The sequence below is a fragment of the Phocoena phocoena genome, chromosome 11, assembly GCF_963924675.1.
Source record: "Phocoena phocoena chromosome 11, mPhoPho1.1, whole genome shotgun sequence".
Lineage (NCBI taxonomy): Eukaryota > Metazoa > Chordata > Mammalia > Artiodactyla > Phocoenidae > Phocoena > Phocoena phocoena.
This window is the reverse complement of record NC_089229.1, coordinates 88,768,023-88,840,111: the sequence shown is the minus strand read 5'-3', so window position 1 is coordinate 88,840,111 and position 72,089 is coordinate 88,768,023.

The window sequence follows — 72,089 nt, the reverse complement described above, 5'->3', positions numbered from 1 at the left end:
AAGAAAAAAGAATGAAAAGAATTGAGGACAGTCTCAGAGACCTCTGGGACAACGTTATACGCACAAACATTCGAATTATAGGGGTCCCAGAGAAGAAGAGGAAAAGAAAGAGACTGAGAAAATATTTGAAGTGATTTTAGTTGAAAACTTCCCTAATATGGGAAAGGAAATAGGTAATCAAGTCCAGAAAGCACAGAGAGTCCCATACAGGATAAATCCAAAGAGAAACACGCCAAGACACATATTAATCAAGCTATCAAAAAGTAAATACAAAGAAAAAATATGAAAAGCAGCAAGGGAAAAACAACAAATAACATACAAGGGAATCCCCATAAGGTTAACAGCTGATCTTTCAGCAGAAACTCTGCAAGCCAGAAGGCAGTGGCAGGACATATTTAAAGTGATGAAAGGGAAATAACTACAACCAAGATTACTCTACCCAGCAAGGATCTCATTCAGATTCGACGGAGATATTAAAACCTTTACAGACAAGCAAAAGCTAAGAAAATTCAGAACCATGAAACCAACTTTACAACAAATGCTAAAGGAACTTCTCTAGGCAGGAAACACAAGAGAAGGAAAAGACCTACAATAACAAACCCAAAACAATTAAGAAAATGGTAATAGGAACATACATGTTGATAATTACCTTAAATGTAAATGGATTAAATGCTCCAACCAAAAGACACAGACTGACTGAAGGGATACAAAAACAAGACCTTGTTTACAAGAGACCCACTTTAGACCTAGGGACACATACAGACTGAAAGTGAGGGGATGGAAAAAGATATTCCATGCAAATGGAAATCAAAAGAAAGCTGGAGCAGCAATTCTCATATCAGACAAAATATACCTAAAATAAAGACTACTACAAGAGACAAACAAAGACACTACATAATGATCAAGGGATGAATCCAAGAGGAAGATACAACAATTGTAAATATTTATGCACCCAACATAGGAGCACCTCAATACATAAGGCAAATGCTAACAGCCATAAAAGGGGAAATCGACAGTAACACAATCATAGTAGGGACTTTAACACCCCACTTTCATCAATGGACAGATCATCCAAAATGAAAATAAATAAGGAAACACAAGGTTTAAATAATACATTAAACAAGATGGACTTAATTGATATTTATAGGACTTTACATCCAAAAACAACAGAATACACATTCTTGTCAAGTGCTCATGGAACATTCTCCAGGATAGATCATATGTTGCGTCACAAATCAAACCTTGGGAAATTTAGGAAAATTGAAATCATATCAAGTATCTTTTGTGACAACAACACTATGAGACTAGATATAAATTAAAGGAAAAAATCTGTAAAAAATACAAACACATGGAGGCTAAACAATACACTACTTAATAATCAAGAGATCACTGAAGATATCAAAGAATACCTAGAAACACATGACAATGAAAATGTGACAACCCAAAATCTATGGGATGCAGCAAAAGCAGTTCTAAGAGAGAAGTTTATATCAATACAATCCTACCTCAAGAAACAAGAAGCATCTCAAATAAACAACCTAACCTTACACCTAAAGCAATTAGAGAAAGAAGAACAACAAAAAGAACCCCAAAGTTAGCAAAAGGAAAGAAATCATAAAGATCAGATCAGAAATAAATGAAAAAGAAATGAAGGAAACAATAGCAAAGGTCAATAAACTGAAAGCTGGTTCTTTGAGAAGATAAACAACATTGATAGACAATTAGCCAGACTCATGAAGAACAAAAGGGAGAAGACTCAAATAAACAGAATAGAAATGAAAACGGAGAAGCAACAACTGACACTTCAGAAATACAAAAGATCATGAGAGATTACTACAAGCAAATATATGCCAATAAAATGGACAACCTGAAAGAAATGGACAAATTCTTTTTTTTTTTTTTTTTTTTTTTTTTTTTTATGCGTTACGCGGGCCTCTCACTGTTGTGGCCTCTCCCGTTGCGGAGGACAGGCTCCGGACGCGCAGGCTCAGCGGCCATGGCTCACGGGCCCAGCCGCTCCGCGGCATGTGGGATCTTCCCAGACCGGGGCACGAACCCGTGTCCCCTGCATCGGCAGGCGGACTCTCAACCACTGCGCCACCAGGGAAGCCCGAAATGGACAAATTCTTAAAAAGGACAACCTCCCGAGACTGAACCAAGAAGAAACAGAAAATATAAACAGGCCAATCACAAGCACTGAAATTGAGACTGTGATTTAAAATCTTCCAAGAAACAAAAGCCCAGGACCAGATGGCTTCACAGGCGAATTCTATCAAACATTTAAAGAAGGGCTAATACCTATCCTTCTCAAACTCTTCCAAAATATAGCAGAGGGAGGAACACTCCCATACTCATTCTACGAGGCCACCATCACCCTGATACCAAAACCAGACAAAGATGTCACAAAGAAAGAAAACTACAGGCCAATATCACTGATGAACATAGATGCAAAATTCCTCCACAAAATACTAGCAAACAGAATCCAAGAGCACATTAAAAGGATCATACACCATGATCAAGTGGGGTTTATCCCAGGAATGTAAGGATTCTTCAATATACATAAATCAATGTGGTACACCATACTAACAAACTGAAGGATAAAAACCATAGGATCATCTCAATAGATGCAGAAAAAGCTTTCAACAAAATTCAAAACGCATTTATGATAAAAACCCTACAGAAAGTAGGCATGGAGGGAACTTACCTAAACATAATAAAGGGTATATATGACAAACCCACAGCCAACATCATTCTCAATGGTGAAAAACTGAAAGCATTTCCACTGAGATCAGGAACAAGACACGGTTGCCCACTCTCAGCACTATTATTCAACATGGTTTTGGCAGTTTTAGCCACAGCAATCAGAGAAGGAAAAGAAATAAAAGGAATCCAAATCGGAAAAGAAGAAGTAAAGCTGTAACTGTTTGCAGATGACATGACACTATACAAACAGAATCCTAAAAATGCTACCAAAAACTTCCAGAGCTAATCAATGAATTTGGTAAAGTAGCAGGATACAAACTTAATGCACAGAAATCTCGTGCATTCTTACACACTAATGATGAAAAATCTGAACCAGAAACTAAGAAAACACTTCCATTTACCACTGCAACAAAAAGAATAAAATACCTAGGAATAAACCTACCTAAGGAGACAAAAGACCTGTATGCAGAAAACTATAATACATTGATGAAAATACAAACAGATGGAGAGATATACCATGTTCTTGGATTGGAAGAATCAACATTGTGAAAATGACTCTACTACCCAAAGCAATCTACAGATTCAATGCAATCCCTATCAAATTACAATGGCATTTTTCACAGGAGTAAAACAAAAAATTTCACAATTTGTAGAGAAACACAAAAGACCCTGAATAGCCAAAGCAATCTTGAGAATGAAAACCGGAGCTGGAGTAATCAGGCTTCTGGACATCAGAGCATACTACAAAGCTACAGTAATCAAGACAGTATGGTACTGGCGCAGAAACAGAAATATAGATCAATGACACAGATAGAAAGCCCAGAGATAAACCCACGCACATATGGCCTGCTTATCTTTGATAAAGGAGGTAAGAATATACAATTGACGAAAGACAAACTCTTCAGTAAGTGGTGCTGGGAAAATTAGACAGCTACATGTAGAAGCATGAAATTAGAACACTCCCTAAGACCATACACAAAAATAAACTCAAAATGGATTAGAGACCTAAATGTAAGGCTAGACACTATCAAACTCCTAGAGGAAAACATAGGCAGAACACTCTATGACATAAATCACAGCAAGATACTTTTTGACCCACCTCCTAGACAAATGGAAATAAAAACAAAAATAAACAAATGGGACCTAATGAAACTTAAAAGCTTTTGCACAGCAAAGGAACCCATAAACAAGATGAAAAGACAGCCCTAAGAATGGGAGAAAATATTTGCAAATGAAGCAACTGACAAAGGATTAATCTCCAAAATTTACAAGCAGCTCATGCAGCTAAACATCAAAAATCCAACAACCCAATCCAAAAATGGGCAGAAGACCTAAACAGACATTTCTCTAAAGAAGATATATAGATTGGCAACAAACACATGGAAGGATGCTCAACATCACTAACCATTAGAGAAATGCAAATCAAAAGTACAGTGAGGTATCACCTCATACCAGTCAGAATGGCCATCAAATATATACAAACAATAAATGCTGGAGAGGGGGTGGAGAAAAGGGAACCTTCTTGCACTGTTGGTGGGGATGTAAATTGATACAGCCACTACGGAGAACACTATGTTCCTTAAAAAACTAAAAACAGAACTACCATATGACCCAGCAATCCCACTCCTGGGCATATACCCTGAGAAAACCATAATTCAAAGAGTCGTGTACTACAATGTTTACTGCAGCTCTATTTACAATAGCCAGGACATGGAAGCAACCTAAGTGTCCATCGACAGATGAATGGATAAAGAAGATGTAGCACATATATACAATGGAATATTACTCAGCCATAGAAAGAAACAAAATTGAGTTATTTGTAGTGAGGTGGATGGACCTAGAGTCTGTCATAAAGAGTGAAGTAAGTCAGAAAGAGAAAAACAAATACCGTGTGCTCACACATATATATGGAATCTAAAAATCTGAAGAACCTAGGGGCAGGACAGCAGTAAGGACGCAGACTTAAGAGTATGGACTTGAGGACACGGGGAGGGGGAAGGGTAAGCTGGGACAAAGTGAGAGAGTGGCATGGACATATATACACTACCTAATGTAAAATAGATAGCTAGTGGGAAGCAGCTGCATCGCACAGGGAGCTCAGCTCGGTGCTTTGTGACCACCTAGAGGGGTGGGATAGGGAGGGTGGGAAGGAGACACAAGAGGGAGGAGATATGGGGATATATGTATATGTATAGCTGATTCACTTTGTTATAAAGCGGAAACTAACACACCATTGTAAAGCAATTATACTCCAATAAAGATGTTTAAAAAAAGGTGGGGGGAATAATATGTGTATTTACATCATAGGCTTTTGAGGGTTAATTTAACACATACATAATAGTATATTACCTATAGAGCTTTGAAGTGTCTGTGAGACTCACTCAATAAAGTTTGGCTATCACTATAGGGGTAAATAGTTAATCTTTCTGAGGCTCTATTTTCTTAACAGCACAATGGAACTATTAATATCTACTTTGTTGTGAATATTAAATCAAACCTGTTAATATAGATAAAAGCCTTAGGACACATGCGAGATGGGTGAAGACTCAGAGATATGTCTCTCAATGTTCTGAGGTTAAACAAGGAGTGGGGAGTAGGGAGCAAATGGGAAGTGACAGAATGACAAATTACTCTGGTAGGGAGTTGAGTTTGAACTGACTGCCCATAGCTGGAGTGAAATAATTTGAAAAAACTATTTTTAAATTAGACATGAGTAAGACACCTTTTATTGGCCAATGTAGGTTCCTTCCATCTATTAAGTAGGACAGGTGCTATTAAAAATTGTCATAACAGATAGTAATAACTCTAAATTTTCTTAATTATAACATGCAAACTTTGTTAGAACAATATAAAGGAACTGGTAAATTTCTAAAAGTAAGCATTCCTTGTGCTTCTTTATTTTTTCCTTGTACAATATATAATAGTGATGTTCTTTAACATCAACAGTATAACTTGGTTCACATCTTTGGAAGTGTGAATTTCTATTAGCACAATACTTAAAAACATGAACAAAATGATATGTAGCCTAGCAGAATTTTGATTTTTTATTCCTCCCTGTCTTCATGGTGTTGTGAGTTTTATTTCCAATTGCACAGAATCTTGCTAAGCTTAAGGCCACACACTTGACACTTAACAAAATGTTTTTTTTTCCTAGCCATTTTTGTTGTTGTTTGGCTAAATGCTCCAGGTTTACTTGTACTTTTACATTATACTAGGGGCATACTAAATCTGTAAGTGATAACTTCCAGGCTGAAACACACAGAGAGCATCAATAAAAGGATGTTATGTCATTTGTGAATTAAGCAGCAATCGGCCTCAGCCATTACTCATTAAAGTATAGCATTGTCATTCTCTTTGGTAATAAAAGCTGTTCATTTGCTTATAATTGACAGATAGGTTTAATTTGTGCTGGTTATAGTACTAAATGAGCAAAGCAATGAATCGGTTCTGATTTTTTAAACTGTACAGTGGACTTTGCTTAGTCACAAAATAGGGAGTTGATGAGGTTATGAAATTCCCTCTGATAGAAAAGAATTATTTCTTCAATCTCAATCAAATTTCCTGGAGTTTTCATTGAGGAAGAATCATTTTTCATTTGAATAAATTGGTCTTTCTAAAGAAATAATAAATTCATTTGTTGTATCACACTTAATGAAAATTACAAAGACTGTGGTATTACAGAAAGAACCATATTTATTACAGAAGGAACCATATTTCTTATGGTTTTATTTTTACTTCCACCAACTCCTACCTGAAATTTAAATTAATGACAAAGTATAATTTCTAGAAAACTGCATTGTGTGTGTAAACCTGTTTTGAAATGTAGCTGAAGAAAACACGGGTCCTTCCTTTACTCCCATCAAGTTTGAAGGAAAAGAAAAATTTTAAAAATCAACAAAAACACTCCTAGATTTTAAGTTGCTGAGGCTGTAGTCTCTACTGTAAAAATAAACATAATCTAGTCAAAAAAGCATTTGAATAATCAAAGGCAGGAATCAAAGTCTCCTCTTTGCTCTGCTGTCTTCCAGCCATGTGACCTTTGTTGAGTAAATTAAACTCTGTTGAGTAAATTAAATCTGTCTTCAGTTTCCTTATAGGTAAGATGAGAGGGTAGGCACTGCCCACCTTTAGAACATCCTCTGATTATTTAATACAATAAATCAAAATAAAGTCAAAATATTAGCGAAGAGACAATTGCCCCCATTCAATGATTAAATGCAGCACTTTCCATAGAAGTGTTGTATTTTTTTATTTTTCTATACAGTGATACCCCCTTCTTGCATTTTTGTGCTTCTGGAAAATACCGACTGAATAGATAGGGTAGAAATATTCTATCAGTTTAAGGACTTTCAGAAACATTCACCAAACTAGGACATAAAAAGACATGGAACACAAAAATCTCCAAATAAATTTAATATTTCATCCCAAAATCAGAAAAGGACTTAGTTTGAAGACCTTTTGAACATCACTATATTAATAGGATAGTATGTTCTGTAACACACTACCAAGAGTATACAATGTACCATCACAAATTGATTGGAAGCTAAAAATAAATGCAAACAGAATGTACCTAAAGCACCTTTACATATCTCACTTAAGTAGACCAGGAATCACATAATGAAATGGACTACGAAAAATTATTTGTGTGATTTTTACATTTGCATGTAAAATTAAACTATGTGTAGAATATTCTTTAAAAATATTTTTCTTCAAAGATCACGATAGCAGAGTAGGAGGCCACTGAGCTCAACCTCCCTTCACAAACACATCAAAAATACATCTACATGTGGAGAAACCCTTGCTGAAAACAAACTGCAGACTGGTAGAAAGGCTCTTCTACAACCAAGGCTGTAAAGAAAGATCCACACAGTTAGGCAGGAAGGGAGGAGATGTGATCACGTCAGGACCCACATCCCTAGCAGGGGACACAGAAGGGGAGAGGGACATCATGGAGATATCTTGTAGATCCTCCCTAAGGAGAGAGAGCTTTGAGCCGAATATTGGGCACTGCAGTCCTAGGGTACAACATCAGGACATTAGCTGGTTTGAAACCAGTGGGACTTACCAGAAGGCTGTAAGAAACAGAGACTCCTCTCAATAAGAGCATGCACACACACTTGCTTACTCCCAGGAAGAAAGTGAAGGAAGCCTACTGAAAATTCCCTGGGACTCTGGCTGGTTTCCCAAGACCACCCCAGCCCTCACTGGGAAACTGCCCTAGCCTCTCTTGCTCCAGTACTGCTCCTCACCGGGGTAAAGGTGCTATTAGTAGGGGAGGTGACTGTACTTGGAAGAAGCAGAGCCAGCTTGGACCCTGCCCTGCCTCTGAATGGAGTGAGGGAAGCCACTGTATACAAGAAAACAGAGACAGCAGATCAAAAATGGCTTGAGGTGCCCACTGGCATGCTGAGACCATCCCAGATCACACCACTGCTCGTACCAGGTGCCCACTTTAGTCCCTCTTGATCGGCACTGCTCTCCACTAGGGTGGAGGTGAAGATGCCAAGGGACAGAGCACATACTTGGGGGGAATGGAACAGCTTGAATCTGAACGTCAGGGCTTCTGCTCCAGCTTCTTGGGTCCCAAACCTACTCCTGATAGTGTGGTGACAGACACTGAGCACAGAAGCCCAGGCTCGCACTTGGCTCTGGGTCTAGCCCCTTCATCTCCAACCCTACCTCCCACCAAGATGGTAGCCACCAGCACACCTCAGGAGGAAGATGTAACCCATGCTTACTTCAGATCCAGCTCTCCCACCAAAGCCACTGGGCACACGGAGGCTGCATAAGGATGCTCCCACAGAAGGACACCCTTTCAAGACCAGGATAGGTAACTGTTGCAACTAATTTCAAATAGTCAGAGAAAGTAAACAAAATGCAAAGACAGAGGAATTTGTTTCCAATGTAAGAACAAGGAAAAGAACCTGGAAAAAGTAATGAAACAAAGATAAATAATGTACCATATAAAGAGTTCAAAGCATTAGTAATAAGAATGCTAACTGAACTTGGGGAAAGAATCGATGAACACAGTGAGAATTTTAATACAGAACAAGAAAATATACAAAAGAACCAGTCAGAGATTAAGAATACAATACCTGAAATGAAAACCACACTAGAAGGAATTAAGAGCACACTAGATGATACAGAAGAATGCACAAGTGATTCAAAAGGTAGAATGGAAATCATCCAATCAAAACAGCAAAAAGAAATACTAATTTAAACAAATGAGTATAGTAAAAGGGACCTCTCTGACAACATTAACCATAGTATCATTTGCATTATAGGAGTTCCAGAAGGAGAAGAGAGAGAGAAAGGTGTAGAAAATGTATTTGATGGAATTATAGCTAAAAAATTCCTGAAGCTGAAGAAGGAAACAGACTTTACTGTACAGGAAGCACAGAAAGAATTCCAAACAAAATGTACCCAAAGAGACCCACACCAAGACGTATCATAATTAAAATGGCAAAAATTAAAAATATAGAATTTTAAAGGCAGGAAGAGAAAAGCAAGACTCACATACAAGGGAACCCTCATGGAGCTATCAGCTGACTTTTCTACAGAAATTTTGCAGGCCAGAAGGAGTGGCATGACATATTCAAAGTGCTGAAAGGGAAAAACCTACAAATGACGATACTCTACCTAGCAAGGTTATCATTCAGAGTTGAAGGACAGAGAAAGAACTTCTTGGACAAGCAAAAAATAAGAGTTTATCAATACTAAACCAACCCTACAAGAAGTTTTAAAGTGCCTTCTCTGAGTGGAAAAAAAAGGCTACTACAAGAAATAAGAATTTGTAAGAAAGGAAAAATCCCAACAGTAAAGGTGAATATATAGTAAAGATTATGGATCAGCCACTTAAATGAGTACAAAGATTAAGAGACAAAAATTGTAAAATCAACCATAATTACAATAAAAAATTAAGGGATAGATGTGAAAATGTAAAAGACCCTGAATTGTCTGAGAAATCTTGAGAAAAAATGAACAAAGCTAGAAGTATCACACTCCCTGACTTCAGACTATATTACAAAACTACAGTCATCAAAACAGTATGGTACTGGCACAAAAAAAGGGCACATAGATCAATGGAACAGAATAGACAGCCCAGAAATAAACCCATGCTCATATGGTTAATTAATCCATGACAAAGGAGGCAAAAATATACAATGGAGAAAAGACAGTCTCTTCAATAAGTGATGCTGGGAACACTGGACAGCTACATGTAGAAGAATGAAATTAGAATATTTTCTCACATCATATTTAAAAAAAAAACTCAAAATGAATTAAAAATCTAAATGTAAGATTAGAAAACATAAAACTTCCAGTACAAAACAGGCAGAACACACTTAGACATAAATCATAGCAATATGTTTATTTTGGATTAGTCTCCTCAGGCAAAGGAAGCAAAAACAAAAATAATCAAATGGAACCTAACTAACCTTAAAAGCTTTTGCACAGCAAAGGAAACTGTAGACAAAATGAGAAGACAACCTACTGAGTGGGAGAAAATACTTGCAAATGATATAACTTACAAGGGGTTAATATCTAAAATATACAAACAGCTCATACAACTCAATATCAAAAAAAGCAAAAAAATCCAATTAAGAAATGGGAAGAAGACGTGAATAGACATTTTTATAAAGAAGGCATACAGTTGGCCAATATGCACGTGAGAAGATGCCCAATGTCAGTAATTGTGAGACATGAAAATCAAAACCACAATGAGATATCATCTCCCACCTGTCAGAATGGCTATCATCAAGATGACAACAAATAACAAACGTCAGCAAGGATGTGGAGAAAAGGGAACCCTAGTAAACTGTTGGTGGGAATGTAAATGGCACAGCCCTCATGGAAAACATTATGGAGTTTCCTCAAAAAATTAAAAATGGAACTACTATGTGATCCAGCAATTCCACTCCTGGGTATATATTTGAAGAAAATGAAAACACTAATTTGAAAAGATAAATGCACCACTATGTTCACTGCAACATTTTTACAATAGGCAAGATATGGAAGCAAACTAAATGTCCATCAGCAGATGAATGGATGAAGAGGATATGGTATATATATATATATGTATATATATATATATATATATATATATAAAGAGAGAGAGAGAGAGAGAGATACACAATGGAATATTACTCAGCCATAAAGAGAGTGAAAGTTTGCTGTTTACAACAACATGAATGGACTTGGAGGCTATTATGCTTAGTGAAATAAGTCAACAGAGAATGACAGATACTGTATGTTGTCTCTTATTGTGGAATCTAAAAACTAAAACAAGCAAATTAATGTAACAAAAGGAGACCCACAGACATAGAGAACAAACTAGTGGTTACCAGTAGGAAGAAGAATGCAGGAAGGAGCAAGATTGGGTTGGGGATTAAGACATTCAAACTATTATCTATAAAATTAATAAGGTATAAGGATATATCATACAGCACAGTGAATACAGCCAATATTTTATAATATTAAATGGAGTATAATCTATAAAAATTCAGTGTTTTGTAGAGCTAAAATACTGTAAATCAACTATAATTTAATAAAAATACATAAATGAATAAACATAACATTCTCTTTTTGCTCTTCATAAAAATCATCTCTCTTCTTACCCTGAATTCAAATAAGTAGATTTATGCTAAAATATAATTACTTAAAAAATTAGATCATTTCAAAAAAGCTACACTAAAGAGAAAACTGCAATATTATAGAAAGTCAACTCAGTTAATGCTTCCTATCTTGATAAAATAATTTTTTTACATCTGTAGAACATGAATGTGAAATCTATTACTTTCTTCGTCAACAGTAGCACCTATCTTCTTAAAATTAAAACTTAGAACCCTTTCATGATACACTATAGGGTCTACTGTCAAGGAAATTTGTTTTTATTTCTCATCTAAATACATTAAGAGGAAGGGGGGAAGCCAAAGGTATTTCATTAAAATTTTTCAACAATGAAAACATTCTTAATCAGAAAATCCAGTTAATCATAACACTTTAATTCCTAGAGAACTCTAACAACAAGGAAAAATAATACATGGGGGGGAAATAAACTTAGTTCTGTCTTTCACTGTAGATACTTTGTCTTTTTCCTCACACTATCTCCAATTTCTACATCAGTTTCTACCACATGATACCTGCTTAATAAATGCTAGTTATGAATGTTTTCAATAATAATGTTATTGTTATATCCAGGGCTCAAGAGATGTTTTTAGAGAGAATGAGTGAATGGAAATTAAGATTTTATTTTTGTTATATGTTTATATTCAATTTTGTTTTATAATTACCAAAATAAAACACCTACATTGCCCAGATTCAGTATTCTCTGGTTCTTACATCTCAAGTTTTAAAGATTTACTTTCAAAAAGGTTTATGATTGTAGCTATTGCTAGTTTTAGTCTAAGAAGGCAAATCCTCGAGTAGTTTTAGATTTTGAAATTCTCTCACTCTTCTTCATACAGATTACAATCATGTTATCATTTTTCCTTTTAACATTAAGAGTCTTTTGGTTCTTCTACTAAGATATAATTATTCTGGCAGAGAACAAAATTATATTCAATACTGTGCTTGCAATCTATTTTTATTATAGAATTATACATATATACACAATATTCCTAGTACAATTAATGCTATTTCATATCCCTGTGCCTTGAAAGGAAAAGCAATTTTATAAATCTAAAAAATAAATCAATAAACAGCACATGCTATAAAAGCAGTCAACAAACACAAAATGAGCAATTAGTAAACCCATTTTACAATAATAAATCCTGGTCATTGATACACAGGGAATCATATTCTTTTAATGACTTAGCTGCAGGTGGAGTGCAAATTAGAAGCTTTTGAAAGATTCATTAAGCATCTGACCTATTAAGTAACTTTCAGTTTACTAAAAATTTACTAGAAGTTGAGAAAGGTTTTGATACTCTCTCACGCACGCTCCCTCCCTCTCTCTCTCTATCTATATATCTATATATATATATGTGAATAATATGAGAGACAGATCAGTAGATCGGTCTATAGCCCTTATACCTTCATTATTTTAAGTAACTAGAATGCTGTTCTTAAAAGGCAAGACTTCAGCTGCATTAAGTCACAGAAAAGAGCTATCTCAGTTCTTAATGCAGGCTCACAATAGAGTCAGAGCCTGAACTTGACTGAGAATTTCCAGTCTTCTGAGAATTCCCTTCCCCTCCTTTCTTATTCTTAAATCCCATGTCCTTTGGTGGTGGTTGTTGTCGTTTTTAAGTCTTCCTCAGTCCTCCCAAGCAAAAAATCCAACTGACCTAATAAAATCAGAAAGAGCTGAATTCTATTTCTTATTCTCCAATTACTAGCCATGTGACTTTCTCCAGTTACTAAACTTCTCTAACCTCAATTTCTTCATTAATAAAGAATACTAATTTTGCTTATCTCCTAGTATAATTATGAAACATAAAAGGATTAAACTCTATAAAGTACATGGCACATAACAGAAACTAGTAAGTGTTGTGAACCTTTCCATCATACCACATTTTATACTCACCTCCTTTGTGGTACTTACTGTTCTGTATTATTACATAGTTATGCAACTGTATTCCTTGTTGTATTGTTATTTCATAACAAAGCAGGCTCTCTTTAAAATATCTGAATCCTCAATGTCTAGGTATAGCATAAATGCCTAGTATCTCACACACACACACACATATATGTTGTTCTTGTTGAATGGGTAAGTTTTGGCAATTGATTGACAACTCCAGCAATTAAACCTTCTCTTGGAGCAATAAGCCCATTAAATGAAAGTCCATTAAAACCATGCCTGATATAGGAAGTACTCAAAAATAACTATATAATTATAAAATCATCTTACATATAAAGTTCTAAGAAAACCTCACGGGAAGATCACCTTTGTGGATTAGATAAGGAATCATAAAGAACTAAAATATAATCTGAGTCCTTAAGGATGAGTAAGACTTTACCAGGTCCTATTGCATGTAGCTGGATATAAACATCACATTTTTAGAACACAAATATTTGCAAGTGGCACTTAGGAGGCATCTATCTGTACAACTGAATATTCAACACATTGAAAGTAACAAAATATATATGGGATGAAACTAACTTGGAGACATTTTGCTACTGGATGATACACATGCTTTCTAATATAGTTACAATGATATATTAATTTAACATACATAAACTATGAGCTAGAGAATAAATCTAGTTAACAGCATACTTTCAAGGTCAATCTTCATTTTCATTTTCTTACTCTAGTCATTCCTTAATTTCAGTAGCCTTTTAAAAATCATATCAAGGCACCATTCAAATACAGTACTAATTTTCTTCAACATGCAAACAAATGATAAAACACAATGAGGTAACATAAGAAATTGTTTTGATAGCAAAGCATGGATGTGTACTATGTGGGATGTGACACAAAGCCTGTCCTTGTTATATTCTAAAACAGATTGGAAAGGATTCACCCTACCTCCAATTAATGAGAAATGGTAAAGGTTATTAAAATGTGTGGATAAGTAAAAAAAAAAAATTATACTGCACTTGTTTCTGTGAAATTGTAATACAAGAGAAAATCAACAAAGTATCAAATGGACTGTGGTTTAACCCCTAATCATTAAAAAAAAAAAAAGAATAACACAACAACAAACAGCAAGAAAAACAGCTTCTGGCCTATATTCATTGGAAAATTTTTAAGTGGAAAATTTAATCCAGAATTTAATTATTAAAAACCCAGAAACACTCTCCCTTACCAACCATATCCCTATCCCAAAGAGAGATTTTTCAAAGACCTCAGAAGTTCTAGGTTTGGGAAAGGCACTTTCTGATATTATGATACTCACTTGTAAATTCAATGTTCAAGAAAAAGCATACCTCAGGTTCCTTTAAATTAAAAAATCTAGGATATTAAGGGAAAAAGAAAATGAAATGGCAGTTGGCCACACCTTAATGATTTAACTTGGCATCTGGGCAAATGACCCGGGCAAATGTTCTTCTGAAAAATGTCAGGGAATTTTTATTAATGATGAATATTTAAGGTCTCAAACCATACTCATCTTAAAGAAGACTACTTTAGCAATCTAGATTCTGTCAAAACTGGGTTTTGAATGACTTGACCCTCATAATCATCAAACTAGTTCTGCATGTAAATGTAGTCTACTTCACCTTTTTCTCAGGCATCCAAATCCTTTTGTAGGTTATGAATAAAACATATCCCCCAAATTAAAGAAATCTGTAAACATTTATTTCCTCAGGAAACTGGGAGTTAACACTCAGTTGCTTATTGTGATGCTGAATTTTGTGGACTTGAAATTTGTAAACTTAGTTTCACAGACTATGTAATTTTTAGGTATTATTCATTTCTCAGTGCCACCTGATTTCAAGTGTCCTGATACCAGTGAACTGTAAATTAACATAAAATATTGGGAGTAAGAAAAAAAAATAGTTTTATCTTCAAGTGAATAAACAAATTTGAACAGTGGCAACAACAATAATAATGTAATTTTAAAACCCTTTTTATTTTATTTACAGCTAGCGTGTACCATATGCCAAGCGTTTTCTTAGTGCTTTTTATGAATTTTCTCATTTATAGTTTCTGAGTGAAACTTTATGTGGGATAATGGCACAGGATCACAGAGTTAGTAAATGACTGAACCAGAACTGAGTACAGTGATGAAATGAAGCTTTTAAATACATCATAAGAGTGCAAATCCTGGAAAGTTAAAGACTTAGATTCAAAGCCCAGTGCTACCACTTAGGAGCACTGATACTACCTGCAACTTATTTGACCTCTCATCATGCCACGGTTTTCTTATCTTTAAAATGGGAATAATAATAATATCTGTCCCATAGGGTTCCATAAGACTTAGATAATAGGATACATATGATGCTCTTTGAATACTGTTTGTGGCACATAAAACTCAATGCTTTATTATTATTATTGCTATTATTTTATCATTATTAATTTTCTATGTATAGCTTTATTTGAATATTATTATATACTATTCTATATGTATGCTTTGGCTTATATATTCTATATATATTTTTATTCTATACATATTCTATATTTTTATTCTATATATATTCTACATATATGCTTTGGCAACTATTTTTAATTATAGTTGTTACATTTTATATACTACAGGGATGTAATAAATACCTTGGGATTTATCATTGGTTAGTGAAATTTCAGAAAGATTTCTGGTATGTCAGAAATTAAGAGAGTTCTTCAACAAAACTTTACTGACCCCCAGCCATGGGGCAGGGGTGCATGTGGAGAAGGGGTACTTTGATAAGCACGAAATAGTCCCTTCCCTCCAAGAGTTTGTGGTTGAAGGGGGAGACCAACGAGGAAAAGCAAAAATTACCACAGCCTCCCGCCAGGTTGTTCCCCATCCTCTCGAGCCCATTTTCCACACCGCTTCAAAATACTGTTTCAAAACGAACACCGGCTTAAATCGCTTGCCTGTTTGGAGTCCTTGCATGGCGCCTCTGTACCCTCAGGAAAAAACGCCACCGGGCTTTGGAAGGCCTCAAGCCGCCCCGCCCTGCTGAACGCGCGGGCGCCATCTTACCGTGGCGTTCTCTCAGGTCTGCCGGCTTCCGCAGCGAGCCAGCTCGCCCAACCAGGATCTGATTGGTGAGCGTGGAGGAAGGACTGAGCATGCGCGGCTAGCCTCTCCCACAATCCCTCCTCCCAGAGGCTGCGGGCTGCGGGAAGTTTCCCTTCTTGCCGAGGCTTAATTGCCGTTGAGTAACTGAAAGTGGGCAGTCATTGATGAGTTTTGACGTAAGTATACACCCGTGACCCCATCACCACAGTCAAGATAGTGAACATATCCATCGCCCTCAAAAGTTTCCTTCTGCCCCTTGGTAACCCTCTCTCTTGTCTCACCTTGCCTTCCTCCCTGAAACCGCTGATCTGTTTTCTGTCGCCACAGATTAGTTTTCATTTTCTAGTATTTTATATAACCAGAATAGATTCTTTTTTTGGCTGCTTCAAGCAAATAACAACAAAAAAGAAATTAGGGGCTTCCCTGGTGGTGCAGTGGTTTAGAGTCCGCCTGCCAATGCAGGGGACACGGGTTCGTGCCTCGGTCCGGCAGGATCCCACATGCCGCAGTGCGGCTGGGCCCGTGAGCCATGGCCGCTGAGCCTGTGCGTCCGGAGCCTGTGCTCCGCAGTAGGAGAGGCCACAGCAGTGAGAGGCCCGCATACCGCAAAAAAAAAAAAAAGAAATTAGGCGATTCCTGCCTCCTTAATACATAATTAGGAAATATCTTAACTACAGATATATTCTTGACTACATTAAAACATGCTTAGCGTAAATAATAATAATGATAATAAAATATAAAAGATTGAAATACAAAAATAAGGCAAGTATATGTATCCAAAAATTAGGTTGATTCTAAATATACTATATAAAAGATGGGGGGGAGAAAATAGAAAGCTGTTGAGTGCCTACATGTGTCAGACTTTAGACTAGTTTTTTTAATACAAATCTTTGACATTTTCTCTCATTTTTTCTTAACCCTATAAGTACCCATATCCAAGTCCTGCCAATTCATCTCTAAATACGTTTATTTCTCCACACCTCTACCTTCACCAACTTAGTCCAAATTACCATCATCTCCCATCTTTATTACCATAATTACCCTCCAACCAACCTACCTTCATTCACACTGGCCGCTCTCTAATTTCTTCTCCATATGCATAAAGAAAACATATTTGAAGAACAAATCCAATCATGTCACCATATAGTCTTGCTTGATTCCCCCCACTCCCAAAAGTTTTCAGTGGATCTCCATTGTCTTAATTTAAGATAAAGGTGTTGATCATAATCTGCCTAACTCTTCAGACTCACCTGAGATGACTCTCACCTATGTTCTTTCTTTGGTCAGTCCCCCATTCCAGCAATTGGCTTCCTTGACACAGGCCTTTGCATACAATTTTCTCCTCCTCAGATGTTTTTCTTGAACTTCTTCACCGGCTTAACTCTGACTTATCCTTCAGATCTCAACTTAATCATCAGTCACTTGTTTTAAAAAGCCTTTTCTGACATAGCAATATCCATATTGTAATCTCTGAAATTAAGTGCTTCTCCTTCAAAACGACCACCCTGAACGTAATAGCTGCAACTTTATTTTGTCCTTGTCTCTCCTCTAGATCAGATTAAAATAGCTAATTTGTATTAACTATTGCTTAGGTAGTATATATTGTTTTAATGTGCTTTATATACATTAACTAAGTAACCTTCTGTAGCAACCTGAAGAGTAATTTATATTGTTAATTCCACTGCAAAAGGAAAAAAAAAAAACCTAAGGTACAGAAAAAATAAAATACATTTTCCAAGGTAACAAAGTAGTAGAGACAGTATTCAAATCCAGGCATTACAACCTAATCATTTTACTTGTTGCCTCTTAGGAGCTGCAAAAGCATTGATGTTAGCACTATTGTATCCTCGAGAATGAGCAGTGATTGAATGAACATTGGTAAAATTTCATTAAAAGATATTTTGGCATTATCTATTAAAGTGTAAATGTACTTTAAACCAGTAATTCTGTTTCTAGGGTTATCTTGCAGCTCTAATGGTCCATATGCTCAAAATATAGGTAGAAGGGCATACATCGCTTTACTGTATGTAGTAGCAATAAGCGGAGGCGATGGCAAAGTCAGCCAGTGAAAAACTGAATAAATACATTACAATATATCCATATAAATTTATACAGTATGGACATATAAAAATTAGAGCTATATTGCTAATATGAAATATACCCAGTATATAAAACTAAAAAAATGTGAGGAGCAAAACAGTCTGTAAAACCACATTACTATTTTTAAGGTGATGGTATACATATATGCATGTATATAGCTAGAATATCTAGAAAGATGCAAGAAATTGATAATAGTGATTGCCTTTGGAAAGAAGGGTAGAGGCACTAGACATCAGTATTAGAGCAACTTATTTCTCAATGCCCATTCTGTTGTATTGTTTTCTTCTTCCAGTAGCATGTATTGCCTTCTTTTTTTAATTTTTAAAAAATATTTTTAACTCATGAGTTGAAGAATGTGATAGCTTAATGAGACTGCTCCAAAGAAAAGATGTAAGGCAAGTACAAAATCTCTTTTTAAAAATGTGTATTATTTTTTCCTCAAGGATCATCTAACAAGAAGTGAAGCAAAATTGTTTAAAATTTTAAGTTAAGCCTATCTGCATGTACATTGGGAAAGGGGGAAAACAGTTTTTAATGTGCATTTAAGAAAAACTGGGAGCAGCCACTTTCATATAATAAGTGGTCATAATTCATCTTCAGGGAGATGATTGTTTCTTCAACAAAGTACCCAGGGCATTTGGAGATGTGACAGTGAGCAACCCCACTCTCATACCCTTACCTTCAAGGCAAAGTTAGAAAAAGAGTAAAGTTAGAACTGAATCTTTATGCAGAATAAATGAAAAAAATCTTTAGTTTCCTCAGATAGCTTTGTAGTGAGGGACTCTAGGAGTCTGAATAGTGTCCAGGGCGAAAGAGGAGCCCAAGCAGCAAATCAAAGATTGTGCAGTTGATTACTAAAAGCAGTAATAGTCAACATTTAATTTTTAGTTGTTGCATTTTCTCCAAATCTGTAGTAAAAGATGACCACACACGCTGACCCATATTAAAGGTGTTTTGGAATATTAAAAAAATAAAATGAAGTGGTGGTCAAGATAAAATGGCAAATATCAACAGTAGGACCACTAAGGTTGGTTAAGGACCTCAGGTTGCAGGTTAAGAAAAGCAGGCTTCAGAGTAGGCTAAATTAACAAACATATAACCACCTTTATTTTTTTCATACAACTAATTCGTTAAACATATTGGAAGGCTTCTATAATTTCCACAATGCAGGTAAAGGGCATTGAAGCATTTTACAGTATTTTAAAATACAAGATATCTTATAAGACTGAAGAATTGGGACTTACACTTGGAGAACTTGGATTTATGTATATTAAGGAAAATTGCTACCTAAGTAAACGAATGTTTACTTTAATTTCTACCATAAGTTCTAAAATAAAATGCCAAAATTTTATCTTCCGAAATCTAAAGCTATCATAAATTCATTAAACCATGTGCAATGAGTTTAATCATGAGACATACAAAATAGAAATGATGTTCAATATTTCTCTTAAGATTGTGAAATATAAATTATAGGCGGACTAGATTAATATCGAAACATTTTCCCCAGCATCTTACCTGCTTGGATCCTTTGAGATGATGCCTCTGTTGATTTCAACACCATTCTTAGGTCCAGGCTAAGGCTACGTATGCATTCAAATTTCCATTTTAATTAAAATAATTTTTAAATTATCTGAAGTTTTAGTTCAGCCTAAGTTTTCATTTGCTGAATCTTGGACTTTAATGGTGGAGTGGTGAAAGAGGGTAAATTTGGATATAATTAGGCAAAGGCAAATTACTAAATTAAACATCTTCAATTTCACAATGGAAACTTTCTGGCATAGGCCACTCTAGAACACTATCATTTGGGCAATATTAATGAAAAAATTAAGACACAGTGCATTCTCAGAGTTTGGACATTCAGTTGAGCTGATCATTTACTGTTTCATTATCCAGAACCATTTGTGTGGTAAGAGCACAATGTTATTTTGGAGAATATGGCTCTTCCCCACTCTGAGTACATATTCAGGTAGGGTTTGCACACTTTTCCCTGGGGTATAAACATGTGACTTAGGCCAAATCAATCAGGGTATTCTATTACCTTCACCACAGTGGTTGAATCAAGAGCAATCAAATGTGTATATGTTGATCCCAAACTCCCTAACTATCCCTTCCCCCCATGCTTCCCCCACCCCCCAGGTAACCGTAAGTTCGTTCTCTAAGTCTGTGAGTCTGTTTCTGTTTTGTAAATAAGTTCATTTGTATCATTTCTTTTTAGATTCCGCATATAAGGGATATCATACGATATTTCTCTTTCTTTGTCCGACGTGTACACACTGCTGTATATAAAATGGATAACCAACAAGGACCTACTGTATAGAACAGGGAACTCTGCTCAGTGTTATGTGGCAGCCTGGATGGGAAGGGAGTTTGGGGGATAATGGATACATGTATATGTATGGCTGAGTCCCTTTGCTATGCACCTGAAACCATCACAACATTGTTAATTGGCTACATTCCAATATAAAATAAAACATTAAAAAAAAAGAGCAGTCAAATGACCTATCTAAGACAGTGAGAGACAGTCATTAATAACTTCTATAGAAGTCACCCAAAAAATCTATTCCCTCTATGTGTGATGGGGTGAGAGTAGGATTTGGGTCACATGTACCTTGCTGGCATCTTGCTATGTGGCTTGCTGTGGCTCCTAGGGATGTTGTTTTATTCCTGAATTAAGCTGTTCCTCAGCCACCCAATTACGTGAGCCAATTAATTCCTTAGTTGCTGAAGTGATTTGTAACATAGATAAGCATTTTTAAATCTTAATAGTGGTGGTGATTTTTTCTTAGTATTTTAAAAATGTTTTTATTATTAACATCAGAAATTAAATAAGAACTTATATCCTGAGTGAGAAACATCTGCATAAAAAATAAGGCATCCTAATTCAAAATCAGTATGGTGGTTGGAAATTTCTAGGTTGTAGGATTATAATTGTTAAATCTTCATATTGTGTTATCTAATTTTTTTCTGATAAAAATTGTGTTACAAATTAAAAGAAAAAAAAAAAAGAATGGCCCATTTATCTTGCTGAGATTCAAATAGGAAATTTAGGCCCAATTACCAAACCTGTTCATAATATTCCCCATCTGATCACTCCCAGCAGTCTTATACCTTCCTCATCTACATAATCCAGAACTTTTAATAATTACATAATATGTAGGTTTACATATTTTCACCCTGTTTATATCAGCCGTGGTCATATTTCTAAGGACTTGTCTCTTCCAACCAAGCTGACTACCTCTTTTCTTTTTTCTCTCCTCATAACATTTTCTTTTCTACCTGGTTGAAGTCTTTACAGATCAGATTAAATACCCCTCTCTTCCATTACCCAAGCACGGTACTCCAGTCAACTCAGCAATTCTAAATTATTCTGATTTTATCCACTTTCTTTCTCCACTATGACAACTTCTAATCCCTTCTCCCCACCTGACCCCCGCCCACACTGAGCAAAAATGTGTTGCGTTTATCCTGAACTAGCCTTACAATTGGGGAACCTGTTCCTCTATTACTCCATGTGCCTGACAGATGCAAAAGAGATCCTGTAAAGCACTTACATAAAATTCTCCAGTGCCTTCCTGTAGAACTTAGAATAAGCTCCAAACTTTCATTTATGAAGCCCTATGTGTCCTAGCCTTGTCTTACCCTTCATATCACTCTTGGACTACTCCCTTTTTCTCTCATTCAGTTCTAGCCAAACTGGCCTCTGCTCTTGCTTTCCTAAGCTTTTGGACAAGTTGCATCTTTTGCCCAGAAGACTCTTTCCTCTGGTGTTTAAAAGGTTGGCTCCTTCTTTTCGATCAGAACACAGTTAAACGTCTTCAGAGAAGCTTTCTCTGGCCATTCAATTTCATGTCTCTCTGAAGCCAAAATTCAGTCACCAGAATAGTATGCTTTACTGTCGGATAGTTTCTAATTTATTTGCTTTATTTAGCTGCTTATTGTATTATCTCCCAGACTGTTTTGTAAGTTCCATTATGTCTATTTTGGTCTTCAGTGTATCCTCAGTATCCAGAACAGTGCCTAGTTTATACTTTGTTGTGTAAATGATTAAATGAGTGACTGAATAAATGAACAGTGAATATTCCATAAGAAAACTTTCATAATTTCTACGTTAGAATTAATTTCTCCTTTATTGTCACATGGCCTCGAATTAATTTCTCCTTCTTTATTGTCACATGGCCTCTAACCATTACTGGGTTGTAATGAGATTTGTACATGTCTGTCTCCTCCATGATATCCCAAGCAATTTGTTGGAAATGAATATTGTTTTTCCCTTCTTTGCACTTTCCAAGTAAGTGTCTTGTGCAATGCCTTACTATCTTAGACATAATGGCCATTCATAAATGTTTGTCTAATTGAATTATATTGCCTTTACAAAGTCTTAAGAATCTCTCACGAGCATTCCTAAGGGAAAGGTTTTTCTCTTGGAACCTCTCATGAATCCTTAAACCAAAACTAATTGTTACTTATTCTCTTTTCCCATTGTGATCAGCATATGCTAAGTGTTTTTAACAATATGATTTATATTGTAGACATTTATCAACATGTCTATTTCCACAGTTAGACTGAGAGGATGATAGTATTGTTAAATAATAGCAGGGCTTTAAAATATCACTGATAATAAACTGAAGTAATAGTTAGTTTTTTGCCAATTCCCATCAAAATGTGAGGAGTCAATAGAGGAGAACATTACACCTGTGAAGATTTAGCAGTCTTTCCAGTTAGTCATTGTTACCAAAGAATACTTATGCAGAGTTCCAGAGAGGCCTTGATTGACTATCACAGACCCACTACTCAGTCAATCTTAAGCAACTCACTCTGAGAAAACAAAGCTGAAGTTATTTATTTTATCTAGCAAAGCCATGAAATCCTGTCACAGTCAAAGATATCCCATAGCTCACTTTTTGGACTGGGGGAAAAGTATGATACAGCTCTTATCCACTCTTCACTTTTACATTCTGGCTACAATAAAAATCTTTTCAGGGAAAGAATGTTACTCCAGGTGGATAAGAATTACAATTTTATTAATTTCTAATACGATTTTTGTCTTAGTCTGAGAAAACTAGAACAAATACCATCAAAACAAAAGCATTCAACACGAAAGAATGTTCAACACAAAAGGAAATTCCTAAGCAGTATCCACACCACAGGTGATTTTTCAACGAACCATATTTTGGCCAAAATCACTTATATTTGGGGAATGGAAAGCATGCCTTTGAGATATGGAGATTCATTTTGAGGTAACCCAATACTCTTTGATGCTCTGATCTGAGCATGGCTGCAATTTTTTTTTTTTTTTTTTTTTTAATAGGCAACTTTTGCCAAGCACTTTTGTTTCTGGGAATAAAGCAGTAAACCAGACAAGGTAAGCCCTTGCTTTCAGAATTTTTTCATTATAGTGGAAAATATGTAAGTACAGCATGTGCCAAATAAAGTAGGCATTTTTCTTTAATCACTTTGTGTTTTATATCTCTTATAAGCTAGAACAGCCAAAACTGCAGGATAGTAAACTTGTCACTGAAACTGGAATGGCAGAGGACAGCAAAGGTTACCTTTCCTCTGCAGTTCCTCAGCCTGAGAATTTTGTAGCCATCCAGTCTTCACCTCACTGCCCAAAGCAATCCAACAAGAGAAAAGCAATGCACTAGCTCCTGACTAAGATCCAGATTCTCCAAGAGTTAGATGCATGAATGGTAAAATCTAGAAGATAGTTAGGTCCTCCAGATTCCCAACAATGCACCCTGATTTCTGTGGGAAATCACATTCAAATTCTTCTACCATGATGCTATCCCTTGGAGTCACTTGCTTAAAAATATTGACTGTGGCCTACAGTGAGAACATCTGGCAAGATGTCCCCAAATATTTGACACAGATGATACTTATTGAGACCAAACAATTCCTGAAAAATTTAAAATATTGTTCTATCCATGTTTGATTCTGAAGCTTCCTTGGACCATAATCACAGTGATTCTAATCTTAAATATTCCTCTTCCAATGGCTATGGTACCACTTTAGAGGTGGTGAGCACTCTGGCCAAGAAGGCACACTTAATATCCTATGCCATCCATTTCAGCCACCATTATTCAGTTCATATAAAAGTTCCACTTTAGCAGACATTCAGGAACTGAATGATCTTTACTCTTATGTTACTTTCTGAATGAAGTTTTCAAATGCCTGCATACCTGCATGCCAACTAACAAGTATATATCTAAAGAAAAAAGGAAGTCAGAGATCTATTGATTGGGTCCTGGAAGAAAGCTTCAATCAGACAATGGGAACAGTTCTCCAATCTCAGCACTGAAGAATTTGCCTACCATTAACTACCCTCTGTTTTACTCATGACCCTCAGAGCCATAGCCTGATATAAGCATTACTTCCCCAATGGTACATAGTACATTAGTTCTTGGAAAGGCTATACAATTTTCTGCAAGATACACTATTGGGCTAAGGAGCAGCACAATATTTTTCCTGACTGATGCTAAAATGTTCAGGTGTAGGTTTTGGTAGGGTTTTGGGAATGGTGTTGGTTTTGTGGTATATTTCAGAGAGAACTACCACATAGCTTTCTTTCCAGTGTATAGATCATCTGCCTTTGCCAAAATTGGGAGAAATGTTACATGGAGTCATTCAGTGGAATGAAAATCACTCACCTAATGGCTTCACAACTTTTCCTCCATTCATGAGAATCCACTTTACCTTATCTATCTCCCTGGTATAACAGCCTACAAATACTCTAGACCCCATCTTCTTCTCAGAAAATTTTTAGACCAGAATGCATTTACATGATGACTGAAATTTGAACTTCTACTGGCACTGTGGTTAATATCAAAACACACCATTGTTATGCTTGCAATTGCCTTGGGTAGCATTTCCTCATTTTAATTTATATTCTCAGCCAGGTGAAAAGAGATTCAGAAGGATTCAGGCAAATTATTACTTACTAGTATTTGTCTTGTGATAAGTATTATTGAGAAAAATAGTATTATAGAGGCCATCAAAGTAATTCCAAATGAGGTGAAAATCTTGTACTCAGCACATACTCAAAAAGTTCAAGGCTTCTCTCCCAGGAAGATGGCCTGTGTACTGACTTCCTTAAGAAATGTTTAAGATAAGAATCCTTAAAAGCTTAATATGAATTAGTATTTAGGCTATCTGTAAATTTTCTGTCATATCTTTTCCATCTCTATCAAGATTACACTAATGATTATTTTGCTACATCGCTAGATGTGGAATGAGAGATTGCTGAGGTAATACCTCCAGGAGTTTGGATTCTTAGAGAAGAAAAATAGGCACCTGTCAAACTTTAGAAACTTCTAAGGAAGGTGGTTTATTTTTCACTGCAGTAGGATATTTCATCATATTATATGCTGGCACTTTTTAAAAGAACCTAGGCAGGGATACTCTACCAATTGAGCACGGGGCAAATAATGATGCAAAGAATGATACTGGCATTACAGAATTGTACCAACTGTAAGTAACCATTATGTTGAAATTTCTGTGGAAAAGGGACATGATGATATCACTAGTGTCTTAAGCTGAATAAACTGAAAATCATAGTAATTTGAATGCTTGCGAAGCACTAGAAACTAGAGAATATGAAAACCTGCAGGTGGAAACTTTAAATATTGCATATTTCATTGGATGCTTCTTTCTCCATGTTGTAAATATCAATTATTAAATACTACCAACATTATTTAAGTAGTCACTTTTAATCATAGTATTTTACACTTATATTTATACCACTATAATGAAAGCTCCCAATGTGTTTTAAAGACTATACACAGTTTTATTAATAAAATGTGGCTATCTCTACTAAGAGCACATTTATATTCAAAATATAATTGTTAAATGCAATAGTCATAGATTATGCTAATAGACAAGAGAAAGAACATGAATAAATAAAAGCCACAGATAATCCCCCAAACCTAATTTTAACAACTATGTTAAATTTTCCTCTTCTACCAAACCTTTATAAGGGTTTGCTAACAAGTGATAAAATTGACTGATTGGTGTTTCATCCCCCTTTCCTTCTGTTGCTCACCTACTGGTGGAAATGTTAACAAGCATGGGAATAGCCAATGGGCAGGGAGTAGAGGAAAACAGGAAGAAAAGGAGGAACAGAGGTAATTCACCACCTAGATAATCAGCTCATGAATAACAGAGCTGACTGAAAAGATAACACTTAAGTAAGTACTGTAATAAACTCAGTAGTCAGTATTCTCAGTGGCTTAGTGACAAGAAAGAGAACTACCATCTTTATAGCTAGAGGGAAGTCCATGATTTTTACAGAATTTATACTGCAATGACGATATCAGGCTTCATTGCAAAAGGTCCAGTGTGTTCGAACTGGAGCATTTAGATCATCTCTAAAATGCCTTTGCTTATATTATATAAAGTCTCCAGGTTTACAAAACAGCTTAAGGGGCACATATATATCATCATGATTTTATAACTGCTTATAAAATCCACCAATCACAAATTTTAAGATACACAATATGTGACAATGTGAATTGTTTTGATCTTCTCCAAACTATTTTTTTTTCCTTAACTGCCTGAAGTTACAGATTATTTCCTTGGAGACACAGGGAAGACTTGTAAGAAGATGGATATTTGGGTTCAATGACGGCACTATGGCCTGATAAAGAAGCACATCCACCTATAATTATACTGCTTGCGTCCACAGTTTATCACAATTATTTTTAATATCACTCCTAATTGAGGATCACGTCTTTATTTTTTTCTTGCTCTATCACAAAATTCTATAATACTTCTTAGTAAGGAAGAGTTGGTTGCTTAATGGCAGGAAATAGAAACACCTGCTATGTCTTCCTCTTAGCTTTCTTTCAATCTGTGTTTTCTATAATCTTTTTTTACATATCTGCTAGCAAATCCTCCAGTAACCATCAAATAAAACTCTGCCCCTTTTATAAATTATACCTTCTTGGGCTACTAAATATTTATTATCTTTCTGCAGTGTTCTCAAAGAGATTTTCTCCATGTTTATTTTTTTCTTCCTAGGAGTCAATCATACTCTTGCCACCTTCATGCAATTCCACTTTCTAGGACCCATTTGTACTTGGCAATATTTTGACTTCTAGATCTAGACTCTTAACAGTGGCAAAGCAAACCTTAACTTTCCTGTTTCAGAATGTTGAACATTGGCAAATAAGTCAGTGACCTCACCTCTAGATATACACAATATCACATATTTGTATTTGGGATATTAAAACGCCTGCATTTGTCACCCCTAATTGGGTCCTAAGCAGGAAAAAAAGCAGTTCATAGCATGCCTTCTGTGAGCTGTCATAAACAGAAATATGAGACAGTGCCAAGTTCTCCAAGGCTTGACAGCCGATGATTAGGATGTTGTAATTTAGTGGACATATAGAACTGACATCTAAATGGGTGAGTGCCATAAGTAACCTATTTTTTGCACACATTCAAATTTAGCCTGAACAAGAAGTAGCTTAAAGTAGCATTTTAAAGAAATAGAGTCAGTAGAGGAGTTGATTTTAGTCTAACACTGAATTTAGAAGTATGTTGACAGTATAAAATAATAAAACCACAACTGAAATAATTAAAATAGATTTTTTACATTTTCTTTCTCAAACGTTCATGGTGCTGAGGGAATACATGCACATAGAGAATACTATTTTTCAAAATTTTCTGGATTTTTTTCTTTTTGCTATGGTGTGTCTTTTGGTTCAGTTACTTACGTCTCTATAAAATGTATCCAGCATGATAAGAAGACATGAATAAGAATGGTTATATGTAACCTCTTTTGACTTGTTGGAAGACATTGGGTAATGGACAGTGGAAAGACCTATTGGAACACGCTTCAGGTTACACTGCTAAATATTTAGGACATTTTAATTATGTTTATTTGAATAAATCTGCTCTTAAAATTATAAGTAAAGGCATAAAAAGTTTCACTTTTTTTCCTTTCTACTATGTTGAAACTATTGAAAAAAAAATGAGAACATTCTATGATTTCAGATATTCTATGGAAGGTATTCACTCTCAGATAGCTCCCTCAGCCCACCCATTTGTTCCTTGCTGGGATTCAAATAAAATTTTTGAATTTTCAATTTCAAATTTTGATGATGGTGGAGAACAGTTATTATCCAATTGCCACCAAACTCTAAGATTTTTAGTTGTACTCTTGAGAGTATATTTTAATAATAGGGAGAGGAAGAAACCTTATGGAAACTTGAGGGGAGTAGGGAATTTAACATTTGTAGTAGGAAATGGGGAAAACATCAAAAGAACAGAAGACTTAAAAACCATTTTGCCTACTGCACAGTTTTTCCCTCCAATAACCTTGAATCCAACACACCAGAATACATGGCTTTATTCCTCTGCCATGATTCTTAGAGAGAAAATATTGACCATTCGCTAATGATAAAATAATTCTCATCAACATTTGAATTTGAATTTATAAATCACCATTTCCTTGGCAAAATTTATGTCATATATTTAGTTATTTCTTGGCCTGTCTCTTGATTTCTTTCAGAGTGAGTTCTGCTAACTTATATGGGTCATTGTTGTTATTAAATGTCTATGTTCACAAATGCTAAGAAAGTCATTATGGAAATAAAATAAAAATAGCATATATATAAAACTTTACTATTGACCAATTAATTAGTTTAGTTAGTCTTACTAATTAAACTTTACTAATGCATTTGCACCTTGATTATTTTATTTAACCCTCACAGTTATCCTATGTACAAGTGAGGATAGCTAGGTCATGCTACAATAACAATACCTAAAATCACATGTCTTATTTCTTGCTTGTTATATATGTTTACTGTGGATAAGCTAGAGGTTTTGCTCTCGACTATTGCACTCAGGAATTTGGGTTGAATAAGGCTTCATCTCAATATGTTAATCTGCAATATCCACAGCAATAGTAATAATTAAAAGATAGTGTACTGTGTGCTGAACTTGAAAGTTTCCATCCAGAAGTGACAGATCCTTTCATATTTCATTGGCCAAAATGAGTCATATGGACACATCTAATCCCAAAGGGGAAGTGAAATTTTAACAATTGCTTGGAAAGGGGGATGCTTAGAAATATTTTATGAATACACTAATAACTACTATTATACCCAAGGAGGTAAATATTTTTCTTTCCATTTCACAGGTTCATTTATTCAAGCCTGTATTCGGCATACTGTAGTGGGTACATTTGCTTGCAAGTTCTCCTTCTCTTGGAAGAATTCAAGAGACACAGAAAAGTACGTAACCATTTTTTAAAATCAGTTAAAAAGGGTCTAACACTTTTGTGTTCAATTACCTTTCCTTACCATATCTATCAAAGTGTCCTCCTTTCGCTGTGATGGAGTCTTGTTTAATTGCCATTAGTATTATTCTTCCAATACTCACCATTATAGAATAGCCAGTGTGAGTGCCACTGATGGGCCCATTACAAACATGGCATCCTGTAAAATTAAAAAATTTCCCATGACATGATATTAAACATAGTCGAGTGAAGATTTTAGAATGGGGGTGGGACTTCTCTTTGCTTATTCAATCATAGTAAATAAATAATAACTTAGCTATTTTAACTAGCTATCCCTCCAATTCTAGCTACACTGCATCACCTTTATAAATTTGTTGAGTAAATGGGAACACTTTAGCTGGAGTTGAGATCTTCTGTTTCTCATTTGTGCATTTAGATTTTAGGTTTCCCTTTATAAAGCACTCAATACATGACAGCCCATATGTTTGAAAAGTAATTATGTATATACATATGTACGTATCTTCAGTTTTTCTCAATCCTTGTTTTTGCATACATTCGAGAGCTTTCTTCATACAACCTTAAAATTTGGTCTTAGCTAGTCCTTCTCAAGTTTCATTCCCTGACATATCTGCACAATTGAGTTCCAGATAATTTATGGTTTCTCACTTTGCTTAGCTTTCAACCACTTTTTAAAAATATGGTAAACCAGAAATCCATATGAGCCCAAATCGGTGGAATGTTTCCCTGATACAGTTGTGTGTTCTGAAATTCATACTGTATTATTTTTATATGTTCCTGATTACTTCCTTTCACATTTCCTGTATAATGTTGAGTTGGACTCCTGATGCCTTCATAGCCTATCATTGATGATGTGAATAATCTCTGAATTGTACACAAATCTGTCTGTGTTCATTACCAGACATGCCTTTGCCAATGAAAAAAAATAAAGGGCTTCATCCAGGGTTCTTGGTGAAAAGCAACAGGATGGGAAAAAAGGTATTTTTAAACAATAAGAGAATCTTTGCAAGCAAGCTTAGACTCAGAAAATCAGTAAAAATCTGACAAACCAAGGTTGAAAAATTGGCAGAAATCAAAGGACAGCAGAAACCGCACCAGGAACATGCATCAGAAACCGTATGGTTTGCACACTACCTACGCTGCTGCTGGAAATCTGAACTCCAAATGTTCCCTCTGCCATTAGCATAACATCCAACTTTTCAGGGTTTCTGATTGGCTGAGATAAGGTCATGTGCTCAACTTCTGGCTGTATCTGTGAGTGGAAAAGAGGCAGAGCCTGCTTTACTTCCTCCAGCAGAATGGACAGCTTATGGTCATTTGCTGTAGGAGGGTGAGTCTCAGCAATTTCCACTCAAATGCGAATGCACAAATTATGAAATTCCCATGATTGCTATAGCAGGTGAAATAGGAAAGAGAGACTCAGTGGGAGACAGTACCAAAAATGTTTCTTAAAAATTAAAAAAGCAAAATTCACGCTACTCAGAAGTACTCATAAACATGATTTGTAAAGATGCTGTCTACTTATCTTTTCCTATTTTTTAAAACAAAACTACTAAAGAAAATAGTTTTATATTCCAGATGTCTGTTTTTGTTTTTAAGTCTATTTTGTATAAAACTATATATATGTATTTATTCATTTTAAGCATCCATGACAGGTCTCAGTTGCCAAAGGAGGTTGCCCAGGAGTAGTAGGATTATCCAACTGATACCATAATGACTTAGAAAAAGATTTACCAAAAATAAAATAAAACTTATGCCTAAATATCATTAGCTTCATGGATTTACAAAAATCTAATAAATAATGTTGTTACTTTGAAACTATTTTTTCTTTGGATGTCTAGTGGCTTTATATGTTGTTTCTATAATTGCCTAGGAAAGTTCTGCATTAAAATCACCTGGGAAATGGGATTCTTGTTTTCCATCTTAAAACCACTGATTCTGAATTTAGGATGGTGAGATTAGAAAAACACATTTCAAAGAAATATCCCACGTGTATTTGAAAATTTAAGAATGTGTGCATTAGAAATTGTTCTCAGTAGCTCAGACAGGTTAGCTTAAGTTGGATTAAGTTTGCTAAGTATGAAAAAAACAGAAAGATCAAGCAGAATTTGCAAAGAAAAATCAGGAGGGAATTACATATATTTTTGAAATCTTGCTCTCTAATATTTGGAATAATTTATGTTGCAAAAGCCAAGATATTTGTCCTGCTGAACCAAAAATGTTTAGGTGCTTAATGACATTTTAAAAAATAAAAGTGAATTTTCACTTTGAGCCAAAGTCATTTCCTATTTTTCTCAAATGAATCATACAAAATTACTAGAGATTTATAAGAGAATTTTAACCCAAGTTTTAAAAATATGGTTTCCTTACATATGATTTTTTTTTAAGCATGCTAAAACAAAAGTTATTTTGAATGAAAGAGACACTGCAAAGAAAAGGGAAGTTATAAGTGTGCCATTAGACAGCTTCTGGCCTTAGAGTGTTCTAGCAAACTGTATTGAAATGAATGGAAGCAATTATAAAAGGAAGCTGCTGACCTTTCTGAAAAGGCTGCCAATCCATAATACCTCCTGCAATGCTTGTCCCCTTTATTCGTGCTTAACAAACCTTGTCACCCTTGTCGCAGTGCCTCAGAACCCCTTGTTAACTCTTCCCCTTTTGTTGGCTTTAGGGTATCTGCAGCACGCCTATCTGCTGAAACACCTCTCAATTGCCAATTAAAGGAAGTTTAAGAATGAGTATCTAGGGATGAATTAACCTAGCAAGTTAACCTGGGGGAAGAATGTGTTAGGGATACAAACTCTCATCATCAGTCTTACATATTTACCTACTCATCTGACTTACTTAGGAGGGGATATTGGTTATCTATTTGCACAATAATCAGAAAGCATCTCCATCCAGTTTTTCAGGGTGTACACAATTTGAAAACAAACACCAGAATCTTCAGAATGCTTTTCTCTTCCCAGTGTGTTCATTTTCCCTCAAGTGAAAAAATGCTAATATTTAAGCACTGCTTTGCAGAAACACTTAACAGGTACCTGTAGGTAGTATAAAGCAATTCCTCTAGGAGGATCTTATCCATAATATCTTCTCGCTTTATAATGCCGACTTAACACATAAGCCCCTGGATCATCCCTGTTTGGATTAACAATCATTTGAATGATTATTAAGCAGAATTCTCTAGAATCAAGTAGTTCTGTCATTCAGAAAAGAAGAAAAAATCCTAAACTTAAATTATCTGATATTTGAACATCTAATCAAATTATGAAAAATTTTTCTTTTGGCTTGTGTTTCTGCTTTTCTGCACTCATATTAATTAGTTTTCTTGAAGCAACATTTTAGACAATGAACCCTTAGCACCTATAACTGAATGACTTTTTAACCTGCTTGCAGTAAGAAAGTAGAAACGAGATGGAAAACTTTAAATGTGCAGTACTGATATTTAAATCCGCATAAGTATCATGGATTGCTGCTAATATGTTGACAACATATAACGTTATTTATGTTTATAAAGGTTGGGATGAGGAAGAGAAATAGCATAATAAGCCTTAACTGTTATATGCTAAATCATTTTCACATATCTAGTTTAACATGTCAGTAACTCTATGATGTCATTAATATATCTGAGATATAGTTTAACATATATATCTCAGATATATTAATGACATATATCATACATATATGATGAATTATTTGTCTGAAGCCATTTGGCTAGTAAGAAGCAGCAGAGGAATTCAAATTCAAATAGAGTTTTCAAGTTCAAATAGAATTTACCCTGGATCCAGAGTCACAGTTTTATTGTATTTTTCTCCCCCTATTTTACCTTACTACTTATAAATAAATCCATTAGCAGATCAATAGGTAACAAGTACCAAGTAATACAAAACAACAACAACACAAAATCAGATATCACTGGTTATATTCTAACTAGATGACTCAAAGGAATGTTGAAGTCTATGAAAATTTAATTAGTAAAAATACATCTTCCTACATGTTTTATCTATATCATCTCCAAAAGTTTTCTTTCTTGGGGTTCACCCAATTTTTCATTGGATTGGAAAGATTGTGTTATCCAGGTGAAGAAAAGTATGTAAGTAAGAAATGCACTGAAAGTATACAGCTATCACTTAATTCAAATCCCAACTCTAAAGGTGATGTCACTGAAACATAATGCAGTTTGCCCAAGTTATACAGGAATTATGGCAAACATACTACATTACATGTCTCCACATTTTTAAATGAATGGATGTGTTAGCTTGAATTATTCTTGTTTCTTCATATAACACTTGCCAGTATGTTTATATAAGAATTGGTATTTCTCCCTTTTTATACGCCTTCTGTGAAAATCTAAAAAAAAACTAAAAAACCAAAAACAAACCAAAAAAGCAGAGCCATATTAGTACTTATAATAAACCTTGGTCATTATAGAAACCTGTAACTCTTCCCTTCTGCCATATTTCCAAATCCTGGCTATCTTAATATCTGACCTGACTTAAGATGACTGAATTACTAGGGAATTGTCAATAACACAGCACACCTTCCTCACACGTAAGGCCTTTTCACTGTGCTAAGACTTGCAGGCACATCAGAAGTAGTTGGGTACTAGTTTTAGCTGTGCCGGGTTACATTGGTACTTTGATTTAAAGGAAAAATGGAGGGCTTTTTTTCTCTTTCCCACAATATGATGTTCCATTCATTACCCTCTATACAGTGTTACTTCCAGCCTCCTGAACAAACATTTCACGAGGGTGCCTCTCAAAACACTGTCAGCATGCTAGGGATTTGTATTGCAAATGCTTTCATTAATGTTTCCATGTTAGAATGTTCCAGAGTGGGTTTTCTTTCATTGTGTTATATGCAGTGTCAAGATTATTCATAAAGGAGAAAAAGTTATCAGCTAAGAAATTATTCTATTGATTTTTAAATATGGTGTTTTAAAATATGGTTTTATTTAACTTGAAGTAAGATGATTATATATTAATGTGCTAGTTAACTGACTAATAAGAATGCAGTAATTGGGAAAAGTGCCTGAGGTTGGGTCAGGTGGAATAAAGAAATATATATGTCTGATTTCCCAGTTTCTTTGTTAGCCCTAAGTCCCAGTTTCTTTGTTAGCCCTAAGTGTTGCAAACATGCAAAGCATCAAGGGATAGCCCTCTAACTTTTTATAAAACAAAAAATATTCCTTTTCTTTTTCTTGCTTAGCAACCCCATTCCCATTTTGGAAAAGAAATGACTCTCAAAACTACTTCATCTTACACGGAACAGAGTAATAAGTTCCTCGTTTTGCCCTGTATTATTTCTTATGAGGTTCCTTAGGATTGTAGAGGGAAATACTGAAGATGAGAATCACAAATAACAGATTGAGAAGAGTAAGAGACAGTCCCAATGCCCAACACCAGAGAAGTGAGATGGAGTCTTCTCCCTTTTCCCCCACTTCCCCATGCTTTATGGACTCTGGTGGTCAGAATAGAATTGAGCTCATATTACATCATTTTCCTTTTCCCATTTTGTAATAGTCTTTTAGAAGAAAACATATGTTTGAGCAAAGGTGTCCCCAGTTTCACTCTAATTGTTCAGCCTGAGTCTCAACAATCTGACTTTATATAATGAAAGGAGTCTGGTGTAAGTTTATTCTTGAGACTCCTTGTGGTACTTTATTAGATCCTCATGTTATAGTCTAGGTCATAATTTCTTTTCCCACATCTTGTACTTTGATCTCATCCTCAGCTAGACAAGTGTCTTATGATGAGGAAAAAGAAGTTGGTCTACGTACTACAGTAATTAAGAACTAAAAAGATGCTTTCCCAGCTGTTGCTTTTGAAGTCAAGTTTAGTTAGTGGCAAGGTGCCAATTTCCAATTAAAAATAAGATTTTTATTTAAACAGTGTAATGTGTTATATATTTCATATTTTTAACATTCTTTTTTTAAAAATTTATTTTCTAGTAACAGGGGTCCAAACCATCAATTATTAAAGGCTGAGTCCTTTGACAATGACATAGCATTCTGTGTTTGTTCAGCTTTTGTTTGTTCATCAATTATTAGGCTGAAATAAAACCCTTTCCCTATTTCTGCTAAGTACTTCAAGGAAATTTTAGCTAAGACATTTTTCTTTTCTTTTTAAATTTTTTTTAAAATTAATTAATTAATTTATTTATTTTTGGCTGCATTGGGTCTTCGTTGCTACGCGTGGGCTTTCTCTAGTTGTGGCAAGCGGGGGCTACTCTTCATTGTGGTGCATGGGCTTCTCATTGCAGTGGCTTCTCTTGTTGCGGAGCATGGGCTCTAGACACGTGGACTTTACTAGTTGTGGTTCACAGGCTCAGTAGTTGTGCCACACGGGCTTAGTTGCTCTGTGGCATGTGGGATCTTCCCGGACGAGGGCTCGAGCCCGTGTCCCCTGCATTGGCAGGAGAATTCTTAACCACTATGCCAACAGGGAAGTCCCACATTTTTCTATTTTTGCTTCATCTCTGAAAAAATTATTCTAAGTACATGAACACACGCTTATGCCTATACATATGCCTATACAGTGTGCTTAAGTTTTAAAATTGAAGTTGAAGGAAATAGGTGTTAGTGTTAATTCAAGTCAACTTGGTAGTAATTTAACCTTTATCTGCTCCTACCTTGCCTTATAATAATAAAGATATGTTTACCTGACCTGGGCATATAAGCCACTTCTCTTATCTACCAGAAGATGGTAGTGGAGGAAGCCCAGGGATGACTTATTGGCCCAATGGGAATTTGACCTTGACTTTGGCTCACAGGAAAGCAATGAAACCAAAAAAATATGCCAGTATCTGAATACCATTCCCAAGGAAAGACTAAATACAATGGATGCTTTCTATTTCCCCCTATAAAAACATTTTTTTCAGGGTAGTGGACCAAACTCTGTAAAGTTAATATTTACATGGTTTTCCATTAAGAAAAAAAAAGAAAATGTTTTCATTTCTTTACTTTTTGTCATCTTCCTCACTTAATTTTGGCTTCCTTATTGGTCAGTGATGCTCAGTGCTAATGAAGCTCCACTTGGCCCAACCTCAGGTTCTCATTGTCAGGTAATTAACTCGGCATAGCAGCAGCCTTTGCATCTATGGCTTGTGACTTTGAGATAGTTAGCTAAAAGACTGGGCAGAACTTTATTCAATTGCCAAGGGTGTGTGTGTGTGTGTGTGTGTGTGTGTGTGTGTGTACACACATGTACGAAATCAAAACAGCAATGTGTTTTCCCCCTCTCCAGATTGGTTTGTCTGACCAGTGATAACTGCAATGATGGAAATTTGAATTGCAGGTCCAGGTGGGAAGTTAGGAGGAGGCTTAATATCTCAGCATAAGTTTTAAGGGAAGGCTATTTAACATTTCTCGTTATTACGTTTTGTTAGATATAATAAGATGTCTTCAAAGAAGAAGCGTTTTCTTTCCTGGTGTTGCTTTAAATAGACTGGATAATCTGAAGTTATCTACTAGGAAATTAATCTGCATTTTCCAAGCCAAATTATCTAAAAGACATTAAACTCTCAATTTTAGGAGTGAGAGAGGAAAAATAGGAAAGCAGATTAGGGGAACAGATCACCAAAAATATCATTCTTATTTTGTCATACTGATGTAGCAAAACTTAAACTCTGTTTAAATGCAGCACTCCACTTGTTTCTTGTCTGCAGCCACACAGCTAGTCACAGCCAGAGAGAAAATTAGATCATTCTTGCTTATTTCACTTAATATTCATTACCATTAAATTTTGGCAGTACTTAGTGTTAACTGGCATTTCTATTACATTTCATTTGTCCAACTGATAGTCAGAAATGACTTCTGCAAATTTTCTTTTCTTTTCTCAAACCTTCAACACCTTTCCTTCCTTGTTCACTTGTACTAACAATCTTACTTTCCAAGTCACTCAGAAAATAGAAACAGCAGTCAGAAAAGGATTTCCACAGGTTCCCACCGTTGCAGGTACCCATCGCACTTTGTGTCTCTGCCCTCATATTTGACTTCCCTCATATCAATTTGGATGAACTATTCATGCTTCAGTCTAAGGACAGTCCCACCACTTGTTTTCTAGATCCATCTCTTTCACCTATCCAAGGACATTGCTCTAGGAATTCTACCTTCTTTTTCTTGAATTGTCGAAGTTTTATTATCTACTTAATCATCCCCGTTGGCACACCAATGGGCTGTCATTTCTCCTATTACAAGAAACAAGAAAAGGATGAAAGACCCACTCCTTTCTATTCTACTATATTTTTATTTCTCTATATTAACAGTAAAGCTCCTTGAGTAAGTGGTCTAAGCTCTGATTCCTCTCCCCCAATATACTGTTGAGCACACTTCAATAAGACATTCCTCCCAACATACACTGCTCTTGTCCAGGGAAGTTAAACGCTGACTTCTCAATAGTATGTGATCAAACTGATCCCCTTCATTTCTTGGAAATGCTGTCTCCACTGGCATTTAAGACACCACCTCACTCTTCTGGATTTCTTCCTACCCTACTTATCAGTCTACTCCTTATCAGTCTCCTTTGCATGTGCCTACTTATCTTCAGGACCTCTTGCATTGATGTGCCCCTGGGATTAATCTTTGGACCTGTTCTCTCTCTTCACGCACATACTCCATGATCTCATTTATCTTGTTGTGTTGAATTCCAGTTATGTGCTGAAAACTCCTACATTTAGATCTTTAACCTGGCTTATTTCCCTGCATCTAAAGGATGATCTTAGGATCTAAAGATCTTAAGGCTCTCTTATAGTCATTAAATCATTAACCCACATGATAATCAGTAGAATATCTACTAGATATCAAAAATCCAACCCCCCTCTACTCCCAACCACACACATGAACCTGCTTTCTGACAATCTTTCTCGTTTCAGTAACTAGGAATTCCATTCTTGTAGTTGCTTAGGCTAAACATCTTGGCACAGGCTTGACTCCTTTCTTTTTCTCACACCCCACATCTAATCCATCAGCAAATTCTCCAGTTCTATCTTCAAAATATATTAAGAATCCCATCACTTTTCACTACATCTACTCTCTCACCCCAGTCCAGACCTCCATCATGTATCATCCTGGATCATTTCATTAGCTTTTTAACTGGTATCTCTGCCTCTGCCCTCCTCTCTTCAACACTTTATCCTAAACTTAGAAGGCAGAATAATTCTTTTAAAAAAAAAAGTTAGATCATGGCATTTTTGTTTTTACCAAAATCATCCAGTCATTTTCCACCCACCCCCACGTCCCACTCAGGGTAAAAAACAGAGTTCTCCCAGGGGTTTCCAAGGCTCTGTCCAATTGGGAAGTCTTCTGACTTCATCACCTAATATCTTTCTTCTACAGCTTATTTAAATAGCTTTTCTTACCTCTTTGCTGTTTTTCTGATATTCCAGGCATGATTCCCTCTCAGGGATTTCTCACCTGCTGTTTCCTCACTCTTTCATGCCCCTCTGTCCTATTGAGGAGTTTGACTCCTGGCCAGAAAACTTGCATGTAATTTTTCAGGCCTGACCATAGCAATTACAAAACTTTTTCTGGCAGGTGTCATGGGGGAAAACTGCCCTTCCCACACTGGAGTTGGCGCGTGGCTAGCGCATTAGTCTCTAAAGGAAGTTACAGTCAAGGACTCAGGCCCCTCTGGCCAGCCATGCTCTTATACATATTTGCTGTCCTACTATAGCCACCTTTATCACTAGGTCTCTTTATCTGGGACCCTCAAATCAAGATCTTAAGCACCTCTGCTGATAACTCCTTATTGGGGAGAAAGGGAACCTAGAAAATACTTTTTCCAACTGTGAATTAGTACTTGGTACTTTACACTCCTAACCCTCCAACCCCTTTTCCCAGCCCTCAGGTTGATAAAAATAAAGGAGACTTTGGTGGGGGTGTGTGTGTGAAAGGGGGGGCTCCTTCAAGACTGAGAGGACTCCTATGTGTGTACTAATCCATCTGATGTTCCACTAGTGAACCAGCTCATGGGGAAAAATGAAATGGGGGGAGTTGGAGCTTTCTCTGATTTTAACCTCTTGTTTATACTATTGCAGTAAATGATTAAAGGCTTGATTGTTACTTTCGTTTTTGGCTTGTTGCTTGTTCAGCTATTGTAATACCTGATAATTCAGTTTTCTCCAGCACAGCTGAGCTTCTGACATCTGTTACTTGAATGGCTCAAGTCCTTGTTCAAATGTCTCTTTCTAATATAGCTTTCACTGACCAATTAACTTAAGATTATTCCCTCCCAGAATTTCCAATATTTCCCCCTGCTTTGTTTTTCTCCTTTAGCACTTATCCTCATCTAATGACTATATATTTTTTGTCCTTATTTTTTATTGTGAATTTCCTCTCACTTAAGTATAAGATTTATGAGATCAGCAGTTTTAGATTTGCACATTGTGTATCATCAATTTCTAGAGCAGTACCTGATGTATTATAAGTGTTCAACAAAAATGTGTTGAATGAGCTGTCCAGAAGGGGCAGGAGAGAAAAGCAGTGTGCAGAGGTAAAATGATGCTTCATTCTCTGCCTACCAATGGTTTCAAACACCTGACTTTGGTTACCCTGAGTTTGGTTACCCCTAAGCCCACTTAGAGGCTCCTAACTGTACTTGGAATATAAATTAAATGAATACTCAAGGACTTTTATCCACTATCCTGGGAGGCCCAGTAGGATCTGAATTGACTTAAAGCACATGGAAATTGACTAAAACAATCTCACAGGCTCTATACCAGTTAGAAGTGGCTATATGAGACACAGTTTAGTGTTGCAGTGCCTTAAGCTGATGGGCTGAGATCAACTCAGAATATCAGGTTTGCTTTAGGGCAATTGTCCTATCATAAAATCACAATTCTACATCTTGAGAAAGGGGGATATTGATATTGTTTTTTATTCATAACCAAATTGGCAGCAGAGGAAAATTTCTTAAATAATTTAAAAACAATTTCCAATAGGCATATAACTTTTAAATTCTTACATATATTTACAAGTTAGATTGAAAATACCTACTGAGTGATGCCACAAATTAAGATAAATTCAATCATGTGTATGTTCTTCAGACACCTCTCTGTAAATACATTTATTTCATTTAATTTTCCATATTATATAACTCTTTCATTCAAGAATTCTCAACAACTTCCAAACTGTATTTTTGAAGAAAATGATTATAGTCAATCTATTGGATTGGCCAAAAATTTCATTCAGGTTTTTCCATAAGATGTTACGGAAAACCCGAACAAAATTTTTGGCCAACCCAATAGTTTGAGAAAGCATTTTTCTTTGGACATATACAGAGTTTAGAGACTTCTATATCTATTTGAATTATGAGACCATTCATGTTCTAGGTTAGAAACAATGCACTCTTATTTCTGTGGCAGGTACTGTCTACATTATTCATACTCAAAAGTAATTTATTCAAAATTATTTATTGAGTATTAGTTATCTTCTGAATGATTTCTTAGGCACCAGTGGTGAACGTTACAGAGTCCAAGGGAGAGATAGACCAGCAAGCAAATAGCTAAGTTACTTTCAGATGTTGTGATTTTTAAAACATGTAACAATAGATAAGAGGAACATAGGGTATTATGAAGAAAACAAAAGTATTTGGGTTCCTAGAGTTAACATAGTGTTGACAGGAGGATAAATATTTAATATCTAAATATAAGTGTCTAAATGTCTAAATATGTGTATATAGAGAGACAGAGAGTCAGAGAGAGAATGAGAGATTGTAGAAGGATGTTCAGAAAGAGCCTTTGTGTATATGTGGCATTGCCATCGGGCCATGTGAGAAACAGGAGTGAATCATACTAAATAATTAGACACGAGAAGATATTGCTTAGAGAAAGGTATTCCAGAAAGAAGAAAAAAAGAAAAGAAAAGAAAATGTGAAGCCCATGGGGGTGGGGGAAAAGCATAGGGCATAGCTTATTTAGGAAAAAATAGTTCATTGTGACAGAAGATTGGTGAACAACAGACAGAATAGTAGGAGTTGAAGTAGGTCTTACCTAGAAAGATAAAGCAGAAGAAAAAGTTAAACAGACAGCCAGGACAAATCACGTAAGGCCTCATAATTTTGGAGAAGAATTTGGACTTAATTATTAACTTAGTGTGTGTGTATGTATTCTAAATGTAATAGGAAATCATTAAGAGTTTTTAGCAAGGGAGTGGTATAATTCTATTTATTCTAGATTGCCATCTCTGCAAAGAAATATGGAGAGAAAAGAAGTACAGACAAATGAATAATTAGTATTTGCATACAAAAGAAATTTTGTATCTTCAAGAGCTGATTGTTTCACTCCAAAGTGAAGTTAGGGTACCATTCAGCAGGAGGTACAGTTGCTATCATTTTAAAAGTGGTGATGTGTGGTGCCAGTCTTGGCATGGTAATGTGAAAATACATAGTATAAACAAGTGACAGTGACTCAAGTTACAACAGAAAAATAATTAGGCACTTTAGAGTTATGACCTTTTTTCTTTTTAATGCACTGAAATAAAGTAACAAGCTAAATCTTTGATCTAGGTCCATAGACCTCCTCCAAATACTTTAACATTTCTTATGTCTATCTGTAGCAGACACTTACGGTCTTAATGTTATGCACCTCCCACTTTTAGTAGACTGCAGTATTAAAGCATCCAGCTTTGTACTGAGTGTCCAAGTTACAAATTATGGCAGAATGAGTCTAGAAAATATCAGACCACACATTCTGCTCTGGGCATTGTCTCTGCACTCTTTTAGAGTTTGTACCATCAGCTCTGAGAACTACATACTTCATCATGCTAAGAATTTCCTAAGTTGAAATTTATAGAGAACCATATATGGCTCCCCTTGCCAGTCATTTGTATGTTAGAACAACCAAAGACTATCTCAAAATTGAGTTTGCTTTGTCATTTGCTCTTTGAATTTGACCTTTAAATTATGTGAATACATTGTTTATGCATTTCATTTCCTATCCTCAAAAACCATCCTGTGAAATAATCAATTCAATAATTATTTTCTTATGGCTATAAAGCTGAATAAACATGTAGTATATTTGCTAACTCTAAGCATGATTTTCTTCCTTTTTCTTTTTCTTTTCTTTTAAAGTCCTATATCTATCCATGGAAGAAATATATCCAGTTTAGGGTAGGGAAGTGACTCAGGTTAATTTCATGCAGACCATTTCCTCCTTCTTTCCCTATATATCAATGCTAAATTAATGCACTAGGTGCTCTGCAGCCAGCATGGTTGCACATTGATCTTGGCCAGCTTGTTTACAGTGTTTTGGCAAGTTGCTGATGTACTTATCCCTGGGGATAGAGCAGGGGTTAATTGCTGTTAAACTCTCAGTGCCAAGTAATGGTTCAGCCTCTCTGCTACATTAAAGATGACACTAATAAGGAAAGAGTGCAGTGGATTGCTCTATGTTGAAAATTGGACTTGTGGTGACAGAAACTTGGAGCAGAGCTGATGTACTAGGAAGACCATAATGTAATTATAACTGCTGAACATGTGTCATACCAAGTTAAATGATACATTAATGAATCAAAACAGGTGATGAAGTGTTGCTCTTTCAGCGGATAGAGGTGCTTTCAAGGTTAGATTGCTATTAATTTAATAATCTGTAATATGGATAGTCTTCAAATCACAAATGAAATCAACCTTAATGCTTTCATATAACATTGCTTCTTGAGTTTCAAAGAGATAAGATAAAAGAAACAAAGCAAAAGTGAGCAGAGTTCAATGCAACTCATTCTGTGTTTAATTTTGTAAGAAAGGGTTTTACATTGTAAGGTGAGTGGTTGCCCAAGGCCTTCTTGTCCCAGTAGACCACTAGATCATTTTAATCCACAGCTAGCCAGCCAGTAATTCGCAAGGGAACATAGACCTGTAGAAGCAAACAACTACTTCTTTTCAAACAGACCATTATATATTATCTATGCATAATATTTTAATGTGTCTTAAGTTCATAATAGGTAAAATATAATAATGTCCCTGAAATCTCCTAATTTACTTTGGTGCAATTTTTTTCTATATTTTCCTAAGTATTTATAAAGCTTTTAAACCCATTTCCTTATTAGTTTTTAAAATTAATTTAAAATTCATAAACAATAATAGATTACTTATTCATGATTTTAAAATATTCTATTTTAATTCTTTTTTTCGGTAATACCACTCTCATTATTTCTAATTTCTTTAGAGCTGTTAAGAGACTGACAATACGATATTTTTACTTACACTTGGCCTTTAGGGTCTCAATTATAGATTTATTCTGAAAAATAAAGAATCTGGAAACAGCATATTATCTTATTGGACCCCATGTTATATATAAATCAATTTATTAACAGGATGCATTAAGAATGTTTGATCTACCTTATGTAGATTTCCATCATGTAATGTACAATTTAACTTAAATTTTCTTGTGTATTACCATCTTTTAATAGGTAGTTACTGCTGTTTGGTGTTATCTTACCAATGATTGAAACCAATTACAAAGGTAGATGGTTGATTCTTTTCCACAAAGCAGTACTATTTTAAGAAGCTAGAAAAAAAATAATAATCATGTCATATCTGTCTTTTAAAAGATATTAACTATAGAATTTATTCTTATACTAGAATTCCAGTGTTAATTTAATATTTGTGTATATTCTCAAGAAAATTAAGCAGATTTTGATTTTGAAGGATAGTGGAATATGCAAACCCAAAATACAGTTGGCCCTCTGTTTTCAGAAGATCTGCATATGCAGATTCAGCCAACCGCAGATGAAAAATATTTGGGAAAAAAATTCCAGAAATTTTCAGAAAGAAAGCCTTGAACTTGCCATGGGTCAGCAGCAGCTATTTACATATCTTTACATTGTATTTACAAATATTTACATAGTAATTATATTGTATTAGGTTTTTTTTTTTAATCTTTATTGGAGTATAAATTGTTTTACAATGGTGTGTTAGTTTCCGCTTTACAACAAAGTGAATCAGTTATATATATACATATGTTCCCATATAAGTAATCTGAAGATGATTTAAAGTATACAGGAGGATGTGCATAGGTTATATGCAAATACTACACCATTTTATATAAGGGGCTTGAGCATCCATGGATGTTGGTATCTGCTGGGGATCCTGGAACCAATTCACTGTGGATACAGAGGGACGACTGTATACCACTTTGGCATATTGATTACTTTGAGCTGTATGCATTTGAAAATTAACAAATGCTGGGGGTGGGGGGAGGCTTTCTCTAAACTCCTCTTTGCCTAAGGATAGTTCCTTCAAAAGATATTTAATCGACTCATCCCAGGAGAGAAATCTAGAAGTTAACCCTACACCCAGACAAACTTTGTTAGAAACTATCATACTTCCCATCTGTTCTTCTAAGGACCCATTCATCTTTCCTAAAAAAATCACTTACTCTCCCTTTGGAAGTTTATATCCTTCCTCCCCTTCCCCTGCTGAGATGTATTTAAGCCTAAATTCTAAGCCATCTCGGATGTTACTCATTTTTCCTTGGTTGTCTCCAATGTGTACGTGAGGCATGCATGTTAATAAACTTTTGTTTGTTTTTCTCTTGTTCATCTATCTTTTATTACAAGGGTCTCAGTTAAGACCTCAGAAGATAGAGGTAAAATTATTTTTCCTCCCTTACAATATCATCAGTTTTATTATCTTTGTTGATATTAATACAATAAATGCATTTACTTGTAACAAAGACTATTATTAAGAAAATACGGTTTGTTTTTTGTTTGTTTTTAATCATTTTCATACAAAGCTAACCAGTTAATAACTGTCACAGGAACACAGAACTTTAAAAGCAAACAAACAAGCAAAAAACGTAGTTTCTTTTTCATGTAAGCAATACATTTTATTTGCTCTGGGAAGAGAGGACCTTTCCCAAAATAGTGAAAAATAAGAATAGAGTGGGACCAATTAGGGACAGAGTGTGGAGGTGACATTGGGCATCCAAGATGAACTTGTTATATATTCCAGAACTCAGAAGCAAAGTTTGTCTAGTGTCATTAAATGGAGTATGGAGTGATACCAGTACCCATGAGTATAAGATTAAGACTGAAACTGGGGGCACCGCCTTTCCACAGAAAGTCAATAGTGGAAAAGTCTCACTGCAAGGGATGAAGAGTTGCCTTCTAGGAAGCAGGTAAAGGTCAATAATGTCAAAGGATAAAGAGAGGAAATAATATACTAACTATATTAAATAAAAATGACCATCGACTTTAACCACAAGAAGTTTATTAGTGTCTGGCAAGAGAGGAATTGTGGCAGAAGCTACTTGACAGTCAGTGGACGAAAGAATGGGAGATGAAAAAGTATTAGAGCATGTGTATACTATTCAGAACTGTGTTTTATCCACTAGGAAAAGAGGAAGATTTTCAGTAGTTAGAGAGCAATATAGGGTTAAGAGGGCATTGTAACTTTAAATAAGGAGGAAACTTGGAATTTTTATATGTAGAGGGAAAGAATCCATTAAAAAGAAGGGACACAAAAGGCAGGAGTAAGGGAGGGAATTAATGGAGGGAGGTGGTTGTGAATAGCAGAGAAGATAATCCCAAACAATGGTAAAAAGGTTAACTTTCATACATGAAAAAGCTAATTTGTCCATGAAAGTGAAAAGGAATGGTGGATGTTGATAGCTTGGAGTGAGATTTTCTGCCTGTTGACCTTTATTATTTACTCATTTGTTTGGTTTTCTCCGAAGTAGGAGACAAGCACTGCTGCATGGGATGTTGAAAGATATGGAACAGAGGACTGAGGAAACTGGCAAAATAATTGAAATAGCTGCTGGGGTTATGTGAGAAGTGCTTAACTGGGGACCTAGAGAAAGCTCAGAAAAGCATCCAGGGAGTGGCTGTATTTTAGTTTCAGAGGAGGTAAAAAGGTCTTTCTCAGAACTAGCAGGCCACAGATCTCCAGAAAGTCAATGCAAATTTGATTGGCTTCACCTGTTTCATTTTTTAAAACTCAATTTCACATTATCTCCTATTTATTTAGTATTTGGTCTGGAAAAGATTATTCCTTGCTATTCATGCATTTCAGGAACAGTGGGTGAGGCTAAACATGAAGATCAGGGGAACTAAAACAAATTAGATGAGAGTGTTCTTACACTGTTTAAGGTCTATCTGAAGGTAACATGTATGTTTATATAAGTGGAGACTTAACTTATAAAGATTACTCCAAAATAAATTGAGTAGGTACAGTAATCCACAGAAAATTGCTCCTGAGTTATTGCATGCTACTGCTAACTGTAAAGAAAAACAAAAAAACCCCAAAAAAACCTCAAGTCAGCAACTTGTGGTTAATGTCCCCTTGCTTTATGTTCCTCTAACTTTTTAATTTTTTTTTTCTGGATGGCTCTCAGAATTATATTAAGATTTTATGATATTTTTCCAGATGATTCATGTTTTTTGTTTATCAAACAATTTGTTGGTTTTTGATGCTATTGTTTAAATAGGAACAATTGAAAAAGATGCTTGAAAAAAGGTGTGTGTGTATTATTGATGAGGACAGCAACACAATCTAAAATGAACAGTTACTATCAGTTTTTATTTATATAACACCTTTCCTCAAGTGTTTTATTTTGATCATTATCTTTATTAAGGTCCTAACTATTGTCTCTGTTCTTTAATATTTCAAATTATCTAACTGGGCTTTGTTTTTTGATGATACTTGTGATGAGAAACATTATAGGAGATTTGTTATTAGCCAAGAGAATTTTTTAAAATTGTTTGCAACTTTATACTAAAGATTTACAATGACTTTCTTTGACGAGCATAGACATGATGTTGGAGATTCTACTAATACAGTATTTCATAATTAAGGAAGTTATAATTTGCTAACAGGGCTCACAACAGCTGCCTGTGGAATAAGACAATATGCTTTTCCTCTCCCTACTGGGCCTAATTCCCTAGTAACCTTATTGAAAATGTGCATGGGCTACAAAACTAAAGATTAACTGTCCAGGGACCTGCTTCCTGGAGCTTATTTGAAGATTAATTCAAATGGCAGGCAATATATATTTGGTAATATGGCTTTGCTGCAGGTTTTCCCCATGTAGTGGTAAGTGTTTTGGAAGATGATACTTTATAGCTGTTTAAGAAGAAAAGTTAAAATATTTCTAAATGTGAGATAGTTTTGTTTTCCTGCTGAAATCAAAATGAATAATTTATTTCTTCACAACCAAAAGCATCTTCTGCTTTTTGAACACATAATAAAGAATATCTAATTGCAAATTATCCATAATTACAAATTGTTCAGCCTAAGATGATTATTATTCATTATCTATTTATTTCATAACAAATGCCATTCAAGGTGTGAAAGATGAGTTTAAAATGCCAACTGAGATTTACAATATTTTAATTAAATAGAAAGCAGTTCAAATATATATTTAAAAACATAGCTTTTAGACTACACTTTAGTAAATGGATTTCTACTTAACAAATCAGAGAAAGATGGATGAAGATGTCCTGCTTTTAAAAATACTATATTTAGCATGCCTGTGCAGAGACACTGAAGTGTGATTTGTCCTCATAGCAGACATCTGAAGAACAAGTGACATTCTTACACAAAATCCATATTGGTGATGTATTTAATTACAGAGCTGATTGAAATTGACAGCTTTAGTGACCTGCGTTTGCACTTGTGGTGATTGATGTATGCTTCAACTCCGGTTACTTTTAAACCAATTCACATATTGCTCAATACTATAATATCATCCTGTCAAATTGCAAACTACAGTTTTACAAGTATGGGGACTAGAGAGAGTGCATGTGTAATTAAAGGGAGAGAGGGATGAATTGTTTAAAAACACCTATGCAACTGTTAAACTGGGACCGTTGCTATTTGAAAGCAGAGTGAAAGAAAATTCAATACACCTACTCAGGAATTTATGTTCCTAGAGTCATCTTTACTCCTAGAAAATATATTCCTGACTGTGATTCATGGTTAAGAAAGGGGTCTCAGAATTTAGGCTGCTGTCTCTGAAGCCTTGCTTTCTTAGGTATGATATGAGCCTTTAGAAATAATAAGTAAATAAAATTAGTGTCTTAGAGCAGGGAGGGACCTTAATGGTCATGTAACCCAAATCCTGTCTGTTTTCTCTGCTTGTGTTTCTTTGTTACTCAGGCTAGATAGCTGATACCTCAGGGAAGTAACTTGTTTGCAGAGGAGCACAGAGTTCCTGTTACTGTATAAAACTGAAGTTGGAATGCAGCCTTTTCATTCCCAGTTCAATGCCTTACTGCACAGAATTCCCTCCTCTAGACATCTTTCACTCCTTATCTCACTTTTTGGGTATGGGCATATTAAGATTACAGCATTTATCACCAGATGATCCATTTAGTTTAGGCACTATCAACTACACCTTTAAGAATAGTAACAAAGGGGCTTCACTAGTGGCAGTTGAGAATCCGCCTGCCAATACAGGGGACAATGGTTTGAGCCCTTGTCCTGGAAGATCCCACATGTTGCAGAGCAACTAAGTCTATGTGCCACAACTACTGAGTGTGCACTCTAGAACCCGCAAGCCACAACTACTGAGCCCCCGTGCCACAACTACAGGAGCCCACGCACCTAGAGCCCATTCTCCGCAACAAGAGAAGCCACTGCAGTGAGAAGCCCGTGCACTGCAATGAAGAGTACCCCTCACTTGCCGCAACTAGAGAAAGCCCGTGCACAGCAACAAAGACCCAGTGCAGCCAAAAATAAATAAAATAAATAAATTTAAAAAAATAAATGCTTAAAAAAAAAAGAATGGTAACAAAAACATTGATTGACTCTTGTTACATACCACATTCTGAAGTATATCCTTAACATAAATTATTTCTGACTATATGTATGCAAGATATGTGATATTATTGCCAATTTATGCATGTGTGGTGAGACTAAGGGAGGTTCAGCAAATTTTTCAGATGGCCTCAAGCACTACCTAGATGAAATTTGAAACCAGATTTGTTGTGTTCAAAGCCCACAGCCCTTTTCACTACATAACACTATTTTCCCATACCCAAAACCCAATTATCTTAAATTAAAATAGATTTCTTGACTGCCAGAGTGATAAAGAAACAGTCTCTCAAGGAAGGTTGTTACATATCCACTTGTTAGGAACAGATATCTACAAAATTTTGTTGGTTTATACATGCATCTTTCTATCTTTTTTTTTTAACATCTTTATTGGAATATAATTGCTTTACAATGGTATGTTAGTTTCTGCTTTATAACAAAGTGAATCAGTTATACATATACATATGTTCCCATATCTCTTCCCTCTTGCATCTCACTCCCTCCTACCCTCCTTATCGCACCCCTCTAAGTGGTCGCAAAGCACCGAGGTGATCTCCCTGTGCCATGCGGCTGCTTCCCACTAGCTATCTATTTTATGTTTGGTAGTGTGTATATGTCCATGCCACTCTCTCACTTTGTCCCAGCTTACCCTTCCGCCTCTACATATCCTCAAGTCCGTTCTCTAGTAGGTCTGTGTCTTTATTCCCGTCTTACCCCTAGGTTCTTCATGACCTTTTTTTTTTTTCTCCTTAGGTTCCATATATATGTGTTAGCATACGGTATTTGTTTTTCTCTTTCTGACTTACTTCACTCTGTATGACAGACTCTAGGGCCATCCACCTCACTACAAATAACTCAATTTTGTTTCTTTTTATAGCTGAGTAATATTCCATTGTATATATGTACCACATCTTCTTTATCCCTTCATCTGATGATGGACACTTAGGTTGCTTCCATCTCCTGGCTGTTGTAAGTAGAGCTGCAATGAACATTTTGGTACATGACTCTTCTTGAATTATGGTTTTCTCAGGGTATATGCCCAGTAGTGGGATTGCTGGATCATATGGTATTTCTATTTGTAGTTTTTTAAGGAACCTCCATACTGTTCTTCATAGTGGCTATACCAATTCACATTCCCACCAGCAGTGCAAGAGTGTTCCCTTTTCTCCACACCCACTCCAGCATTTATTGTTTCTAGATTTTTTGATGACGGCCATGCTGACTAGTGTGAGATGATATCTCATTGTAGTTTTGATTTGCATTTCTCTAATGATTAATGATATTGAGCATTCTTTCATGTGTTTGTTGGCAGTTTGTATATCTTCTTTGCAGAAATGTCTATATAGGTCTTCTGCCCATTTTTGGATTGGGTTGTTTGTTTTTTTGTTATTGAGCTGCATGAGCTGCTTATAAATTTTGGAGATTAATCCATTGTCAGTTGCTTCATTTGCAAATATTTTCTCCCATTCTGAGGGTTGTATTTTGGTCTTGCTTATGGTTTCCTTTGCTGTGCAAAAGCTTTGAAGTTTCATTAGGTCCCATTTGTTTATTTTTGTTTTTATTTCCATTTCTCTAGGAGGTGGGTCAAAAAGGATCTTGCTGTGATTTATGTCATAGAGTGTTCTGCCTATGTTTTCCTCTAAGAGTTTGATAGTTTCTGACCTTACATTTAGGTCTTTAATCCATTTTGAGCTTATTTTTGTGTATGGTGTTAGGCAGTGTTCTAATCTCATACTTTTACATGTACCTGTCCAGTTGTCCCAGCACCACTTATTGAAGAGGCTGTCTTTTCGCCACTGTATATTCTTGCCTCCTTTATCAAAGATAAGGTGACCATACGTGTGTGGGTTTATCTCTGGGCTTTTTATCCTGTTCCATTGATGTATATTTCTGTTTTTGTGCCAGTACCATACTGTCTTGATTACTGTAGCTTTGTAGTATAGTCTGAAGTCAGGGAGCCTGATTACTCCAGCTCCATTTTTCATTCCCAAGATTGCTTTGGCTATTCAGGGTCTTTTGTGTTTCCATACAAATTGTGAAATTTTTTGTTCTAGTTCTGTGAAAAATGCCAGTGATAGTTTGATAGGGATTGCATTGAATCTGTAGATTGCTTTGGGTAGTGGAGTCATTTTCACAATGTTGATTCTTCCAATCCAAGAACATGGTATATCTCTCCATCTATTTGTATCATCTTTAATTTCTTTCATCAGTGTCTTATAATTTTCTGCATACAGGTCTTTTATCCCCTTAGGTAGGTTTATTCCTAGATATTTTATTGTTTTAGTTGCATTGGTAAATGGGAGTGTTTTCTAATTTCATTTTCAGATTTTTCATCATTAGTGTATAGGAATGCCAGAGATTTCTGTGCATTAATTTTGTATCCTGCTACTTTACCAAAATTGATTAGCTCTAGTAGTTTTCTCGTAACATCTTTGGGATTCTCTATGTATAGTATCATGTCATCTGCAAACAGTGACAGCTTTAATTCTTCTTTTCCGATTTGGATTCCTTTTATTTCTTTTTGTTCTCTGATTGCTGTAGCTAAAACTTCCAAAACTATGTTGAATAAGAGAATAAGTGAGCGTGCGCAACCTTGTCTTCTTCCTGTTCTTAGTGGAAATGCTTTCAGTTTTTCACCATTGAGGACGATGTTGGCTGTGGGTTTGTCATAGATACCCTTTATTATGTTGAGGAAAGTTCCCTCTATGCCTACTTTCTGCAGGGTTTTTATCATAAATGGGTGTTGAATTTTGTTGAAAGCTTTCTCTGCATCTATTGAGATGATCATATGGTTTTTCTCCTTCAATTTGTTAATATGGTGTATCACGTTGATTGATTTGCGTATATTGAAGAATCCTTGCATTCCTGGGATAAATCCCACTTGATCGTGGTGTATGATGCTTTTAATGTGCTTTTGGATTCTGTTTGCTAGTACTTTGTTGACGATTTTTGCATCTATGTTCATCAGTGCTTTTGGATTCTGTTTGCTAGTACTTTGTTGACGATTTTTGCATCTATGTTCATCAGTGATATGTTTCTTTCTTTGTGACATCCTTGTCTGGTTTTGGTATCAGGGTGATGGTGGCCTCATAAAATGAGTTTGGAAGTGTTCCTCTCTCTTATGCATCTTTCATAAACACATAGCTGGGTAGAGCTATCTTTCAGTCTACTTCCCAGATATAGAAATTTATGTCAGAATTAAATTTGTCATGTCAGAGATATATACTAGTTTTGACACAGTAAGGTTCTCTGGCAATTTTATAAATACACGAATAAAATGGTTTAAATCATTCATCCTCTTTGGTTCAACAGCACAATGAAAATACTTACTCTGAACAGCAACATGGTGGGATTAATATGGATTCCATATATGATATTCCACAATTCCAAAACTGCAGAGGCTCACTGGAACACCACCCCCAAACAGCTTCTCAGAATTTGGAATGATGGGAAAATCCTTTACACTTTAAGGCTCACCGTAAATGCAGAATGCCAGCTGCAGCTGCACAACTTCCCCATGGATGAGCACTCCTGCCCACTGATATTCTCCAGCTGTGATTACTGACTTGGGGTATCACTGCTGTGTAAATGACTGTCTAGCCTATGCTGATTTCTAGCAAACAGTCATATGATTGATTATAACATCACTGTACAACCAGAAAAAATGGATAACGTTTTGGTCTGGGCCACCTGGGTATGTTTACTCTAGAATTTGTTACATAGGACCCATGTTACAAAATAGGTACCTCTGATAAATCCTTGAGCAACTTAACCATTTCGTTATAATATTAAAGTACTCAGAAATTGATGAAGAGTTGACTTACCAAAGACCCTTATGCTAATAAGCTGTGCATATTATTTGGACATATACAGAATTCAATTGCAGTAATTTTATGCTTAATACCATCTTCAAGTCAGGTGGTTTGTCTTCAAAATAAAAAGATAAAGTTTTTACTTAAATATAAAAAAAATGGTTTAAATGATCATCCCAAGTACTCAGGGAAGTCCATTTCCATTCCCAATATGTCTCAGTTTCCTTAAGATATGATGAATTGGGGAAAGGCAAGCATAAATGTCCTTTCTGCCTCAGAATTTCTGCTCCCTATTTAATTCTTCACATAGCAACTCATCTTTTAAAACAATGGTCCTGTTCATTCCACTTATAAAGCTATGTTTTCCTTTTCATTCAGTTTCATTCCCTAAAATATCATGAAATGATATCACTGCATGACACAGAAAAATTAGCAGAAGGAGATAATTAAAAATTAAATATTAGACATTTTGTGTATTTTAACCATCCCCATACCAGGTTTGAATATGTTTCTACTTAGACTCTACTTGTCACCTTATTTTGAGAGTCCAACCCCTATTTCATTTAAGAACATTTTTCATGTCCCCCTCTTCTCTGACTATTGAGTCTCCTATTTTATTTTTCTATAATGGAATGCCATAGAAAATCCAAGAATTCAGGATACAATTTATATACAGCAAACAAACATTCTTTTTTCTTCCAGTCCTCTTCCATTAATTGATTACTTATTATAAAATCAATTCATGAACAAGTCATATTTAAAATGGTAGACTGGATGATAATGTATATTTCCATTTCTTCCTCAAACTTCCCTACTCCTCTCAGAAAATATTGAAATAATAAGAATGATATAAACCTAAAAGGACAACAGAAATAATGAGTAGAAGTCAGAAGTTGGGAGATAGCAGCAATTTTTTAAAAGATGGGAAAAAATAGTCAAAGTAAGTGAAACCAAAGTATGTGCAAGAGGTAGACACCAACAGAAGCCATGCAGATTTAGTCCATGGATCTCTACAAGAGTTTAGGAGTTGAAGGCACCATGTTCTGTGGAAGGTAGATGGGTAGATAGTCAAACAGGGTCTCATTTACAGAATGAGGCATTTATGCAGGAAAAGACTTAATACAGGAAATTAGTTTCTTACATAATTATTGGAAGGGGTGGTGAATCAGATTTTAGACTGGCCCTCCAGGAAAGACTGCCAGAGCACCAAAAGGCAGAAACTCCAAGGAATTACATCGGAAGTAGCTGTGGAGTCGTGAGTTCAAGAACATAACTGTATTGCTTATTGTCATCTTGCCACAACTACCTTGGATTTAGGAAGCTGGAGAACAGGCAATGGGATGCTACTTCACAGAACTCTCCTTTTCCATAACTTGCATGTTGGAAGAAACTGCCAAAAGGGATCAGAAAAATGACCTCTGACTCACTTCTACTTTCCAAACTATATGCATCTAATTTCTGTACCCTAATTCATGTAGAGAGCCCTAGCAGGAGGATATTAAGTGGTCAATCCACATTGTCTCCAGGAGAGAAGAGGCACAGAATTTGTTTTAAAAAGATTGAAAACTAGGTAGAATGTAGAGAGCCATTAAAATCTCAAATGTTCCCTCATTATATGCAAATAGGTGATTATCCATTGTATACTCAAACAAGAGAAAGGATGTTTGTTTTTCTTGAGCAATTGAAGGAGATTTGAGGTCAACAGGCACAGTGAATAGCAATAGTTAGACCTTGTACTGGAAACAGAGGGATTCTCTACAGTGAATGATGAGACTCCCAGCCTCCTCTTACAAAAAAAAAAAATAAAGGAAAAACAAGGTAGCATAAGATTAAAAGGGGTAAGAATCTGAGTTGCATCAGACTTTTCAACGTAACTCTGCAAGCTAGGTTATAATAGTACATTAACAGAAAACAATCTTCAATATAAATTTCTATAAACAATCACTCAAATGTGAAATTAACGTAAAGATATTTTCAGACATGTTGAATTTAAAAAGAGTATACCTCCCATAGTCTTGTCTCAACAAAGCACTGGAGAATGATTTTTAATTTCAGGAAAAGCTAAATATAAATATATATATGTGTATATATATATATGGTTCTTATATATATATAAGATATTGTGGCTGAACAGTAGTGAATAATCTTAATTATATAAAGTTTAAATACTAATTGAACAAAAATAGTAATTTTCTTTAATATTGAGAAGATTTAGGGAAGAAATTGCATAGATATAAAACTTAAATTCTGTACTCATTTGGATATTATTTCAAAATATCTGGGATTAAAATTTGTAAGAAAAGAATAGCTATGTTATTTAGATATACATGAAGCAATACAAATAGTGAAGACTAAGTTGAAGAGTATTAGAGCCTGAAAGAGGCTGTGGTAAGGAAGTGTGATAGACGGAGTGATGTTTCATTACAACCTTTTAAAATAGTTGAATTTTAAAAACATAAAAGTGTTACTTAGATTACATGTTAATTATATCGAAATAGTAATATAAATTCATTAAAAAACAGCTGAATAATACGGAAATGTTTAAAGGAGATAATAAAAAAGAAAAACACTCAACAATAATTATCCACATCCTCCACCAGAGTGGTACATGTGTTACAACTGATGAAACTCCACTGACACATCATAATCACCCAAAGTACATAGTTTACTTTAGGGTTCACTCTTGGTATTATACATCTTAGGAGTTGGACAAATATATAATAATGTGTAACCATAATTATGGTGTCATGCAGAGTACTATCACTGCCCTGAAAATCCTCTTTGCTCCACCATTATATCTTTCTCTCTGACCCCAATCACTGTCAACCTCTGATATTTTTACTCTCTTTATAGTTTTGCCTTTTCCAGAATGTCATATAGTTGGTATTATACAGTATGTAGCCTTTTCAGATTGGCTTCTTTTGCTTGGTAATATGCATTTAAGGTTATCTGTGTTATATCATGGCTTGATATCTCATTTTCTTTTAGTTCTGGATAATATTCCATTGCTTGATGTACCACAGTTTATTTATCCATTCATCTATTGTAGACGTCTTATTTGCTTCCAAGTATTCATACTTGGCAAGTATGAATAAATCTACTATAAACATCATGCACAAAGGTTTTTGTGCAGACATAACTTTTCAAATCCTTTGGATATATGCCAAGGAGACTGATTGCTGGATTGTATGGCAAGTGTGTGTTTAGTTTTCTAAGAAACCATCAAACTGTCCTCCAAAGTGGCAGAACCATTTTGCATTCCCACCAGGAATGAATGCAAGTTTCTCATTTCTCCACATTCTTGCCAACATTTGGTGTTGTCAGTGTTCTGGATTTTGGCCATTCAAATAGTGATGATATCCTATTGTTGTTTTAATTTGCATTTCCCTGATGATACATGATATGTAACATCTATTAATATGCTTATTTGCCGTGTATATCTTCTTTGGTGAGGTGTCTGTTAAATTCTTTGGTCCATTTTTATATTGGGTGTTGTTTTTCTTATTGTTTTACATCAAAAATTCTTTGTATATTTTGTATAACAGTTCTTTATCAGATGTATCTTTTGCAAATATTTTCTCCCAATTTGTGACCTGTTTTCTCATTCTCTTGACGTTCACTGTCTTTCACAGAAGGGAAATTTTTAATTTTAATGAACTCCAGCTTATCCATCATGTCTTTCATGGATCATGCCTTTGGTTTTGTGTCTAAAAAGTCATTGCTATACCCAGGGTCATCTAGGTTTTCTCATCTGTAGGAATTGTATAGTTTTGTGTATTAAATTTAGGTCTGCAATTTATTTTGGATTACTTTTTGTGACCAGTGGAAAACTTGTGTCTAGATTAATATTTTTTTGCATATGAATGTCCAGTTGTTCCTATACCATTTATTAGAAAGTCTGTCTTTGCTCCAATGTATTACCTTGCTCCTAGTCAAAGATCAGGTGTCTCTATTTATGTGGGTCTACTTTTGGACTCTCTATTCTTTTCCATTGATCTATTTGTTTATTCTTTCAACAGTATCACAGTCTTAATTACTGTAGCTTTTTAGTATGTCTTGAAGTTGGGTAGTGTCAGTTCTACAACTTTGTTCTTCTCCTTCAGTATTGTGTGGTTATTTTAGGTCATTTGCCTCTCCGTATAAACTTTAGAATCAGTTTGTCAATATCCACAAAATAACTTGGTAGTTTGATTGAGATTGCATTGAATCTGTTGATCAGTTTGGGAAGAACTGACACAGTGACAATATTGATTCCATAAACATGGAATATCTCCATTTATTTAGTTCTCCTTTGATTTCATTAATCAGAGTTCTTAATTTTCCTCATATAGATTTTTTTTTAACTTTATTTATTTATTTTTAATTAATTAATTAATTTGGTTGCACTGGGTCTTAGGCAGGCGGGCTCCCCAGTTGCAGCCCACCAGCTCCTTAGTTGCAGCACATGGGCTCCCTAGTTGTGGCTCCAGGGCTTCTTAGTTGCGGCTCACTGGCTCCTTAGTTGTGGCTTGCCAGTTCCTTACTTGTGGCATGTGAACTCTTAGCTGCAGCTTGCATGTGGGATCTAGTTCCCTGACCAGGGATTGAACCCAGGGCCCCTGCATTGAGAGCATGTAGTCTTATCCAATGCACCACCAGGGAGGTCCCCTCATATAGATCTTGTACATATTCTGTTACCTTTATACTTATGTATTTCATTCTTGGGGTTGTGTTAATATAAATGGTATTATGTATTTAATTTCATATTCCACTTGTTCACTTTTGTTATATAGGAAAGCTATTGACTTTTGTATTTTAACCCTGTGTCGTGCAATCTTGCTATAATTGCTTATTAGTCCTAGGGGGATTTTTGTCAATTTCTTTGTGGATTTTTTTTAAACAGAGAATGATGTCATCTGAGAGCAAAGACAATTTTATTTCTTTCTTCCCATCTGTGTACCTTTTATTTCTTTTTCTTATCGCATTGAGCTAGTATCTCCTGTATGAATGTAAAAAGGAGTGGTGGAAAAGGATATCCTTTTCTTGTATCTGATGCTAATGGGAAAATTATGAGTTTCTCTCCATTAAGTATGACTTTAGCTGTTGGATTTTTGTAGATATTCTTTATCAAGTTGAGAAAGTCTCTCTCTATTCCTAGTGTTGAGACTTCTTTTAAAATCGAAGTATAGTTACATATAACTATGTACCTATGAGTCTGTTTCTTTTTTGTTATATTCGTTTGTTTTAGTTTTAGATTCTATATAAGTAAAAACATACAGTATTTTTTTAACTTTCTCTGTCTGACTTATTTCACTGGATGGGTTGAGAGTTTTATTATAAATGCATGCTGGATTTAGTCTAATGCTTGTTCTACATCTATAGACATAATCTATAGATATAATCTTGTGATTTTCCTTTTTTCAGTCTCTGATGTTAATGGATTACATTAATTGAATTTCAAATGTTGAACCAGGCTTGTAAACCTAGGATAAATTTTATACTTTATATATTGTTGGATTTGATTTGCTAATATTTTGTTGAGAATGTTTGTATATACTGTTCTGCAGTTTTCCTTTTTTGTACTGTCTTTGTGTGGTTTGGGTACTAGCATAATGCTGGCCTCATAGAATGAGTTAGGAAGTATTCCCTCTGCTACTATACTGTAAAACAGATTGTAGACAATTGGTATAATTTCTTCCTTAAATGTTTGGTAGAATTCACCAGTGGACCCAGTTGGGCCTGGTGCTTTCTGTTTGGAAGATTATTAATTATTGATTTATTTAATATACCTATATTAATAGGCCAAATCAGGTTATCTATTTTATCTTGTGTGAGTTTTGGCAGAAATATGTCTTTTAAGTAATTGGTCTATTTCATCTAGGTTATCAAATTTGTGGGCATAGAGTAGTTCACAGTATTACATTTTTACCCCATTAATGTCTAAAGAGTCCATAGTGATGCCCCCTCTTTTATTTCTGATATTAGTAATGTGTGTCCTCTTCTTTTGTTCTTAGGTAGCCTGGCTTACTGATTTTATTGAACTTTATAAAGAATTTTTTGTTTCATTGATTTTTCTCCATTGCTTTCCTGTTTTCAATTTTACTGATTTCTGCTCTAATTCTTATTACTTATTGCCTTCTGCTTTGGATTCAATTTGCTTTTCTTTTTCTAATTTCCTAAGGTGGGAACTTAGATGATTGATTTTATATATTTATTCTTTTCTAATATATACATTCAATGCTATAAATTGCTCTCTAAGCACTGCTTTCCCTGCATCTGACAAATTCCAGTAGGTTGTATTTTCATTATCATTTAGTTCAAAATATTTCAAAATTTCTCTTGGGATTTCTCCTTTGATCCATGTGCTATTTAGAAGCATGTTGTTTAATCTCCATATATTTTGTGATTTTCCAATTATCTTTATGTTACTGATTTCTGGTTTAATTCCATTATGGTCTGAGAGGAGATGTTGTATGGTTTTTATTTTTTTTTAGATTTGTTAAGGTGTTTCACAGCCCAGAATGTAGTCTATCTTGGTGAATGTTCCATGACTACTTGATAAAAATATGTATTCTGCTGCTGTTGGCTGAAGTAGTCTATAGATGTCTATTATATATAGTTGGTTGATGGTGTTGTTGAGTTCACCTATGCCTTTAGTGATTTTCTGCCTGCTATATCTGTCCATTTCTGATAGAGGGGCGTTAAATAGTGGATTTATCTATTTTCTTTGTAATTCTACTAGTTTTTGCCTCACGTAGTTTGATGCTGTGTTAGATGTATAAACGTTAATGACTGTTATATCTTCTCAGGCAATTGAATCCTTTATCATTACATGATGCCCATCTTTATAACTGATAAATTGTTTTTGCTCTGTGTGAAATTAAAATGGCTACTCCTGCTTCTTTTTGAGTAGTGTTAGTGTGTAATATCTTTCTCCATCTGTTTACTTTTTTTTTAAACATCTTTATTGGAGTAGAATTGCTTTACAATGGTGTGTTAGTTTCTGCTTTATAACAAAGTGAATCAGCTATACATATACGTATATCTCCATATCTCCTCCCTCTTGCATCTCCCTCCCACCCTCCTTATCCTACCCCTCTAGGTGGTCAAAAAGCACCGAGCTGTTCTCCCTGTGCTATGCGACTGCTTCCCACTAGCTATCTATTTTACACTTGGTAGTGTATATATGTCCGTGCCACTCTCTCACATCATCCCAGCTTACCCTTCCCACTCCCTGTATCCTCAAGTCCATTCTCTACGTCTGCATGTTTATTCCTGTCCTGCCCCTAGGTTCTTCAGAACCATTTTTTTTTAGATTCCATATATATGTGTTAGCATACAGTATTTGTTTTTATCTTTCTGACTTAACTTCACTCTGTATGACAGACTCTAGGTCCATCCACCTCACTACAAATACATCTCTCTACTTTTAAGCTGTTAAGTGCCTTTATATTTAAAGTGGGTTTCTTGTAGATGACATTGAGTTGGGCCTAGTTTTTTGATCCACTTTGACCATCTTTTTTTTTTTTTTTTTTTTTTTTTGCGGTACGCGGGCCTCTCACTGTTGTGGCCTCTCCCGTTGCGGAGCACAGGCTCTGGACGCACAGACTCAGTGGCCACGGCTCACGGGCGCAGCCACTCCACGGCATGTGGGATCTTCCCAGACTGGGGCACGAACCCATGTCCCCTGCATTGGCAGGTGGACTCTCAACCACTGTGTCACCAGGGAAGCCCCACTCTGACCATCTTTGTCTTTTAATTGATGCATTTAGATCATTGATGATCATTGATATAGTTGGATTACTATCTACCATATTTATTACTGTTTTCTACTTGTTGCCTTTGTTCTTCATTCCTATTTTGTCTACCACTGTTTCTGCCTTTGTGATTTTAGCTGAGGTTTTATATGACTTTAATTGTGGTTTTATGTGATTTCCTTTTCTCTCATTAGCATATCAGTTATATTCTTTTTTTAAACTTTTTTAGTGGTTGCCCTAGAGTTTGCACTATGCATTTACAAATAATCGAAGTCTGCTTTCTTTCTTTTTTTAACTGAAGTATAGTTGACTTAAAATATTATATTCGTTTCAGGTGTACAACATAGTGATTAAATACTTTTTGTAGATTAATCACCATAAAAAGTAAGTATAAAATATTGTTTATATTCTCTGTGCTGTACATTACATCCCTGTGACTTTTTATAACTGGTAGTTTGTATATTATAACACTTCATGACTAGTGTGGGTACCTTACAATAACAAAGTAATCCTGATTCCTCCTTTGTAATAATCCTAATCCTATCCCTTATAACATGGCTGTCTCTCATTTCATATATATATATATATATATATATATATATATATATATATATAATTTTGAACAGTTACCTGTTCAATTAATAAGATTAATTTTTTTATTTAACCTTATTTAACCTTCACTTATTCCTTCTTCAATGATCTTCCTTTCTTTTTATGGATCTGAGGTTCTGATCTGTATTATTTTTCTTCTTTTTTAAGAATCTCATCTAATTTTTTTTCAAGTCATGTCTCCTGACAACAAATTTCCTGAATTTTTTTTTTTTTTTTGTCTGAGAAAGTCTTTATTTCTCCTTCAGTTTTGAAGGATAATTTCACAGGGTAGAGAATTCTAGGTTGTTGGGGTTTTTTTCTCTCAACATTTTAATTTTTTAACTTCATTTTCTTCTTGCTGCATGGTTACTGAGAAGTCAGATGTAAACATTATTTTTGATCCTCTATAATTGCGTTGTTTTCCCTCTGGCTTGTTTCAAAATATTTTCTTTACCTTTGATTTTCTGTAGTTTGGAAATGATATGGGTAGGTGTAGTTTCTTGGCATTTTTCCTGTTTTATATTTGCTGAGCTTTCTATATCTGTGATTTCAAGTCTGACAATAACTCAGGGAGAAATTCAGTCATTATTGCGTCAAATATTTCTTATCTTCCTTTCTTTCTTTCTTCTCCTCTTGTATGCCCATACATGTACACGTTTCATAATTTTCCCAAAGTCCTTGTATATTCATTTCTTTTTTTTTTTTGCAGTACGCGGGCCTCTCACTGTTGTGGCCTCTCCCGTTGCGGAGCACAGGCTCCGGACACGCAGGCTCAGTGGCCATGGCTCACGGGCCCAGCTGCTCCGTGGCATGTGGGATCTTCCCAGACCGGGGCAAGAACCCGTGTCCCCTGCATCAACAGGCGGACTCTCAACCACTGCGCCACCAGGCAAGCCCTCTTTTTTTTTTTTTAATATCTTGTTCTCTTTACATTTTGGTTTTCAAATATTTTGTTGATATTTTCTCTAGCTCATTTCTTTCCTCAGCTGTGTTGAGTACGTTAAATGCATTCTTTATTTCTGTTACAGTGTTTTGATCTCTAGCATTTCTTTTTGGATCTTTCTTAGGATTTCCACATCTCTGCTTACATTGCCCATCTATTTTTTGCCTGCCTACTTTATCCTGCCTACTTTATCTAATAGAGACCCTAGCATTTTAATAATTGTTTAAATTCCCAGTCTGAGAATTCCAACATTCCTAACATGTCTTTTTCTGATGTTTGTTATGTGTCTTCAAATTTTGTTGTTTCCTTTTTGGCAAGCTTTCTAGTTTTTTTCTTGATAGCTGAATGTGATGTACTGGGTAAAAGGAGCTGCTGTAAGTAGACCTTTAGTAATATAGTGGTGAGGTGTGTGGGGAGGGGTAGTGTTTTATAGTCCTATGTTTAGGTCTCAGTCTTTTAGTGAGCCTATTTCTCTGAAATGTTAACTTTACATGTGTTTTTCACTTTTTTCTGTCCCATATTAGGTGGGACAGGTTGGCTAGAGAGGGCTGGAGTTAGGTATTTTCCTTCTTCTGGGTCATTTGGGCTCTTACCCAGCAAGTTAGTGCCAGGTTAACTAGTTTCCCCTGATGGCAGGCTTGTTAAGAAGAACAGAGTGATTTTATTTCAAAGTGGTTCCTTTTTTTCTTTCCCTACTGAAAGCACAAGAGGATTTTTCTCAAATATTTAGTGTGGGAACCTATTGAGATCCTATAGGTAAATATCATAATATTGTGGGGAACCCCCTTCTGACTGTGTCCCCATGGAATTTTTAACTCTTAGTCTTCTCCACACTGAGGCTTCTGTAATTCATTTCAATTACTGTTCAGATTTTCCTACCTGGCATTGGTTCCTGTGGTGTTTTCTGCTTGTGAGTCTCTACTCTGGTGAATCCCTGTCTGTCTCTCCAATCTTGGGAGCAGCAGCTTGTCTTGTGTCTTCTTTTCTATTCTGGAACCAAGAAGATTTGTTGATTTTTCAGCTTTTTAATTGTAGTTATGATGGAGTGGTGATGTCTAAGCTTCTTACCAGTGGAACAGAAAATTGGACTCTCATGATAGCTTTTTAACATTTTAAGTTACTAATCCATCTGGAATTTATCTCCTCAAATGTGAGGTGCAGCACTAACTTCACTTATTTACAATTAATTAAGTAATATTCCATAATGATGTTTGAATTAATTCACATCTCCCTGATACTTTTGAATTCTTTTCTTATAAATAATTGTGTGTCCTTGGGCATGTTCTTGCCTATAATGAGAGTTTTACTTTTGTTTTCTTCTTTAAATTCTGTCTCATTTATCTATACATTCATTTATTTATCATCTATCTATAGCTAATCTATCTATATCTATCTATCTAATCTATCTAATCTATGATATTACTTGTCATCTATTTATATCTAATCTATCTAAATATCTAATGTATTTATTCATTTAATTTTTCCTTATAATCAAAAGCCTTTAGCAGACTGTTAAAATAGTGGCAATGGGCATACATGAATTTTTCTCAAGTTCAGAGTATAATCTTACAAGATTTTACTACTAAGTAATATATTTGTTGTAGAAGTTTTGTAGAAGTAATATATCAAATTAATGAAATTTTCCTTTATCCCTTCTTTGCCATAAAATTTATTATGAATAGATATTAAATTTTTTTCAATTGCATTTTCAACACCAATTAAGATGATCATAATTTTATTTCTCTTTATTGTTGACATAGCAAATCATACTGTTTTTTTCAATTGTTAAGCCAACCTAACATTCCTCAATATGGTCATTATATATTTAAGCTTTTTTATACATCATTAGATTAATGTGCTAGTATTAGAGTCATTAGCTTGAAATTTTCCTTTTTCTTAATATCCTTATAAGTTGGTAGCAAGATCATCCTGGCTTCATAAAATGATTTTGAAAGTGTTTCTTCTTTTTCTTTTCCCTAGAAGACCTTATATTTCTTTGGTATGATTGCTTCATTAAATGAAGAATTCATTGTTAAATCAACTGAGTCTGGAGATTACATTGATGGAAATTTAAAAGTTTTCATTCATATTCTTTAATATTTTGTTATAGAATCATTCAGGTGCTTCTTTTTTCAGAAGTCTTGTTTTGCATAGAAATTTGTATATTTTATCTAAATTTTCAAATTATATAAATAAATTTTATAAAATCCTCTTATACATTTATTTCTATAATGTCTATAATATTTGTATTGATACTCACTTTTCCATTTGTGATATTTTATACTTGTTTCTCATTTTCTCTCTTTGACTCTCTTATTTTCTTTTTGGTCAGTCTTGAGAAGAATGTGTCAGATTTATTAGTCTTTAAAAAAATCAACTCATTGATTTTTCTCTGTTATAATTTTCCTATTTAGTTTATTGTCTTATGTTTATTATTTCCCTCCATCTTATTTCCTTTAGTTTAGATTGCAATTCTAACTTTCTGAAAGATGCTTACATCTTTAATCTAAATTTATTAAAACATTTCTAATATATTTATTTATAGCTAATAATTTCTTTATAAGCCCTGTTATAGTTGTATCTCATGTTTTTATATGCTTTATTGTTCTTAAATTTAGTTCAATCATTTTTTAGTTCCATTTTAATTTCTTTCTGACCCATGAATTATTAGTTTAAATTCTTAATTTCCAAACATTCAGGATTTTTCTATATGTCATTTACTTATTAATTTTTGGCTTTAATTTAATGTGGCCTATAAATATTACATATATTAATTCAGTCTTTTTTTATATTTGGTAGGTTCCAGAAAATGTCTATTTTGGTAAACACAGTGCTTAAACTTGAAAAGATGTACATATTCTTTTTTATTTAAAAAATAAATTTGATTCCAGTTTCCGTATATACCAACTTTTAAAATTGTATTTCTAAAATCTTCAATTTTTTGCATGTTACTAAGAAAGATATGTTAAAAGTCTTTACTGTATTAACTGTGGATGTGTCTATTTTCCCTTTTAGTATTACTTTATAAATTGGGGCTATACTATTAGATATTGTATATTTTTAGGAATTTTTATACTTTTTGGTGGGAAGATTTTTTTCCTATAATAAACATTCCTTCTTAATTTGTAGTAATGCTTCCAGCCTTAAAGTCTATTTTGTCACTTATAAGTTTAGTTACATAACTTTTGTTGCTTACTATATGTATTGTATAAAATCTTCCCATCATTTTGCTTCCATATTCTTTGCCTTTTACTTAAGATGAGTCTATTATAAGAAATGCATAGTTGCATTTAATTTGTTTATTTGGTATGATAATCTTTGTCATTAATTGGATTGCTTTGTCTGTTTTATTTATTTATTTAATTTATTTATTTTTGGCTGCATTGGGTCTTCATTGCTGCAGGCAGGCCTTCTCTAGTTGCTGCGAGCAGGAGCTTCTCTTCTTTGTGGTGCATGGGCTTCTCATTGTGGTGGCTTCTCTTGTCATGGAGCACAGGCTCTACTGCACGGGCTTTACTAGTTGTAGCATGCAGGCTCAGTAGTTGCGGCTCACAGGCTCTAGAGTGCAAGCTCAGTAGTTGTGGCACATGGACTTTGTTGCTCCACGGCAGAAGGGATCTTCCCAGACCAGGGATCGAACCTGTGTCCCCTGCATTGGCAGGTGGATTCTCAACCACTGTGCCACCAGGGAAGTCCCTGTTTTATTTTTTCTTTAAATCTATCATCTTACTATTTGTTTTCCATTTTTCCGAGCTCTCTTGAATTTCCTTTTATCTCCTTTCTGTAGGATTAAGTATTTTATGTCTTTTTTTTTCTATTACCTTGCTAGTTATCAATTCTCTTACCATATTTTAAGCTTATTGTAGATAATATGACATGTATCATTGGCCTTTTAATGTATAATACAATTATATTTTTAATAATTTGAATAAAATTCATAGATCTTAAAAAACATTAACTTTTTTATCCCCACCTTCAAGTTATTTTCTAGTACCATCATGTATTTTAATTCACATAGGTATTTTATTTTTCTGTACTGCCAATATTCCTTGAAATTTACCCATGTGGTTACTCTTTCTGTTGCTCTCTATTCCTTGGAGGATCTACTGAATTTTTCAATAGGATCCTGTTAAGACTTTTAAACTTGTCTTTGACTTCAAAAATTACATTTTAATATGAGGTATGGTTTTGTCATCTTGCTCAGAGACTATTAAAATTTTTGAATTTGTGGCTTATTATTTTTATTCAATTATAGTTTTTAGACATTGGAAATTAAACAACAGAGGTCAGTGATCCCTGGAAGAAAGAATGACTTGAGATAAGCTCTATCCCTGTCCTAGCTTACGGCCTAGAGAGATATTACAAGCTATCATGCACAGAGAAGAACCTCAAGCAGGACCCAGTCATCTCCCCCCAGTTGAGAAGCCAGAATTTGAGTGGGTAACTAGTCTCGTGGGCACTGGAATATATCAGCAAAGGTCTTCATCATTGTTTTGAGACTACCAGAGCATAGAGGCCACCTGCTCCTAATTACCATTAAACAGTATTTCTTAACTACAAAGTCATTGATGACAGAGAAGTGATTAACCACACAGTATAGTCCTAGGTAGGGTCAGTGGAAGGATAGGAGGAACTGTAGGGGACCAACATGGCATCAGCTATGCTAATAGCCATACACTTATTTTCTGCCTCCCTCAGTAGAATGTAAGCTCCAGAAAAACAGGAAGAACATTTGTTTCTTTATCGTTGAAATCTCAGGGCTAGTCATAGGACCCAGTACCAAGTAAATGCTCAGTAAACATTTTTAAATGTATAAGTGTAGGACCTTGGGGGAATTAATCATCTTCCCTAACCATCACTAAAATATAAACACACATTCAAATTCATAGCACTGTGCTGAAAATTAAATAAATGCCCAACATATGATAAAAGGCAATATAATGTTGCCAATAAAAATTATTAATGAGAATAATAATCTAAATAATAATCTAAATCTAATGGAACGTCACTGGCTACTTTTGAGCAAAAGTGTGATTTAATTTGACCTTAGGAACTTGAATTTGGCTCCAATTTAAGGAGTAATAGGTAATATTAGGAAGTTAATAGATTCAGTAAGAAGTTATTTTAGTAATGTATAAGAACTGAGAATCTCAGAATGGTGACAACATGACTAGTACAAAGTATATGAATATGAGATATATTATGGTGGTAGGATTTAACTTTGTTTGACAAGTAAGCAGATACGGAGAATAAAAAAATTAAAATATCTGATACTTCAGATGTGAGAGACTCACAGAATGAAGTATTGTTAAAAACCAACAGAAAGCAGAGCTGGAACTCACGGTTCAGGGTCTCTTCTCTCCGCCGTCACGGAACAGCCCCGGAGCCCGAGGGGAGGGCGGCCTCACTGAGGCTGCCGGCTCTGGAGGGGCCCTGGTGGCCGAAGCCGTGACAGTTGTGGGGCCGGTGGACCAGAGTGGGCCCTAACAAGGGTCCCCCTGCCCAGTGTCATTGGAGTCAACAGATCGAGACTGAGTTTGGTTTAGAAGCAAAGGAAAATTTATATTTTGATCAGAGAATGGGGAGGAGTTGCCAGGCTGCCACCTGCTAAAAAAGGGGATGTGTCACCCATACCTGCAGCTGGAATTTCTCCCCAGGCAGACATACACCAGAAATACATCTACACGTGGAACAACTCCCACAGAACACCTACTGAACGCTGGCAGAAGACCTCAGACCTCCCAAAAGGCAAGAAACTCCCCACGTACCTGGGTAGGGCAAAAGAAAAAAGAATAAACAGAGACAAAAGGATAGGGGCGGGACCTGCACCAGTGGGAGGGAACTGTGAAGGAGAAAAGGTTTCCACACACTAGGAAGCCCCTTTGCAGGCAGAGACTGTGGGTGGTGGAGGGGGAAAGCTTCGGAGCCGTGGAGGAGAGCACAGCAACAGGGGTGCGGAGGGCAAAGCAGAGAGATTCCCGCACAGAGGATCGGTGCTGACCGGCACTCACCAGCCCGAGAGGCTTGTCTGCTCACCCGCCGGGGTGTGCGAGGCTGGAGGCTGAGGCTCAGGCTTCGGTCGAGCACAGGGAGAGGACTGGGCTTGGTGGTGTGAACACAACCTGCAGGGGGTTAGTGCACCACGGCTAGCCGGGAGGCAGTCCGAGGAGAAGTCTGGACCTGCTGAAGAGGCAAGACACTTTTTCTTCCCTCTTTGTTTCCTGGTGCGCGAGGAGAGGGGATTAAGAGGGCTGCTTAAAGGAGCTCTAGAGACGGGCGCGAGCCGCGGCTAAAAACGTGGACCCCAGAGACAGGCATGAGAAGCTAAGCCTGCTGCTGCGAGCACAGGTCACTGTCCACACCCCACTTCCGGGGAGCCTGTGCAGCCTGCCACTGCCAGGGTCCCAGGATCCAGGGACAACTTCCCCAGGAGAACGCACGGCGTGCCTCAGGCTGGTGCAACGTCACGCCAGCCTCTGGCGCCGCAGGTTTGCCCTGCACTCCGTACCCCTCCCTCCCCCCGGCCTGAGTGAGCCAGAATCACCGAAGCAGCTGCTTCTTTAACCCTGTACTCTCTGAGCAAAGAACAGACGCCGTCCGGCGACCTACACTCAGAGGCGGGGCCCAATCCAAAGCTGAGCCCCGGGAGTTGTGAGAACAAAGAAGGGAAAGGGAAATCTCTTCCAGCAGCCGCAGAAGCAGCGGATTAAAGCTCCACAATCAACTTGATGTACCCTGCATCTGTGGAATACATGAATAGACAACGAATCATCCCAAATTGAGGAGGTGGACTTTGAGAGCGAGATTTATTATTTTTTCCGCTTTCCTCTTTTTGTGAGTGTGTATGTGTATGCTTCTATGTGACATTTTCTCTGTATAGCTTTGCTTCCACCATTTGTCCTAGAGTTCTATCCGTCCGTTTTTTTTGTTTGTTTTGTTTTTTTATTTTCCTTAAAAAAATTTTGTTCTTAATAATTATTTTTTATTTCAATAACTTTATTTTATTTTATCTTACTTTATTTTATCTTCTTTCTCTCTTTCTTTCCTTCCCTCCCTCCCTCCTTTCTTTCTTTCTCTTTCTTTCTTACTTTCTACTTTTTCTACCTTTTATTCTGAGCTGTGTGGATGAAAAGCTCTTGGTGCTGCAGCCAGGAGTCAGTGCTGTGCCTCTGAGGTGGGAGGGCCAACTTCAGGACACTGGTCCAAAAGAGACCTCCCAGCTCCACATAATATCAAATGGTGAAAATCTCACAAAGATCCCCATCTCAACACCAGCACCCAGCTTCATTCAACGACCAGTGAGCAACAGTGCTGGACACCCTATGGCAAACAACTAGAAAGACAGGAACACAACCACACCCATTAGCAGAGAGGCTGCCTAAAATCATAATAAGTCCACAGACACCCCAAAACACACCACCAGACGTGGACCTGCCCACCAGAAAGACAAGATCCAGCCTCATCCACCAGAACACAGGCACTAGTCCCCTCCACCAGGAAGCCTACACAACCCACTGAACCAACCTTAGCCACTGGGGACAGACACCAAAAACAACGGGAACTACGAACCTGCAGCCTGCAAAAAGGAGACCCCAAACATAGTAAGATAAGCAAAATGAGAAGACAGAAAAACACACAGCAGGTGAAGGAGCAAGATAAAAACCCACCAGACCAAACAAATGAAGAGGAAATAGGCAGTCTACCTGAAAAAGAATTCAGAATAATGACAGTAAAGATGATCCAAAATCTTGGAAATAGAATAGACAAAATACAAGAAACATTTAACCAGGACCTAGAAGAACTAAAGATGAAACAAGCAACGATGAACAACAAAATAAATGAAATGAAAAATTCTCTAGATGGGATCAATAGCAGAATAACTGAGGCAGAAGAACGGATAAGTGACCTGGAAGATAAAACAGTGGAAATAACTACTGCAGAGCAGAATAAAGAAAAAAGAATGAAAAGAACAGAGGACAGTCTCAGAGACCTCTGGGACAACATTAAATGCACCAACATTCGAATTATAGGGGTTCCAGAAAAGAAGAGAAAAAGAGACTGAGAAAATATTTGAAGAGATTATAGTTGAAAACTTCCCTAATATGGGAAAGGAAATAGTTAATCAAGCCCAGGAAGCACAGAGAGTCCCATACAGGATAAATATAAGGAGAAATATGCCAAGACACATATTAATGAAACTGTCAAAAATTAAATACAAAGAAAACATATTAAAAGCAGCAAGGGAGAAACAACCAAAAACACACAAGGAAATCTCCATCAGGTTAACAGCTGAACCTTCAGCAGAAACTCTGCAAGCCAGAAGGGACTGGCAGGACATATTTAAAGTGATGAAGGAGAAAAACCTGCAACCAAGATTACTCTACCCAGCAAGGATCTCATTCAGATTTGATGGAGAAATTAAAACCTTTACAGACAAGCAAAAGCTTAGAGAGTTCAGCACCACCAAATCAGCTTTACAACAAATGTTAAAGGAACTTCTCTAGGCAAGAAACACAATAGAAGGAAAAGACCTACAATAACGAACCCAGAACAATTAAGAAAATGGGAATAGGAACATATATATCAATAATTACTTTTAATGTAAATGGACTCAATGCTCCCACCAAAAGACACAGATTGGCTGAATGGATACAGAAACAAGACCCATATATTTGCTGTCTACAAGAGACCCACTTCAGACCTAGAGACACATACAGACTGAAAGTAAGGGGATGGAAAAAGATATTTCATGCAAATGGAAACCAAAAGAAAGCTGGAGTAGCAATTCTCATATCAGACAAAATAGACTTTAAAATAAAGACCGTTAGAAGAGACAAAGAAGGACACTACATAATGATCAAGGGATCGATCCAAGAAGAAGATATAACAATTGTAAATATTTATGAACCCAACATAGGAGCACCTCAATACATAAGGCAAATACTAACAGCCATAAAAGGGGAAATCGACAGTAACACATTCATAGTAGGGGACTTTATCACCCCACTTTCACCAATGGACAGATCATCCAAAATGAAAATAAATAAGGAAACACAAGCTTTAAATGATACATTAAATAAGATGGACTTAATTGATATTTATAGGACACTCCATCCAAAAACAACAGAATATACATTTTTCTCAAGTGCTCATGGAACATTCTCCAGGATAGATCATATCTTGGGTCACAAAACAAGCCTTGGTAAATTTAAGAACACTGAAATTGTATCAAGTGTCTTTTCCGACCACCATGCTAGAGACTAGATATCAATTACAGGAAAAGATCTGTAAAAAATACAAACACATGGAGGCTAAACAATACACTACTTAAAAAAGAAGTGATCACTGAAGAAATCAAAGAAGAAATCAAAAAATACCTAGAAACAAATGACAATGGAGACACGATGACCCAAAGTCTATGGAATGCAGCAAAAGCAGGTCTAAGAGGGAAGTTTATTGCAATACAATCCTACCTTAAGAAACAGGAAACATCTCGAATAAACAACCTAACCTTGCACCTAAAGCAATTAGAGAAAGAACAAAAAAACCCCAAAGTTAGCAGAAGGAAAGAAATCATAAAAATCAGATCAGA